This window comes from Ascaphus truei, chromosome 18 (genome assembly GCF_040206685.1).
Source record: "Ascaphus truei isolate aAscTru1 chromosome 18, aAscTru1.hap1, whole genome shotgun sequence".
NCBI classification, from domain to species: domain Eukaryota; kingdom Metazoa; phylum Chordata; class Amphibia; order Anura; family Ascaphidae; genus Ascaphus; species Ascaphus truei.
The window spans coordinates 6,562,854-6,634,942 of record NC_134500.1 but is presented as its reverse complement, the minus strand read 5'-3'; the positions used below and the strand labels follow the sequence as shown (position 1 = coordinate 6,634,942).

The window sequence follows — 72,089 nt, the reverse complement described above, 5'->3', positions numbered from 1 at the left end:
GGTCAGGTTTTCAAGATATCCCAGCTTCAGCACAGATGGTGCAGTAGAAGACTGAGCCACTGATTGAGCCACATGTGCTGAAGCAGGGATATCCTGAAAACCTGACCTGTTGTGGGGGGGAGGGGGGAGGTCTTGAGGACAGGAGTTGATCCCCTCCCCCCCCTCACCCCCTAATTTCAGTGGTTGAAGATGGCCAAATAAATTTGTTTTAATTTTTTTTTTTAATATCCACGCTGATTTCCCGGATTGTACATTTCTCGAGCTCTTTTCTACGGTGCATGGAGAGCGAGATCTGGCCTTCCCGCCCACCGTTCAAACGCCTCCCACCGGCGCCTCCCACCGGCGCCTCCCACCGTCCCTCCGTCTCGCATGTGAAAGGAAACAGCTGCAATCTATTTTGCTAAAAAGAAAAAAAAAATTGTTGGTTTTGTTTTTATTAAAAGCACGAAAGATATAAATATTTAAATTGATGTTTTTTGTTAAGAAAACATTTCACATTATTAGCGCTGGACAACGCGTTGCGGACACATCCGGCAGCAAAAGGATTAAGTTGCTTTTAAAGCTGCAGTCCAAGGGGCTGTTTAATTTTTTTCCCCGTTTAATTTGTGCAATCCACACAATAAGTAATTAGCTAAGTTACCGATCGATCCGTTCTCCGGTGATTGATCCATTCTCCTGTGATTGATCGCTGACGATTCGGCTCGGTGGTTCATTAAATGGCCGTCAGTGCAGCAGAAGCGGTCCAAAGATGCAAAGTTCTGTGGGGAAGATCATGTGACCAGGCAGTCATTAGATACAATTGGTGCACTGCTAGAGAGAGGGCGGGGCTCAAAAAGGGGTGTCAGAGCCCGTTTCAGAAGAGGAAGGGGATGTGACTTTTTAAATGGTTGCTATAGAAACAAAAAATGCTTGTTACATTATAGTACATTAAAATTGTCATTCAGAGTTGTTTAAAAAAAATGCTACAAGTATTTTCTCATAGTATAGAACTGAACACGTAGTATATTGCTGCAGCTTTAAACGGTTTGTCTAGAATTTCCTTTTCTCCGTGTGCTGGCTGGGATAGTCCCCTTTTAAGTTGTGTGCCTTCTCCTTCCTCTCTCCTCTGCGCGCAGGTCGTTCGGCGTGGTTCTGTGGGAGATCGCCACGCTGGCGGAGCAGCCTTACCAGGGGATGTCCAACGAGCAGGTCCTCCGGTTCGTGATGGAGGGAGGACTCCTGGAGAAACCCGATAACTGCCCCGACATGCTGTACGTAGCTTCTTGTTTGTTTTTTTCCCCGTGCCGGATCCGCACACACCTGACCAGTGGCACCAGCGCATGGAGGGGGGAGGGGAGGGAGTGTCAGCTGTATAGTACAAGACCTCCGTGGCTGCAGCCCGTGGCGCTGTATTGCACATTGCATTGTGCAGCCTCTTCTAATAAACACGCTGCAGCTTAGGGCTCAATTATACCACATGCTGCGAGGCGTCAGCGCTATTCTGTGACATCACCCAGCGCTGCCACGAGCAGCATAGTGATTATACCTGGGAGCCTGTGGAGAGCAGGCATGGAGGCGTGGCCGTGAGCGGGTCGCCCTCATTGGCTGGAACCGCTCACGTGACGCGGCCGTCGCCAGCCAAGAACAAACCTGCAGATCGCGCCAGGAGACAGCCGCCCTGCAGCCCCACGCGGCGCGCGCGCAGGTATGTGCGCTGCTATTGTTCCTGTATAATCACAGCCGTAGATCATAGAGATTTGTTTGGCGAATTTTGTGGCAAGGCAAAGTTATGAGACTGCACCAAAAATCACCACAGCGCCGTGATGCCAACATCTGCCAATATTTAACGAAAACAGTCTCCAGATTTTGGTAAATTGAGGCGAAATTTGGCAAGCTGTTTGCATAAATAAACTGAGAGAAGTGCTAATTTTTAAATCACCATGTAACGTTCTCTTCAACTTTGACATATTTGTTTTATGAACTTTGTCCTGAATCTGCTACGTTGCCTGGAATCTGCCATTATATATTTTTTGGGGGGCGGGCGAACCCCTTGGAGACACCTCACACACCCCCAAATGGTTCCTGAACCCCCTGTTGGGAATCATTGCCTTAACCCAGGGTTGCGCAAAGTTTTCAGTTCGCGCCCCACTGCCTGCGCACCCTCCCTGCTCGCGCCCCCCTCCTTACCTGCTCCCGGGCTTCGGCGGCGTCATGTGACGTCATGTGGCATTTTGCCCGGAGGCGTAATTTGCCGCCGCGTTGTCATGGCGACGCGTCACCGAAGAGCCGGCTGAGAGCAGGTAAGGGAGTTACAAAGGCCTCACGCCTCCCCCGGCATTTCATTTAAATGCCTTGGCGAAGAGCGCGGGGTCTCTGCAACCGCCGCGTCCCCCCTAGAAAATCCCTTGCGCCACCCAGTTTGCGCACCACTGCTTTAACCCATACTGGGAGGAAAGGGCTCAGCATAATAAATGAATAATGATTATCTGGTTGCTAGTCTGTATCAGCGCCATGCTGCAGCAGAGAAGGAAGAATTGCGAGGAGGAAACTACTTTCTAAGCATTTAAGTGGCTCGTGGCATCATTTTCCAGCCCTCTCCCCGGGAAACCCCGATTCATTGATTAAAACGAGCTAGACTACCTACAAATAGAGTAAGATGGCTGGGCTGGTAGTACCATCCTTTCATTTACAGCAGCGATGCTCTGCTCCAGTCCTCGAGACAACCCAACAGGCCAGGTTTTCAGAATATCCCTGCTTCAGCACAGGTGGCTCAATCGGTCTCTGCTTCGGCACAGGTGGAGCAATCAGTCCCTTCTTTGACTGAGCCGCTGGTGCTGAAACTGGGGTACCCTTTTTCCTTTGCTGTGTCCGTTTCCTACGTTTGGGATCCTTGTTCCTAGTGACAGATAACGGGGAGGATGTATAGGTGCAGGTGTATTGTATATGTATAGGTGCAGGTGTATTGTATATGTATATGTATGGGTGCAGGTGTATTGTATATGTATATGTATGGGTGCAGGTGTATTGTATATGTATAGGTGTAGGTGTAGGTGTATTGTATATGTATGGGTGCAGGTGTATTGTATATGTATAGGTGCAGGTTTATTGTATATGTATGGGTGCAGGTGTATTGTATATGTATGGGTGCAGGTGTATATGTATAGGTGTAGGTGTATTGTATATGTATGGGTGCAGGTGTATTGTATATGTATGGGTGCAGGTGTATTGTATTTGTATGGGTGCAGGTGTATTGTATATGTATGGGTGCAGGTGTATTGTATATGTATGGGTGCAGGTGTATTGTATATGTATAGGTGCAGGTGTATTGTATATGTATGGGTGCAGGTGTATTGTATATGTATAGGTGCAGGTGTATTGTATATGTATGGGTGCAGGTGTATTGTATATGTATAGGTGCAGGTGTATTGTATATGTATGGGTGCAGGTGTATTGTATATGTATAGGTGCAGCGGGGTGACTTGTGTCTCTCCCAATGGGTTATAGTAAGTGTATGTAATATGCCGGCTGTTCTGGGACGGACACGGCATGTATAAAGTGAACAGGTTCAGCTCGCTGGGAGTACTTCTTCCTTCTCTTCCCCCCACCCCCCGCCTCACACACACCCCCCTCACCCCCCTTCACATCTCATCCCCCCCTTCTCACTCCTCCCTCACACCTCTTCCCCCCCCTTCACATCTCTTCCCCCCCTCCCTCACATCTCTTCCCACTCCTCAAGCTCTTTCCCCTTAACTCATATCCCCACTTCACATTCCCCCCCCTCACATCTCTCCCCCCCCTTCACATTCCCCCCTCCCTCACATCTCTCCCCCCCCTTCACATTCTCCCCTCCCTCACATATCTTCCCCCCTATTCATATCCCCCCTTCACATTTCTCCCCCCCTCCCTCACATCTCTTCCCCCCCCTCACATCTCTCCCCCCCCTTCACATTCTCCCCTCCCTCACATATCTTCCCCCCTATTCATATCCCCCCTTCACATTCTCCCCTCCCTCACATATCTTCCCCCCTATTCATATCCCCCCTTCACATTTCTCCCCCCCTCCTTCACATTTCTCCCCCCCTCCCTCACATCTCTTCCCCCCCTTCACATTCCCCCTCCCTCACATCTCTTCCCCCCCTCACATCTCTTCCCCCCCTTCACATTCCCCCCTCCCTCACATCTCTTCCCCCCCTTCACATTCCCCCTCCCTCACATCTCTTCCCCCCCTTCACATTCCCCCTCCCTCACATCTCTTCCCCCCCTTCACATTCCCCCTCCCTCACATCTCTTCCCCCCCTTCACATTCCCCCTCCCTCACATCTCTTCCCCCCCTTCACATTCCCCCTCCCTCACATCTCTTCCCCCCCTTCACATTCCCCCTCCCTCACATTTCTCCCCCCCTCCCTCACATCTCTTCCCCCCCCTCACATCTCTTCCCCCCCTTCACATTCCCCCCTCCTTCACATCTCTTACCCCCCTTTCACTTTCTCCCCTCACATCTCACCCCCCCCCCCCCTTCACATCTCTCCCCCCCCCCCCCTCAGACACACAGCCCCAGGAGAAGGTTTATTAGCCGCCTGCAAAACATGTTTGTTTGTTTTTTGCTCCGTGTGATTGAAAGATGAGAATTACTGGAAGTTACTAAGGAGGCCTGCGAGGGGGGCTCTGCCTGTGTGCGAGGGGGGCTCTGCCTGTGTGTAAGGGGGGGCTCTGCCTGTGTGCGAGGGGGGCTCTGCCTGTGTGCGAGGGGGGGCTCTGCCTGTGTGCGAGGGGGGGCTCTGCCTGTGTGCGAGGGGGGCTCTGCCTGTGTGTGAGGGGGGGCTCTGCCTGTGTGCGAGGGGGGCTCTGCCTGTGTGCGAGGGGGGGCTCTGCCTGTGTGCGAGGGGGGCGGCTCTGCCTGTGTGTGAGGGGGGGCTCTGCCTGTGTGCGAGGGGGGCTCTGCCTGTGTGCGAGGGGGGCGGCTCTGCCTGTGTGCGAGGGGGGGCTCTGCCTGTGTGCGAGGGGGGCTCTGCCTGTGTGTGAGGGGGGGCTCTGCCTGTGTGCGAGGGGGGCTCTGCCTGTGTGCGAGGGGGGCTCTGCCTGTGTGCGAGGGGGGCTCTGCCTGTGTGCGAGGGGGGCTCTGCCTGTGTGCGAGGGGGGGCTCTGCCTGTGTGCGAGGGGGGCTCTGCCTGTGTGCGAGGGGGGGCTCTGCCTGTGTGCGAGGGGAGGCTCTGCCTGTGTGCGAGGGGGGGCTCTGCCTGTGTGCGAGGGGGGGCTCTGCCTGTGTGCGAGGGGGGGCTCTGCCTGTGTGCGAGGGGGGGCTCTGCCTGTGTGCGAGGGGGGGCTCTGCCTGTGTGCGAGGGGGGCTCTGCCTGTGTGCGAGGGGGGCTCTGCCTGTGTGCGAGGGGGGGCTCTGCCTGTGTGCGAGGGGGGCTCTGCCTGTGTGTGAGGGGGGGCTCTGCCTGTGTGCGAGGGGGGCTCTGCCTGTGTGCGAGGGGGGCTCTGCCTGTGTGTGAGGGGGGGCTCTGCCTGTGTGCGAGGGGGGCTCTGCCTGTGTGCGAGGGGGGATCTGCCTGTGTGCGAGGGGGGGCTCTGCCTGTGTGCGAGGGGGGGCTCTGCCTGTGTGCGAGGGGGGCTCTGCCTGTGTGCGAGGGGGGCTCTGCCTGTGTGCGAGGGGGGCTCTGCCTGTGTGCGAGGGGGGCTCTGCCTGTGTGCGAGGGGGGCTCTGCCTGTGTGTGAGGGGGGGCTCTGCCTGTGTGCGAGGGGGGCTCTGCCTGTGTGCGAGGGGGGCGGCTCTGCCTGTGTGCGAGGGGGGATCTGCCTGTGTGCGAGGGGGGGCTCTGCCTGTGTGCGAGGGGGGGCTCTGCCTGTGTGCGAGGGGGGGCTCTGCCTGTGTGCGAGGGGGGGCTCTGCCTGTGTGCGAGGAGGGCTCTGCCTGTGTGGGAGGGGGGGGCTCTGCCTGTGTGCGAGGGGGGCTCTGCCTGTGTGCGAGGGGGGCTCTGCCTGTGTGCGAGGGGGGCTCTGCCTGTGTGCGAGGGGGGCTCTGCCTGTGTGCGAGGGGGGCTCTGCCTGTGTGCGAGGGGGGGCTCTGCCTGTGTGCGAGGGGGGCTCTGCCTGTGTGCGAGGGGGGCTCTGCCTGTGTGCGAGGGGGGGGTCTCTGCCTGTGTGTGAGGGGGGCTCTGCCTGTGCGCGAGGGGGGGCTCTGCCTGTGCGCGAGGGGAGCTCTGCCTGTGCGCGAGGGGGGGCTCTGCCTGTGTGCGAGGGGGGGGCTTTGCCTGTGTGCGAGGGGGGCTCTGCCTGTGTGCGAGGGGGGGGCTCTGCCTGTGTGCGAGGGGGGGCTCTGCCTGTGTGCGAGGGGGGGCTCTGCCTGTGTGCGAGGGGGGGCTCTGCCTGTGTGCGAGGGGGGCTCTGCCTGTGTGCGAGGGGGGGCTCTGCCTGTGTGCGAGGGGGGCTCTGCCTGTGTGCGAGGGGGGGCTCTGCCTGTGTGCGAGGGGGGGCTCTGCCTGTGTGCGAGGGGGGGCTCTGCCTGTGTGCGAGGGGGGGGCTCTGCCTGTGTGCGAGGGGGGGGCTCTGCCTGTGTGCGAGGGGGGGGCTCTGCCTGTGTGCGAGGGGGGGCTCTGCCTGTGTGCGAGGGGGGGCTCTGCCTGTGTGCGAGGGGGGGGCTCTTCCTGTTTGCTTGGGGGGGCTCTGCCTGTGTGCGAGGGGGGGCTCTTCCTGTTTGCTTGGGGGGGCTTTGCCTGTGTGCGAGGGGGGGGGCTTTGCCTGTGTGCGAGGGGGGGGCTCTGCCTGTGTGCGAGGGGGGCTCTGCCTGTGTGCGAGGGGGGGGCTCTGCCTGTGTGCGAGGGGGGGCTCTGCCTGTGTGCGAGGGGGGGGCTCTGCCTGTGTGCGAGGGGGGGCTCTGCCTGTGTGCGAGGGGGGGCTCTGCCTGTGTGCGAGGGGGGGGCTCTGCCTGTGTGCGAGGGGGGGGCTCTGCCTGTGTGCGAGGGGGGGCTCTGCCTGTGTGCGAGGGGGGGCTCTGCCTGTGTGCGAGGGGGGGGCTCTGCCTGTGTGCGAGGGGTGATGCTGGGCAGAGTCCCCGTCCTTCTGTAACGGGTTCCTTCCAAATCCTTGCCGCGCGCAACTCCCAGAAACAACTAAAGTTTCGGGGTCTCGCTAGCCGGCGTCAGGCGCTGCTCGAACGGGGCAGCTGCCGTTTTCCCAAACAGCTGGGCAGCCTAAAAAATGAGTTCTGCATACTTTACCTTGGGGTGAATGAGCCCCCAAAACGCCAGCACTTTACTTCGAGAGAGGCAGATCTTTTGGGGAATCTTTGACGGGGTTAAACAAATAAAAAGAAATAAAACTCATAAGTGCGCCAGGATGTCTCGGTGAAACGGAAGTGTGTGATTCAGGCTAATGTCATCTGTATGATGTATCCGGTATATTGGGCTGAGAGTGTACGTACAATGTGGCAGGCAGAACGAGTTCACAATCCTAATCAGGACTGGCCAACGCCAATCCTCAAGAGCTACCAACAGGTCAGGTTTTCAGGATATCCCTGCGTCAGCATAGGGGGCTCAATCAGGCTCAAACCACTGATTGAGCCACCTGTGCTGAAGCAGGGATATCCTGAAAACCTGACCTGTTGGTAGCTCTTGAGGACTGGAGTTGGCCAGTCCTGATCTAAATCTTGGTTCCTGAGACACAGGGCGAGCGAGGTGACACTTCTTTCCCCAAGGTCATGAAGAGCTGACACTGCAGAGCTAGGTTCACCTAGTGACGGGGGCAGTGTGGCGGGGGCAGTGTGGCGGGGGCAGGGGCAGTGTGGCGGGGGCAGTGTGACGGGGGGCAGTGTGGCGGGGGCAGTGTGGCGGGGGCAGTGTGGCGGGGGCAGTGTGGCGGGGGCAGTGTGGCGGGGGCAGTGTGGCGGGGGCAGTGTGGCGGGGGCAGTGTGGCGGGGGCAGTGTGGCGGGGGCAGTGTGACGGGGGCAGTGTGACGGGGGGCAGTGTGACGGGGGGCAGTGTGGCGGGGCAGTGTGACGGGGGCAGTGTGACGGGGGGCAGTGTGTCGGGGGGCAGTGTGACGGGGGGCAGTGTGGCGGGGGGCAGTGTGACGGGGGGCAGTGTGACGGGGGGCAGTGTGTCGGGGGGCAGTGTGACGGGGGGCAGTGTGACGGGGGGCAGTGTGTCGGGGGCAGTGTGGCGGTGGCAGTGTGACGGGGGCAGTGTTGCGGGCAGTGTGACATTACAACAGCACAGAGATTGTCCGTGTTACAAGTGTTGTTATTGGGGGGGTAAAAATACGCAGCGCACTATAACTGCCCCAACGGTATTCCCCCTATCTGTTGATCACATATGTTCATGTCCGTCCCTCTGCTAGAAACAGAGCGGGGGATTAAATGCTGTGCAGGGTTTATTTTCCTGGTTGATACATTGTTCCCCTGTGGGTACAGGAGAGGCCTCCTCCTGGAGACTCAGTAAACAGGCCATTAAATCCCATGTGGAAGGGGGAGGGGGGGGGCGCGGGGAGGGGGGGGGGGCGCGGTGTGGGGGGAACCAAATTTCCATTTATGGTAAGAGCTGGAAGTCTGGTGGGCATGGAACAGCTTAGGAAGGGTCAAGTGACAGCTTGCTGCGGACAACAGACGTCTGACTTCTCAGCTTGTCTAATTTCCCCAGCGCGGCCCTCACAAGGGAAAGCGGGGGGGGGGGGGGGGGCTGGTGGGGGGTGATCCTGTGTGCAGGAAGGGAGATCTGAAACTGCCCTGCTCAAGAAAACAGGACAGGCATTTAATATACAAATTGATAAATATATATATCCAAATACTAGACCCGTCAAACTCAGATTAGCTTGGGGGCCAATTATTCAGTCTGCAAAAATAGTTACTTTAACCTGTGCATACACTTTTATTCTTATAAAAGAATATGTAAACATCGCAGGTATCTCTCTCCCGCTCCCCTCTCTAACTTCCCCCATCACCTCTCTCTCCCCCCTCTCGCTCTCCCCATCACCTCTCTCTCCTCCCTCTCACTCTCCCCACAACCTCTCTCCCGCTCCCCTCTCTAACTTCCCCCATCACCTCTCTCTCCCACCTCTCACTCTCCCCATCACCTCTCTCTCCCCCCTCTCACTCTCCCCATCACCTCTCCCGCTCCCCCCTCTCTCTCCCATCACCTCTCTCCCTCGCATCTCGCTCTCTCTCTCTTGCACCTCGCTCTCTCTCACCTCGCTCTCTCTCTCGAACCTCGCTCTCTCGCACCTCGCTCTCTCTCTCGCTCTCTCTCTCTCGCACCTCGCTCTCTCTCGCACCTCGCTCTCTCTCTCGCACCTCGCTCTCTCTCTCGCACCTCGCTCTCTCTCTCGCACCTCGCTCTCTCTCTCGCACCTCGCTCTGTCTCTCGCACCTCGCTCTCTCTCTCGCACCTCGCTCTCTCTCTCTCGCACCTCGCTCTCTCTCTCGCACCTCGCTCTCTCGCACCTCGCTCTCTCTCTCTCGCACCTCGCTCTCTCTCTCTCGCACCTCGCTCTCTCTCTCTCGCACCTCGCTCTCTCTCTCTCGCACCTCGCTCTCTCTCTCGCACCTCGCTCTCTCTCTCTCGCACCTCGCTCTCTCGCACCTCGCTCTCTCTCTCTCGCACCTCGCTCTCTCTCTCTCGCACCTCGCTCTCTCTCTCTCGCACCTCGCTCTCTCTCACCTCTCTCTCTCTCTCTCGCACCTCGCTCTCTCTCGCACCTCGCTCTCTCTCTCTCTCGCACCTCGCTCTCTCTCTCGCACCTCGCTCTCTCTCGCACCTCGCTCTCTCTCTCTTGCACCTCGCTCTCTCTCTCTCTCTCTTGCACCTCGCTCTCTCTCTCTCTTGCACCTCGCTCTCTCTCTCTCTTGCACCTCGCTCTCTCTCTCTCTTGCACCTCGCTCTCTCTCTCTTGCACCTCGCTACCTCGCACCTCGCTGTCTCTCTCGCACCTCGCTGTCTCTCTCGCACCTCGCTCTCTCTCTCGCACCTCGCTCTCTCTCGCACCTCGCTCTCTCTCTCTCTCTCTCGCACCTCGCTCTCTCTCTCGCACCTCGCTCTCTCTCTCGCACCTCGCTCTCTCTCTCGCACCTCGCTCTCTCTCTCGCACCTCGCTCTCTCTCTCGCACCTCGCTCTCTCTCTCGCACCTCGCTCTCTCTCTCTCGCACCTCGCTCTCTCTCTCTCGCACCTCGCTCTCTCTCTCTCGCACCTCGCTCTGTCTCTCTCGCACCTCACTCTCTCTCGCACCTCACTCTCTCTCTCTCGCACCTCGCTTTCCCCACAATCTCTTCACACTGGTACCACTGTACCAGCATTTGTTTTGCCTTTGTAACCCCTGTTATATAAATGAAGCACAAAGAAAGGTTTGGGGTCCCCAAAAACAATCTCTGTTAAAACAATAGGACATCCACTTAGTGGGATATAAACCCCCCTCTATCTGTCGCTCTATACCCTGCTTTCTGCTTTGGGAAACTCTGGGTTAGAGGAGGGTGTTGGAGCAGGCGTTCTCAACTCCAGTCCTCACGACTCTTCCCCCCCCCCCTCCCCACAAGTCAGGTGTTCAGGATATCCCTGCTTCAGCACAAGTGGTGCAGTCGACGACTGAGCCACCTGTTCTGAAGCAGGGATATCATGAAAACGGTACCTGTTGGGAGGAATGCAGTCGAGGAACCCCTGTGCTGGAGGATACAGTCTGTCCCGTCTTAGTAACGTACCTTGTTCCCCCTTTTGTGTCTCAGTTTCGAGCTGATGCGCCTGTGCTGGCAGTACAACCCCAAGATGAGGCCCTCGTTCCTGGAGATCATCAGCAGCATCAAAGACGAGCTGGACCCTGGCTTTCGGGAGGTGTCGTTTTTCTACAGCGAGGAGAACAAGCCCCCGGACACCGAGGAGCTAGACCTGGAGGCGGAGAACATGGAGAACATTCCGTTAGATCCCTCATGCAGCCTGCAGACTTCCGAGCACCACCCCGGACACAAGGCCGAGAACGGCCCAGGGGTGGTGGTCCTCCGGGCCAGCTTCGACGAGAGGCAGCCATATGCACACATGAACGGGGGCCGCAAGAACGAGAGGTCGCTGCCTCTTCCCCAGTCCTCGGCCTGCTGATCCTGATGGGGGGTCTGACGGACGCTCGTGAAATAAGCCACCTCGTGTACCTCAGCGCGCAGGGCTCCAAGGCCTGCCGCGACTGCACCCGGGAGGATCCCTTTGCTTGAGGGCAAACACTAATCCATTTCCTCCTTCTGTTTGGCTTTGGGCTCCTTCTGAAGTCCTCACGCACGCCGGTGCACTTGATTTTATTCAAGGACGCACCCTGGTGGAGTGCGTCAGACCAGCGACTGTTCCGGACGCACGTGTGCGTGCGGCACGGTGAGTGTGCACCTGCTTCACATCTGTACACACACACACAAATTGAGGCTGAAAGCACTTCTCCCGTGCAACGTGTGGGCATAGCTGGCCTCAACATCTGCTCACAAACGCGTTGGGGAAAAAGACGAATTTACAGCAATTCCATTGCAACCGTACACGCACCATTATTTAATGCTGCCAGTCTTTGCCAAATAGGTTTTTGTCGACGGCATGGACAGTGGGGATGTATGAAGTCTCTCTTCCTATGACTGGACTATGAATTCTTTACTTTAGACTCAATTTTTGGTTACTATATATTATTAAACTTAACATGATTGGGTTCTTTTTTTCCCCCCCAAACAGAGCAAAATTATTTTCCCTTTTTTTTGTGTGCGCGTGCGATCAGGTTACCAGGGAGATAACTATATATATATATATATATATATATATATATATATATATATATATATATATAATAAAACAAAACATTCTGGAGAAAACTGGCAAAAAAATGACCGCAAACAGAAGTAATGCAGAACTTAAGGGATGTTCGGCAAAGTGAACTGCTTTCCAGGGGAATATTGGAAAACAATCAATGAGAATAAAAACATGGGAAAGATAAAGACATTGGCAGAACCAGCTCAGCAACGGGATTGTGGGTTCAGAATTTTCTTAATCCGGAGTGGGGATCGTGAAATCCTGTTTGTTTTGAGCTGGAATGTTCCAGAACGCGCCTGTCCTTCCTCCAGACCCCTGCAGTCTCCGCGTCTCTCTGGATTTATACTTTTGAGCCCCCTACGCTTTTTTTCCTCTCTCTCTCTCGCGAAGACTTCGTTTAAAAAAATGGTTCTTACAGTTCAATGTAAGCACCCGAGCATCATTTACATACACGTTGTATTTTGGGTCACTTTTATAACTTTTTTACGGTTCAGATATTCATCTATATGTCTGTACAGAAAAAGCTGCTATATTTTTTTTTTCTTTACCTTTTTTGTGGATTTAATCTATGGGGAAAAAACAAACAAAAAAAACCTTCAGGTCTACCCTTCCGTCTCCTCCATCGGCACCATGCGACTCCTCGCCCCCATCCCTTCCTACCCTTCCGTCTCCTCCATCAGCACCCTCGCCCCCATCCCTCCCTACCCTTCTGTCTCCTCCATCAGCACCCTCGCCCCCATCCCTCCCTACCCTTCCGTCTCCTCCATCAGCACCCTCGCCCCCATCCCTCCTTACCCTTCCGTCTCCTCCATCAGCACCCTCGCCCCCATCCCTCCCTACCCTTCCGTCTCCTCCATCAGCACCCTCGCCCCCATCCCTCCTTACCCTTCCGTCTCCTCCATCAGCACCCTCGCCCCCATCCCTCCCTACCCTTCCGTCTCCTCCATCAGCACCCTCGCCCCCATCCCTCCCTACCCTTCCGTCTCCTCCATCAGCACCCTCGCCCCCATCCCTCCTTACCCTTCCGTCTCCTCCATCAGCACCCTCGCCCCCATCCCTCCCTACCCTTCCGTCTCCTCGCCCCATCCCTCCCTACCCTTCCGTCTCCTCCATCAGCACCATGCGATCCCTCGCCCCATCCCTCCCACAGACTAGCCTGTAGTGTGCAATTAGCCATGAATATGTTCAATGCCTTTTTATAAACGCTAATACTTTTTTTTTTTTTAAATATTATTATTATTGTTTCATGGTTTTCTAGCAGAGTAAAACCCCAAATCTTTTGGGGGTATAGGCAGGGTAGGTTGGTACCTCTTGGTTTAATGCAGGGGTTCTGGACTCCTGTCCTCAAAACCGCCCCACCAACATCTCAGGTGGAAAGGATATACCTGCTTCAGCACTGGTGGCTCTATCTTCGACTGAGCCACCTGTGCTGAAGCAGGGATATCCTGAAAGCCTGGCCTGTTGGGGGGGTCTTGAGGACTACTGGGGTTGGGAACCCTGGTTTAATGTATGTTTTCTGATCCTCTTATTTCCTTACACAGCAATCATTCTGGTATATTGCAATGCGTCATGCCAAACTCAGGTCAGAAAAACTATGGCTTCTTACCCAGTCCATTCTTTGTGTGTGTTCATATACCCATCATCCTAAAAGTACCTGTACGCTGCTTCACTGGCTTGGGATTTTTGGATGTGACACATGTAATTCTATATCTTCTGTATGTTTATTGTTGTAACTAGTTGATACAACATCCGTTTCATTGCAGTCACAATATTTTGTTTTGGGGAGAGAGGCACGTTATCAATTTAAAAAAAAATTATTTTGCCTTTATCCTAATGATTGTTAACTTTTCCATCCCAAAGACACTCTCCGTATTTAGTCTAAAGTGCAGACAAAACAATGTTACATCATTGTTATACAATTGCTAATCAGACAAAACCATTCGACGTTTCTATCAGGTGTACAAAGTCTGCAGGATGCTTCAATTCCATGAATAAGCAATACCCGACTTGTTATAAGTTAGTTAGTAATTTAAGGGTTGAATACTTAAAGGTCCTATGTTACAAACCAAGCTTGTGACACAAACAGAACAGGCTACTCGGCAAAACTCACAGACCCTCTCATGTCACGGAACCGATATATCTCCAGCACTGAACTTTCAGCAGATACAAAGCACTCTTATTGTATTAAACCAGGGGGTTCTCAACTCCGGTCCCCAAGACGCCCTCAGTAAGTCAGGGTTTCAGGTTATCCCTGCTTCAGCACAGGTGGCTCCTTCAATCCCTCAGTCGAAGACTGAGTCACTGATGGAGCCACCTGTGCTGAACCAGAGATATCCTGAAAACTTGACCTGTTGGGGGGGGGGGGGGTCTTGGGGACCGGAGTTGAGAACCCCCTGGTTTAGGCAGCTCTCATGGTAATTTGTCCCACCCCTTGACCTGCCAGTAACCTATTTTAGGATGTTCCATTGACCCAGAACTCGTGGGGAGGGTTCACCTGTCACTTTAATGTCACACGTATTTCGCGTCCTTGTACTTTTCATACCAAGCACGTGATTTACACAGAGAGCAGATTTGGCAGCACCCGTGATCGAATGGTTGACTTGCATCAAGACTCCGTTTCATCCCATAGGAGGCAGGTTCAATATAAACCCAAATACCTTCTTGAGATGGAATTCACATGATTGCTAATGATCCTCGGCAGATTGTGGTTCATTTCAATTGTACCACCTTGTATACAGACATCAGGAGAGAACGCACTGTCTGGATAATAGGCTTTTGAGCTCTTTCGTTTGATTAATCCCACTAATTAATGCTGAGACTGTATCAAACCTAAACAAAAGGACAGGATTCCACATGAACACTTCCCCCCCCCCCCCCTGTGTAATATACAGCAATGTGTGTGGGCTCTGTTAGTAAGGGGGTTGTGTGTTGCAGAGCAATGCTTATGGGATTTCAGTAGGATAAAACTCCATAGATATATTCCTTTAGTCCTCTGGGGATTGTAAAAGAAATGGCGTCTGCCCTTGGTTGCAGTATGTAGTAAAGCTTTGCAGGCCTGGCCAGAGCCTCTGTTATCCCTATTCAGACCAAAACACTCACTGTTTTCGTGAGCCAACATTTTGCTTTGGGATGGAAGAGTTTTCGTGTTATGAACAGAGAGGTAAAATAGTGATTGGTAGCTGCGACTGGAGGTTAAAAAAAAAGAAGAAAAAAAAATAGTTTGAATGTTTGTAGTAATGCGTTTTTCGCTTGTGAAGCATAAGTCATCTTTTCTCACCCTATAAAATCACTTTTTCTCTCCTTGTACCCCTAGAATTTAAGAAGGTATTCTATGTAGGATTTTTTTGTTTTCTTATTTATTGTTCTGAATCAGTTTGTCACTGTAAAAATGCCCCAACACATTCTTATCTATTGAGATATTGGTTTTTGTATGCGACAGGGGACAGTTTTTTTTGTTTTGGGTTGGTTTTTTTTGTTTTGTTTTTCAAACATTTATCTACCTCACTCTTTATTTTTTTTTTATGTGTAAAAAAAATTATATATATATATATATAAAAAAAACTACATCTCACATTTCTCAGCAGTTGACAATAAACCATAAAAACCGGTAACCTCATACACTATACAAACCACAAAATGCTGGTATTCAGAGAGGAGAGGGCATGGCTCATTGTAACGGGATCAAAGGATAAATCTGATTCTTTGCTGTTGTACCTGGTAAGAAGCGCCTGTTCGCCCCGAACATACCGACTGTTCTTGCTCACTATTTATTGCCTTTTAACATCAGTAGGTGGCAATAACGGCAAAAGCGCTACGGTGAAAACTGCCTAAGAATTACTCATGGGGCATCCTTACCTGCAGTGCTAGGAAAATAAAGGAGACTGTTACATTATAGCAACCATTATTACAATACAATATTAGTAGGAATTGCTCCTGTCCCATATCTGATACATTTGGGAAGTTGTGTGTGTGTGTGTGTGTGTGTGTGTGTGTGTGTGTGTGTGTGTGTGTGTGTGTGTGTGTGTGTGTGTGTGTGTGTGTGTGTGTGTGTGTGTGTGTGTGTGTGTGTATGTATATACAGACACACACTTTTTGTTTTGCAGCAAAGATACACAGCACGACCAAAAACCCATTGGAAAAATGTTGTTGTAGGACAAAAAAAAAGTGGAGAGAGCATTTAGTCTGATTATTACATTGTTAATCAGATCAGACTCCATTCTCCCAATCCAAAATAAAGAATAACATGGGTGTGATCACTGCTTGTCCATGACAAGGCCCATCTAAAACTCTCGGCTTCCATTTTTAGTACCCACCTTCCCATAGGCTGGCGTATTTTTTTTTCCCACAACTGAAAACCGTGGCCCTGGCAATGGACATATTCGGGAGTTCCCAGCAGATAAACGTGCTGCTTTTCTAGATAAGACCCTACAGCTGTGACTATTCTATGCAAGCTGCTCATGCGTTCAGCTGTTAGACTCTCCGACCTGGGAAAGCACAAACCTGTGCCCTTAATGTGAGCAATACACCCGCATATGTCCCAGCACAGGTCTCATCGCTCCGACCTGCGCAGTGGGTGTTAACCCTTAAAGTGACCGATGGATTTGCTATGCCGTCCCTTTGTAGACCAGGGGTCGTCAAGCACCACCAACTGGCCAGGCCTTAAGGATATCCCTGCTTCAGCATAGGTGGCTCACTCATTGACTGCACCACCTGTGCAGAAGCAGAGATATCCTTAAAACCTTACCTGTTGGTGGTCCGTGAGGACTTTAGTTGTTCGTCCCCCGTCCCCCTACTGTAGAGGAAAGGCATCAAATGACAAAAAATACAAATATTGTTGAGCTGTAATTCCATGGTGGATCAAGTGTAGCTGCACCTAGAACGTTCCCTTCATGTCCTTCGGTTGCTATAATGTATAAAGTCTGTTTCCGTCTCTGAGGAAAGGATTGGAGCCCAGCCATAAAAGCAGGAGAACCCCTCAATTCATGACTTTGCAAGTGACCCCTTAACATGGGCATGTCCTCCCCTCTCTCTCTCACACACATACTGCTATTCAGGTTCCTCAGATCTCAATCCGCTACAAGGGTTTTGTTAAAACTGTCCAGGTTCTGTGTGTGTGTGTGTGTGTGTGTGTGTGTTTGTGTGTGTGTTTTTTGTTATTTTTGTGTAGCGTTGGTTAGAGTAGACTCACACTTGTTTAAGGAATGACCTTATGAACTACTTTTTAACCCCTACTCCCTTTTTGCCGCTGGCTCTTGTGGCGGTGAAGTGGTGGAAGATGCATTTCTGCTTATTTAATTGACACGAAAGAAGGTTTCAGAGCAGATGGCACTGATTCTACTGGTCTAATGCCAGTTCTACCAACGCAGTGACCTGTGAGGAACAGGCTCATAATGATTCAGAGGTCCCACCCATTCCCCGCCAATTGGAAGCACTCCTTGTGCTGTCATTGGTTGAGTGGTGACATGGGTAGACGTGAGCCAATTTAAGCATGAGATTCTCTGAAGACCATGAGGCTGCGTCCATAATAGAACGCGCTAGCTTCCGCGCTCCTCCGTGAGGAGCGGCTACCAAACTTGTTTGTATCGCGAAGCGCCGGTCTCCCTATAGCGCATGTGCACGGGCTAGCGCGTGCGATATACCCATATGCATTATGGAAACAGCCTAATAACCCATCCCCTATGTGAAGCTGGCCACCCCTGCATTACATGTTGTTCCCTTGCTGACCTCTGAAGATGTTCCTGTGACTTTATTCCAGAAGCAGCAACGGTTCTCCTAATATTGTAAAGCAGTCATGCATTGGATAACTCACACAGAGCTGTAAGGGTTGGTCGTTCATGAGGCCCAAGCATTGATACTCCCTGCATTTTAATCCATCCGCTGCGGGTCAAGCCTTGCAGACCCTGCTGGCAGCGAAGGGCTTCAAATCATTCCTGCTTTTCCTGCTAAGCAGAAGGTAGCTTGGCTACAAGTAAAGATTGGTCTATAGGTCACTAGAGAAGTGGTAATGCTTTGTGCTAAATAGGAAGTGCTGTTTCCTCTTGTTGAAGTGTGTGTGTGTGTGTGTGTGTGTGTGTGTGTGTGTGTGTGTGTGTGTGTGTGTGTGTGTGTGTGTGTGTGTGTGTGTGTGTGTGTGTGTGTGTGTGTGTGTGTGTGTGTGTTTCATCTTTCATGATGGATTTTCAGTGATGTTTTTCTTATAAGGCTTGGCCGTTGTCATTATTTAAACCCCTAGGTGATGGAAGGACATGCAAACCTTAAAATCACTTGAGGGTGTGTATGGCCACTTTCTCTATCTTCAAAAAAGGGCATTTCACATCTGTCCTCTGAGTTCAGGTCAGGGTAAGCTCACCGGAGCCTCTGCATGTCCTTATTAAAATGGAGTTGTCATGGTAACGGTCTCCAGTCCCAAAAATTGAGTGATACTGATGTGATGTGTCTGACTTACTGTGCAATCATCACCACAGCGTCTACTGGGAAATCTTTGGTACACTGTGACAAGCTGTGAAACAAAAGCAGGTCACATCTCTACCAGAACTAGGAACACAATGTGTATCAATAAGTGTAGCCAATCACCTGGCCACGTGAGAAATACAGTAGCCACAGTTGGTGAATATTTCTCAAAATCAAGAAAAACTAGTGAAAATACCCCCGCAACATGCGGCGATTCGCTGGTGAATAGTGCCACAGGATGCCGCCCCCGCCGCTTCTTCAATGTACTTAACCCTTTCAGTGCTATGCGTTGAAGGCCCCTCGGGCATTGAAGGGCTTAAGTGATCTATTCATGTGACGAGAGGAGCGGCTACCAAACGATATGTCTTAATTACCGCTGACCGTTATCTTGTCATTTCATTGGCTTTTATTTACTATTCTGTTTCCTCCGTAGCGCCAGCACTATTGTGCGTTATTTTTAGCGTGTGTTTGTGTGCGTGGGACGATAATTTGTTGTTTGGGCTTACACGGTGTTGGGTGCAAAACGTATATATGTACAGCAAGAGAAAAAATAGAGACGCATCCAATTCCTTCGACCAGGGTCTAAATTAAAATATTGTGGCAACATAAGGTTTGGTTGTTCAAGTTTGCCTCGGCATTCCAGATGCAGGCACTTAAAATTCCCCCAGTCAGGAGCGTCTCGGGTAAACAGAAAGATGGATGCACAGCGGTGACCTCCCTGTTATTAATACAACACTTGAGATAAGTTGCAGGTAGGAGCTAAGAATTGTTGATGGGACGGCTAGGAGGGCCCACGGTGTCTTATTGGTCCATCCATAAAATATTCCAGACACTATGTAGCCAGAAGATTACAACACCACCTATTAGTGCTGTGGTTACTGGAGGTGCTCGGGCATGCAATGATCGCTGATCCTCTTGGAAGAGAAAGGCACGGGTGCATTACTTGGCTATTCCACCTTGAAAACAGTCTGGCTAAAGCTGTTCATATATTCCAAACTCCAACACAATTATTGGGGTTTTCAGTAAACGATTCACTGTATCAGTTCCACTACCTGTCCACAGTTCTCCCCCCCCCCCCCAGATTTGTGGGTTAGAGGGCAGTTGGGGAGTGTACAAGACCCAACATTTTGGGCATTGTGACTGCAGCCACTTTTAGTTGGCTGGGAATGTATTGAGATGCGATGCCACATATTCATTTTCAAGGAGGACACAGCTCAACTCCCGCACAAGTAATGCACGTTTAGCTCATTCAGTGGTAGGGGCCCTGGAACCCTGCATAATGCTGGCACTGAGGGAGTTAATACAGCCATCACAGAGAAGGCTGTACACCGGGGGGGGGGGGGGGGGCGGCGGGGTGCCCGTCTCCAGTCCTCAAGGGCCATAAACAGGTCAGTTTTAAGGCTATCCCTGCTTCAGACAGCCATCTATGCTGAAGCAGGGATTTCCTTAAAAACTGACCCGTTGGTGGCCCTTGAGGGCTGGCATTGTCCGCCCCTGCTGTACACATTCTAAGTAACTGGCGCCTGGCTTGTCGCGTCTCTTCATGGCTTCCTCGCGTATTTATTACACAGGTTCACTTGCTCACTTTGCTGTCAAATTTCCCTAATGGCACCGAAGAGATTATTAATCCATTAGCATTTTCAACAGGACTATTCTATTAGGTCCAGCAGGTCAGGGGGGCTCAACTCCAGTCCTCAAGCACCCCACCCAAACAGGTCAGGTTTTCAGGAAATGCCAGCTTCAGCACAGGTGGCTCAATCAGAGGCTCAGTCAAAGGCCGCCTCTGATTGAGCCACCTGTGCTGAAGCAGGGATATTCTGAAAACCTGACCTTTTGGTGGGGTGCTTGAGTACTAGAGTTGAGCCCCCCTGCAGTAGATTACGGGTAGTCTTTTGACAAAAAGAAAACTATTCTGGTTTACAAGAGCTGTTTCAGTGTGTCGCTGCGTTTTCTAAGTGCATGGAAGAATTTTCTAAGGTGTAGTTTATAAACACCTGAAACTTAAGTGGCACCTTGTTTGACAGAAGCCAGTTTGTATTTTTTTTTAGACGTGTGTGTGTGTGTGTGTGTGTGTGTGTGTGTGTGTGTGTGTGTGTGTGTGTGTGTGTGTGTGTGTGTGTGTGTGTGTGTGTGTGTGTGTGTGTGTGTGTGTGTGTGTGTGTGTGTGTGTGTGTATGTGCGCGTGTGTGTATATAAATATATTGCAATATGTATGATACATGTGTACATTGATAACATATTTAGATACACACTAGAATGTCAAGGGTTTCTTGGTCTTTCATTCAGGACGCAGCAGCATTGTTATTGTAGCGAGCTTTACGATATGCCAAAAAGGATCTTCTCGTTCATCTTGTATATCGGAGAAGTGAACAGTTCTGTATCTTCAGCTGCCTGATGGTTTGTATTTTTTCATAACCCTTGGATTGGGATCAACTCAACTGGTCATTTCACCTTACTGTACAGTGCAGGTAACAATGGGGTTTGCAGCCTTCACTGGTTGGGAGCAGAATATGGGAGAGGGTTTGATAAGTAGCTTCGGATGTTGGGAATTTAATTTTTTTTTTTTATAAATGAAGTGTTTTATAACTAGCATTGAATACTGTGTGCATTAACCATTTTACTGCTGGAACTGGCATGCCAAGTTTCATGGTACCACTGGCAGAGAGCTGTCACTCACAAATCTAAATGTTTGTCATGAAAATCTAGGGAATGGTTTAGATGCATTCATACAAACTTGTGCATTAACCTCTGTGCTGCCAGAATAGTACATAAATGCATTGTCTGTGCACCCTGGCAGCAGATTGGTTCTGAGATTAACCTTCAACTGCTTTCCTCAACTTTTCCGAAGGGGGGATTTTTTTTTTTTTTTTAGGGTGGGGAGGGGGTTCTGTTTTCCAAACCGGTAAGGCTTCAAGAAGAAAACTGGCCAGAGTTTCTCTCTACCTCTGGGACAAAAATTATAAATACTAAAAAGAAAAAAATAGAAAGCGCTAAGGAACTGATGCATTGCTAATAAAATAATATAAATGTAAAAAAAAAAAAAAAAAACACTTTTCCACGTTTTCTTGTTTAAGAAAAAAAAGCAAAAAAAAAAAACCACAAAAAAAAAAACATTGATAACTTGGCCAATTTGTTACATTAAAATGACTTGCTGTGTGTAAATTATTCATTAAAAAAATCCTGTGTTTATATTAAAAAAAATGAATCAGTAGATAAGAAAAAAAAATCAACAATGTTTTTGTATATTCTGTTGTAAGAATTTATTCCTGTTCTTGCTATATACTCTGAATTCTTTACATTATTGAAAAAAAACAAACAAACAAAAAAAAAAAACACTTTTGTCTCTTTTGAATGGCTGAATCTAAGGCAGTTTTAGTTTCTCTTACTCTGCTTTTTTTCTAGTAGTTACAGTACTACAAGATTTAAGTTAAATAAAAGAATTCTGTATGCATGTCTGTGTTATTGATTTTGTTTTGTATATTTTTGCTTTGGGGCAGGGTGAGAAATCTTGAGCGAATGTTTCTGCTGTTCTCATCAAACCCTTTTCCTGCTTGGTGGTTTAAAGTGAAAATCCCACATACCTGACCACCAAAGAATAAAACATTGTATATAGAATTGTAAGTAACCTTAAATAGATGTAACCATGCCTAAAGCAAAGATTTGGCGATCAGTTTCTATGAAAATGCAAGCATAAATCCCATCTTCAGGGCATCTGAACGGGGAGTGTTGGTCAGCGTTTTCTTCACCCTATCATTACTGGAAAGCCAATAAAGCTGAAGTGAGTGGGGGGCTTTGCCTGTACAAACTCCTGTTCTGCACATAGTGGGGGAGGAAGGGGGTGTCGTGGCTAGGTCCCAACTGGTAATATGATTGCAGGGCTCCCCTCCCACTGTGGAAACCTTGCCCTAAAACCGCTGCTTCGTCTTCCAGCTGTTGAGCTGTGAGGGAGTTGACGTCCTGGGGAGCACTGCTGGCTGGAGCCTGTCCAGTAGGTGAGGAAGGGGCCTGGTTGGCCAGCCGGGCTCCCTTCCTCCACCCCACCGGGAACAAGTGTCCTGGCTGTATCCACCTGTTGGCTGTACCTGCCGAGGGGAGCCACCACGGCTATGGGCCCAGTGGAATTTTTCTGGGTTCGACCTCGCATAGTGGTATCACACACAAGGGAGTCTCCGCTCTCCATGTCTACAAACTAACTTTAATAAAATACCTCGACATATTTACAAGTCAGACTTTGGTACACAAGATGGGGAGAGACATCGATCACCCAGATTTAACCACTGAAACATGTCACTGTTAATAGTACACTTGTGGCATTGGTGGGGACTGCAAATTGAAGAAGTAAGTGGCTAATGGTAGTCATCGCCTGTGGTGCAATACCATAGAGCAAGGGTAGCTAACCCCAGTCCTCAATGGTGACCAACAGGTCAGATTTTAAGCACATCCCTGCTTCTGCACAGGTGGCTCAGCCATTGATTGGGTCACCTGTGCTGTCCAAAAAACTGACCTGTTGGTGGACTTTGAGGACTGGAGCTGTCCGCCTCTGGGATAGAGCATAGTAACTACGTAATTGTGCATTGATTGTTTCAAAACACAGAAATATCAGTGTAAAATAATAGTAATACATGGTTAAAATCGCTATTCCTTTCAGTGGTGGGATACACCATATCCAATTATGGAAACACCTTGGCTGTTTATATATACACATGCTGGGTCTATTGTGTTTGGACTCTGCCTGGTTGATTCCTACCCCAGAGACCTGCAGAACATATCTAGGTATATGACGAAGTGGCAAGAAAACAAAACCGTTAGAGGAAAATTCGCATCAACAGTTGATGTTTCTTTGCAATAAAACTCCGCCCAGGGCAGATAACAGATCTATGTGAGCCAGCGTGTTTTCTGGATGTAACTAAAGAAATGAGTGTCCTGCCACGGTACTAGCTGGAGCTGCAGCATACTGTACGTGCTACCTCACAACCTCTGGGGATCATCAGCCGCACTCTGTGCGCCCCTCTCGATGCTGTTAACGGTGGCACGTGGATGAAAACTGCTCTCCCATGTCCCCAGTGCAAGGAGACATAGTAGATATATTCATGTTTAGGAGAAGCATAGAGACAAACGGGATTATGTGCAAGGCAAGAATCACCATTCTCATCTCCTGACACCATGCAATGTTTATTACGAGGTAATTTACAGTTCCTTTCTATTTATCCCAAATATTTGTAAATTCCCCTATTCCGTTCTAGACATTTAAGGCTAATTGACCTTGTATTTTTTTATTTATTATTACACTTCAATCCCTCCCCCCGTCCCACCCCTATATTTCCCATTTCAGGTTTCCCAGAAAGTAACCATTTTCTGATGTGCAGGTAACGAAAATATGGTGGTCGGGGTTATTCAGTAGGAAGCAGCAAATTGTGACCCTGGTGACATCGCAACTTCTTATTGGCCCGTGGGAGTGAGGCTGACTGTACCCATAACGCTTTCCCAATAGAGCAGGAAAAAGTTAATTTATAGGTAAACAGTTTACCGTAAACACAATTTAATCCCAATTTTAAGCAGTGGCAGTTCTGACATTTAGTGATGAGATGTCAGCGCGTTTCAGCTCTGTGGTCGCCGTTTAAAAAAAAAGTTTGGGAAACGCTGCTTTAAATAAACAAATTAAATGAAAGGGTAAGTGTTACATAGTTACATCATAGATGAGGTTGAAAAAAGTCACTCGTTCAACTTATGCTAAATGTAGACAACAGATACTTTATCCTTTATCTATACTTACTTATTGATCCAGAGAAAGGCAAACAAAAAAACCCAGTGACATATCATCCAATGATATCTCATAAGGGAAAAAATAAATTCCATCCCGACTGCAATAATTGGCAATCAGATTACTCCCTGGATCAACATCCTTCCCATGTTTACGTATTTGGTATATCCCTGTATACCTTTGCTTTCTAAAAAGGTTTTTTGAACAAATCTATTGTATCTGCCATCACAGTCTCCATGGGTAATGAATTCCACATTGTAACTGCCCTTACTGTTAATAACCCTTTCCTTTGTTGCTTGTGAAATCTCCTTTCTGCCAACCTGAAGGGATGGCGCCCAAGCCCTTGGCATGAATAGTTCTTTTGAAAGCTCCATGTACTGTCCCTGAATATATTTGTATATAGTTATCATATACCCTCTTAGACGCCTCTTTTCTAATGTAAATAAATCTAATTTAGCTAGCCTCTCCTCATAAGTTAGATTGTCCATCCCCTTATTAATTTGGTGGCTGTTCTCTGCACTCTCTCTCTCTAGTTCTATAATGTCTTTTCTGAGGAGTGGTTCCCAAAATTGTACTTCATATTCAAAGTGTGATCTTACTAATGCTTTGTAAAGGGGCATAATTATGTTTACTTCCCTTCCATCCATTGCCCGTTTGATGCAAGATAAGATCTTGTTTGCCTTTGCAGCTACTGCCTGACACTGTGCACTATTGCTAAGCCTGCTGTCTACCAACACTCCTAAATCCTTCTCCATCAAGGATTCCCCCAATGTATCCCCATTTCATTTGTAAATTGCCTGTTTATTCTTGCATCCCAAATGCATAACCTTACACGTATCTGTATTAAACCTCATCTGCCAATTTACCTGCCCATGTTTCCAGTCTCTCCAAGTCCTTCTGGAGATAAATTACATCCTGCTCTGATTCTACTACCTTACACAATTTAGTAAGTGTAACTGTGAGTTTGTAAATAAGTAAGTAATGACAATACATACCCAAACGGGACCATCACCCAGACCACTGGAAGTGACGTAACAGAATAAAATGACCTTGACCAAAAGTGATTACAACAAACATGACCTTGCCTGACGGCCCCCGCCAACCTGGGGCAGCGTATCGCTCCATATCTGGCTGACTCGATTCTCAATCTTGCTGTGTTGCACTGGACGTTCCATGATACGAAGTTCCAGGTCGTCACCAAGACCAAGCTCCGGCAAAGAGCTACCGATCGAAAAGAATGGATCCCCCTCCTCCACGTTGAACAAGACTGAGCCTGGGGGGAGTGGGATCCAGAGATCCATTGATCCTATCTGTGCGATGCTGAACCATGCAATATTTTAGGGGATATGTCACTGTGCAAAAATAGGGGCAGCTAAGTGCTACCACTGAACCCTGTCCAACGGGGCAAAAAAATACATCTTTAAAGCTCTGTTTTACGAACTGCTTCTGTGAAATGGTCTCTTACATGCTGTCATTTTTCTTTACATCAGCTAGTAAATGCCTTTCATTCCCAGATACTAAATTGTGTACCCCTGTGTCAGTCTTGGCTATCAATGCCTTATAGGGGCCTGCACTTTGCACTATTTAATTCTTTCGTTTACTGCTTCCCAGCTGGAGTTAGCAATGTAGTTCCTAAAAGGAGCGAAACATGCCAAAGGAAACACCCATAAATCTCACCGCTCTAAACCTATAGATTCACTTCCTGTAACATGCCGGCCCTATTAAAGATCTTGAAGGAAACTGATGGGTATAAGAAGGTGATCCCATTAAATCTTCTAGAAAAATAAGTGTGTAGTAGGGTGATCCCATTAAATTCTGTGGGGAAACGTGGGCGAGAGTCAGATCCCAATAAAGGTTTTGTAACCCTGTTTCCCCCACCCCAATCTCACATGGGGTCTCCTACGGGAAATACTGCTCTGGTTACATCGCTCTGAGTGGTGCATACCTGCTGGTAACAGGGGGCCTGAGTCTTCCGCCTGATGGTAGAGGGGAATAACAGGAAAGGCTTCTGGGGTTGTGCCCGAATTCGTCTCACAGGTGCAGCGCCTCCATCTTCTGCAGCCCCCAGCTGTATGGGGTGAAGTCTCTGCAAAAGAACTCTCCTCCTTCCTCCCAATATACTTCAGTCTCAGGCCAGGAAGGTATAGGTAAAATGCAGCAGGTCTTTATTTGGTCTTCACTATTCAGCAGCAGTTCTCACCAGGTCTTCCCCCTCAGGATGTCCCTGAACTCACTCCCAGCCAAGGGCACCAAGAGTGGTTCTAGCTCTTCCCCTATCTCCTGGTAGGATAGGAGGTATGGGTCTACCCACGCTCCCCGGAGGGAGGGCCTCAAGCCTACCAGAGCCCTGGCAGCTTGTTACGGGTACCCTGTCTCTATCAAGGTAGAGACCAACTGACTAAATAGGAAGTTGCAGTACATTAAGTAAGCTCCAGTAGGCACCACCCCTGTGTCTCTAATTGGACACAAGGCCTGATGACACTACCTTCACTGACTCACTGCACGTGTGGGGAAAACCTATGATTGCTCCTGGCATACCTGCCCTTACCAGGTATTATTGCCAGGAGGAGGACAGACCTATAGCCCCAAAACTACCCAAGGCTACAGTTATAACAGCAATAGATGCGTGTAACGGGGTGAGCCTATCTGAAGACTTTGGGGAAATGTGTAAATGGTAAATCCCACTGAAAAGGTGTAAGAGGGTGATTTAGGGCAATGGATGTTGGCAGTTTTATATAAGAATATGATGATAGAGCAGATGAGAAGAGAATAATCTTATCAGTTACAACGAGGTTCAAATTGGACACCATGAAACTAATTCCACAATTGTTCTTTAGTAAAATACAGTAAATAAAAATATAGGATAAGTATCTGTCATCTAAATTTAGCATCGGTTGAAATTCCTGTATGTCTTTTTTTCAACCTCCTTTGCTATGTAACTACGTAACTATTTAGGATGAGGGATTCGTTTTGAAGATACTGGTTGTCAGAGATTCATCACTATGCATCAAGTCCAATGAGCATGGTCTGTAACTGTGACACTAAATGACATTGTCGTTTCTGTACAATAAGACACAACTCATGTAATTTCCTGAAACCTAAAGAGAAAAGGGATGGGTCCTGTATCGCAGAATGAGATTGATAAAAAAAAAAAAAAATTGAGACACTGTTTGCAACATTTAATAATGCAGCAGTAAATATAAAAAGAATTATCTCGCAGAGTGACCCATTTCTGAGGCCCCATCGCTCTACAACCCCAAATGTGGTATACAAAAAAGCTTGCAACATAAATCACCTTATTGCACCAAGCATGTTTAGGGATAATCCATTTAACAAACAACAAAATACTAAAGACTGGTTGGGAGAAAAACCTAAAGGTTGTTACCGTTGCGGAAACTGTATCACATGTGAGGTAATAAAACATTTATCTCTAAGGCCACAGGGCAGAATTTTGTAAGCAGTTTATTAACTGCGTGACCATGTACTGTATGTGGTCTGTTTGTTGGAATGCCCTTGTGTTCTTCAGTATTCAGGAAGAACAAAGAGGGATTTCAAAATTACAATGCAGGAACTTAAAAATTGGTTTCCCCTAAACACAGTGTGTCTCAACACTTCTCTAAACATCACAACTGCAGTCCAACAGGACCCGGAGCTAAGGAACATGTAACAATGGGAGTGACCGGAAGAGATGGGTTTAGTGAACTCTGGAAGAGAGACGTTTTGGCTTCATCCGATGAAAAGCCTCACACAATCCTTGGGTCTAAATGAGGAAATAGATTTGATTCCTTTTATACCAGACGAGCAGCCTTTTAATATTTACTAATGTTGATTTACACAGCTTAGCTAAACTGTATTCAAATGTCTCTAAACCTAGAGAGCCAAGACGTGGGCTGCAATATATGCATAGGATTTCTTCTAGGCAAAGTGGGAGCCAGTCAAGGTTGGTAGACTTTGTGGAGAACCTATATTCTAGGGACACCGATCATTCATTAGAACCCATTGTTGCCTAGATATATAGGATCTATAATGATCTTTATTTTTTAATGTGTAGTGGTTCTCCCCCACCCTTTTTTTTTTGCATGTTACATTGTTACATATATATCATGTGTAGCAAATGTGGCAGAATACAGTACACTGTGCTATTGTGATAGATACACATAATATAGTGGAAGGAACAAAGAGGAATCTTGGGGCTTTATTCCTCTTTTTAGATTTTAAGCCTAGTGAGTCATAATTGATCAAATATCTACTTAACAAATATTGTGTCCAACTTTTCCTTGTTAAGGCCGAGAACGTCAGAGGAGAAACACAAAAGTTGTCTTTAGCCCTTATCCTTCGAGTATTTTTACAATATATATTTTGTGAATATCCCACGCATGAGGGACACAACTAAGAAAAAAGGGGGGGGGGGGGAGCGGGGGTCCCACATGATTGGTGCTAATAGCCGTTTGGTATTTTTTTATTCTTAATTTTTGTAGCATTTAAGTGTTTTTAATTTTTATAAACTGTTGCATTTTATTGCACGTCCGTATATTCATCTCCAACAAGAGAGATTTGCCCAATGTTATTATTTGTGGATCTTGAGCTTTATTACTCTGTGAGCTAGTACCATATTATATGCTTCTTACTGCAATTAGAACCGTTTATGCGGACACAATGTATTCCAGGGTCTGACTAGTGGGATTACTCCTAGTGTTATTAAGAGACTCGTTACCTGGTAGAAGGTCACATCCCTGATGAAGGTGGACTGGTTCCACGAAACGCGTTGGGCATTGTGGGACTTTTCAGTTTCGTTAGCTGAGACTACACCTGTTGATCAGACTGAGCATTTTGAATCACTGAGCAGCCTGTTTAAACAGCGGCATCCATCTTTTTTCCCACGACGAGAGTTCGACAATCCTCCCTTGCTACATTGTATCATTGCAGACAGACGTGCGTGACCGAGTGATCCACCAGAGGGTCCTGGATCATCGTTGGAGCCTTTTGATTCTGGTGATAGTGTGCGCCACATTTTTTTATTGCTGTAAGGACATGACGGTTTTTTATCTTTTTCACGTTTTTCTAGGAAATTGTATCACACTATTGCGTCGCTGCACTTTTCACTCATTTTCCACAGCTCATGTAATGCAGTTTCAACCAATTCTTCCTAATGATGTGCTGCAAACTGCATCATTTTTACATCCCTAAAGAAATTCCCCTCAATCCAATGCAAATCCGTGAAAGATCAATTAATCAGCTGCATTTTCCTAACAAATCTCTGTGAAAAGATTGTTCATATGTTGCCCAATAGGGTTTCAACCCCTTCAAGCAGCGACATCCCCCCCCCCTTATTAACCCTAATTTCTTCCTAAGGCTACGGCCCAAGTACCTTCTACAGCGCACACCGTGGGTACGAGCACCGGCCCCAATCAAACCGGGCCCAGTACTTCCCTTGGCGCGCATTTAGCAGCCGCGCTCTACGCCGAGTTTTTGTAAATACAACAAAATTGTATTTACAAGTTGCGACTGAGGGGTGGCCACGCCCCCACCGGCGGTTCAGCCAATGAGAGCGAACCAGCTGCGTGAGGTCATGGCCACGCCCCTGGAAAACCCCCTTTCACGCCCCCCCACCCGTCGCAAACACCTCCATCTTCTCCCAGACCGCAGATCAAGGCGAAGCGCTGTGGACGTGCTGCCCTCCTGCCGGGCGCGCGTGCTACTGGGACCGCGGCCTTACAGGATTGGAAGGGGAGAGGGGGGTGGGGGAGCTGGACCACACCAGTTTCAGTTCTCGCGACTTCCCAGTTCCCGACACACTTACCAGTAAAGTTGCCGGTATTGCTGCCTGGTTTTTAAATGCGATTGAAATGGCTGTCCAATAGAAAGCCACAACTGATGGTGTTCCGGCTTCCGATTGGCCTAGTATTTGGCTGCCATTTTTGGTGGAGGGCGATTTAAACCCTTGTCACTTGGTAAGTATTGCAGTAACCCTGGGGTTCTCTGAGCTGAAGCAGAGTGATGCAGCACGCCCCCTGCCCCCTCTCTGGTTTACATCATGTAAAATAAAAGGCGGAATAAAAAAAGATGGCGAGTGCTGCTTCAACAATGGCAGAAACCTTTGATATTTTAGTTCTGTGGAAATGCATCCCATTAACTGACAGGGCCTAAAAACCCTATCTGTGCAGTATTGTGTGTGTGTGTGTGTATATATATATACATATATATATATATATATATATATATATATATATATATATATACATATATATATATATATATATATATATATATATTACTTTGTGAGCTAAGACAGGGGGGCACAAACTTCTCGAGCTGTGGCCCCCCCTGCCGGGAGCTGCAGCGTTCGCGCGCCCCTTTCCTAAGACTCTGCGTCAAATGATGTCACGGGTCACGTGACCCAGCAGTGGCACATGAGCCCGTGATGTCATTTGATGCCGCATTGCCATGGCGACACGTCGCAGAAGACTGGGCAGAGAGCAGGTAAGAGAGTTACAGAGGCCTCACGCTTCCCCCGGCATTTAAATTAGAGAGCGATGGGCCTCTGTAACTGCCGTGCCCCCCCCGCGCCCCTCCCCTACCCCCCCAGCACTGACCTAAGATACAGGTTTGTTGTAGTATAGATTGTGTATAACATTGCTGTATGTAGTAAAGTGTTTGGCTGTATTTTTATAGGAAAAAATATCTGTTGTTAGTAATATCCTATAACCATAAGTAAAGCCCTATTACCTATTGTTACTTTGCTGCAATACTCATGTGACATTTGTCCTCTCCCAAAGTTCTCCAGATACAAAATAAACTGGATAAAGTATTATTATTCTGTATTTACAGCCAAAGGACATATGTAGTGTGCGTGATATTGAATATTGTGATGCCCCCGGTTTGTGGTGTGTGTTTGTGTGTGTGTGTGTGTGTGGGGGGGGGGGGGGGGTATTAGGGGCAGTGTGTGTAGGGGGGATTAGGGGAAGTGTGTGTGGGGGGGGATTAGGGGCAGTGTGTGTACGGGGGGAGGGGGGTATTAGGGGCAGTGTGTGGGGGGGGGGATTAGGGGCATTGTGTGTGGGGGGGATTAGGGGCAGTGTGTGGGGGGGGGGGTATTAGGGGCAGTGTGTGTGGGGGGGATTAGGGGCAGTGTGTGGGGGGGATTAGGGGCAGTGTGTGTGGGGGGATTAGGGGCAGTGTGGGGGGGGGGGGTATTAGGGGCAGTGTGTGTGGGGGGGATTAGGGGCAGTGTGTGTGTGGGGGGTATTAGGGGCAGTGTGTGGGGGGGGGGATTAGGGGCAGTGTGTGTAGGGGGATTAGGGGCATTGTGTGTAGGGGGTATTAGGGGCAGTGTGTGGGGGGGATTAGGGGTAGTGTGTGTGTGTGGGGGGGGATTAGGGGCAGTGTGTGTGTGTGGGAAGATTAGGGGCAGTGTGTGTGGGGGGATTAGAGGCAGTGTGTGTGTGTGTGGGGATTAGGGGCAGTGTGTGTGTGGGGGGGGGGATTAGGGGCAGTGTGTGTGGGAGGGATTAGGGGGCAGTGTGTGGGGGGGGGGTATTAGGGGCAGTGTGTGTGGGGGGGATTAGGGGCAGTGTGTGTAGGGGGGATTAGGGGCAGTGTGTGTGTGGGGGGGGTATTAGGGGCAGTGTGTGTGGGGGGGATTAGGGGCAGTGTGTGTGTGTGTGGGGGTAGCGGCAGTGTGGGGGGGGATTAGGGGCAGTGTGTGTGTGGGGGGGATTAGGGGCAGTGTGTGTGGGGGGGATTAGGGGCAGTGTGTGTGGGGAGGATTAGGGGCAGTGTGTGTGGGGCGGATTAGGGGTAGTGTGTGTGTGTGTGGGGGGGGGGATTAGGGGCAGTGTGTGTGTGGGGGGATTAGAGGCAGTGTGTGTGGGGGGGATTAGGGGCAGTGTGTGTGTGGGGGGGGGGATTAGGGGCAGTGTGTGTGGTGGTGGGGGGCGATTAGGGGCAGTGTGTGTGGGGGGGGGGATTAGGGGCAGTGTGTGTGGGGGGATTAGGGGCAGTGTGTGTGGGGGGATTAGGGGCAGTGTGTGTGTGTGGGGGGATTAGGGGCAGTGTGTGTGTGTGGGGGGATTAGGGGCAGTGTGTGTGGGGGGGGATTAGGGGCAGTGTGTGTGGGGGGGGATTAGGGGCACTGTGTGTGGGGGGGATTAAGGGCAGTGTGTGGGGGGGGGGGGCGATTAGGGGCAGTGTGTGTGGGGGGGGGATTAGGGGCAGTGTGTGTGGGGGGGGGGATTAGGGGCAGTGTGTGTGGGGGGGGATTAGGGGCACTGTGTGTGGGGGGGATTAGGGGCAGTGTGTGGGGGGGGGGGGGGGGCGATTAGGGGCAGTGTGTGTGGGGGGGGATTAGGGGCAGTGTGTGTGTGGGGGGGATTAGGGGCAGTGTGTGTGGGGGGGGATTAGGGGCAGTGTGTGGGGGGGGGATTAGGGGCAGTGTGTGGGGGGGGGATTAGGGGCAGTGTGTGTGTGGGGGGGATTAGGGGCAGTGTGTGTGGGGGGGGGATTAGGGGCAGTGTGTGTGGGGGGGGATTAGGGGCAGTGCTCATTCTTTCCTTAGAACAGAAGTGTTTAAATAACAGGCGTTTGATATTTTAGCTTCAGAGGCCTGTGGGGGCAGAGTTAGAAAGAGGCCGGGCACGGGGGGAAGAAAGAGGCCGCGCAGGGGGGGAGGAAAGAGGCCGGGCAGGGGGGGAGGAAAGAGGCCGGGCAGGGGGGGAGGAAAGAGGCCGGGCAGGGGGGGAGGAAAGAGGCCGGGCAGGGGGGGAGGAAATTGGCCGGGCAGGGGGGGAGGAAATAGGCCGGGCAGGGGGAGGGGACGGGCCGTAGTCGCGCAGAGCACAGGGAAGGATGGGCCAGGCCTGGGGGAGGATAGAATAGGCCGGGCCTCCGCAGGGGGAGTAGGCCTCGGACTGGGCCGGGTCTGGGGGAGGATGGGCCGGGTCTGGGGGAGGATGGGCCGGGTCTGGGGGAGGATGGGCCGGGTCTGGGGGAGGATGGGCCGGGGAAGGGGCCGGGCCTCCGCAGGGGGAGTAGGCCTCGGACTGGGCCAGGTCTGGGGGAGGATGGGCCGGGGAAGGGGCTGGGCCTTCGCAGGGGGAGTAGGCCTCGGACTGGGCCGGGTCTGGGGGAGGATGGGCCGGGGAAGGGGCCGGGCCTCCGCAGGGGGAGTAGGCCTCGGGCAGGATATGATGGAGCCGGGGCACACGGTTGGGGTTGCTGGCCGGGCAGGAGGTACAGTGTGCGCAGGGACAGGCTCACAGAGGCCCCGGCCCGGGACAGGCTCACAGAGCTCCCGGGACAGGCTCACAGAGGCCCGGCCCTGACAGGCCTCAGACCCCGGGCTGCACTGTGTATATCTAATTGTGTTCTTGAGCACTTGCAGCCATATAAATATACCGGAATTACACATAAATTACAAACACAGAATTACAGCAGCATGAAGAATGTGTGTGTGTACAGTGTGTGTGTACAGTGTGTGTATACACAGTCTGTGTGTGTATGTGTATGTATACAGTGTGTGTGTATACAGTGTGTGTATATACAGTCTGTGTGTGTGTATGTATACAGTGTGTGTATATGTATGCATACAGTGTGTGTATACAGTGTGTGAACCAACCTCACATTGATGATACCCAGCAAGGTTGAAACATGTCTGTGAGTGGTTTGACTTGCTTTGCTAGTCCCATGCTGTGCTTTAAAGCTGTGTGAACGGCGATGCATCAGCTTAAATGGGCTCCATGTGAATGGATATTCCAGGCAAAAGGTGACACGTGTGCTCATTTGCATGTCATTTCCCAGAATCCGTTGCTGCAGTGGGAGCACTGTATGCTAGGTGATAATGGTTGAAAGGCAGGGTTGCAGACCTGTCTTTTAGGCTGAGTCCCCGCTGGTGCTGAGCGTGCTCAAGCTTGGAGAGCGCTCCAAGCTTGAGTGCCGGGAATCCTGGCATTGAGCGCGCTTGAAAGTATCATTTTTTTTTTGTTAACCTAAGCGCCGAGCGCGGGTGAGTGTGTGTGCACGAGCGCTGCGCGCGCCGCGTGAGCGGGGACTCCTTAAGACACAATCTTCTGAAGAACACTTCCAGGTCACTGCACAGCTCAATCTTGTTCCACCATGGATGTAGAATCACTCTACACACAAACAACCCCCACAAAAATGGGATTTCAGCCTGCAGATCCTTTCTGGGACCGCAGGAGCCACTCACAGAGACAGTGACTAAATGCATCGAATTTCTTCTGACCCATAACTACTTCACATTTGGAAATGACACATACCTCCAGACAACCGGGTCCGCTATGGGCACTCAGATGGCTCCACAGTATGCCAATCTGTTCTGTGCAAAACGGCAAAGTGACTTTGGATATAACCACAGAATTGTAGACCGGCAAATCCACAAAGCCACCAGAATACCAAGAAGTGATCTCCTTCAATACAAACAGAAAGAGACAAGTGACAGGGTACCTTTGGTGGTCACATATAACCCACACCTAGAAGCGCTATGCAAGATCGCCAGGGATCGAAAACCCATGCTCCAGGAAGATACAAGACTGCAACAGGTCTTCCCTGAAACACCCTTATTATCATGCAGGCAACCTCATAATCTCAAAAAAATTATGGTGAGTTAAGTATTCAACAGTACAACTGAATGCAGGACAAGACCATGCCAGGACGCAAGATGCAAAACCTGCGCAATGCTCCAAACAGCGGGCACAATACAAATACCACACAGGAATCTGGAGTACAAAATCAGAGGATGGTTCCCCTGTTCCTCAAGCAATGTCGTGAATCTCATCATCATCTATGTAATTCCATCCCTATATACCTATAGGGACCACATAGTATCTACACACACTTTTAGTAATGCAACAACCTCTTACATATCCACACCTACCCACACCATTTGTATACAGTCCCACTCCACACACAACTTTTGTACAGTGCTGTATACACTGTGGGCGCTTTATAAATTTATATATACATACACACTCTTACATCACTAACATTCAGGGACTATTTAACACCTCAAGTCATAAATCGCATACTGCACAGGGGGGAGGGATAGGCTCCAGTCACAGATACATTCCAGGACGCACTGTTTGTAAGTTAAACCTTTCTTGTTTTATTCAATGTAACACCGCCGGAAGAAGAGATCAGTGTGTCTCGCAAGCTCGCACAAATAAAAGCATTTCGTTAGCCACAGAACGGTATCGTCTATTCATTTTTTCTTATATATATATATATATATATACACACACAAAATATTATATATATACACACGCTATAATATATATATATATATATATATATATATATATATATATATATATAGTGTTTAAAGTTTGCTTTTGTCTATAAATACCATGCGTGTGATAATGATCCTCTCCTGGTTGTATGTTCTTATTTGCTGGTCTGTTTGCTGCTATAGTATCACTAATTAGTAAGATCGGAAGAGAAGACGGGATCATTATCGCATTGGTAGAGACGGGGTTAAACTGCAATGTATCTCTTTCATTAAACACATGATATAATTCCCTGGAAGAGTCGAGTGCTTTTAGAACATTTTGCGCTGCAAGTTTAGGCATGGGGGACGTTGCTCATAACACAATCTACGAGGTTTCCTGGGTAACCTTGTACATTTCATTCATGGATATCAGGAATCGGGAGATTAATTGGCAAACAAAATATTAAATATGCTAATAAATCATTTAACTTCTCCAGTGATAGAGGGAAAAGGCAGGTTACTGTACCAGGGTTTTGTTGTAGTTCCGTTTATGTTTCTTGAAATGGATTTCTACCGCCTGGCATGTGGATATCATTAAAAGTACCTTATATTTGTTTAACCTTTAAAAGGAAGGAAGAGGTGTTTGGCAGTTTCTCAGCAACCCGATTCTATATCCTGGATTTAATCAAGCTGGTGCGTGTATAAGTACCGGTGTCAGAATACCCCATAATACAATAAATGTTTTATCAGGAAGTAATACATTGAGAGTTACGTCTCGTTTTCAAGTATCTCCTAGGCATAGAGTTATGTATGGTATGCATGTCTGTCTTTATATAGCGCCATTAATGTACACGGCGCTTCACAGCAGTAATACACGTGACAATCATATAGATAACAAATAATATAAATAACACAAAGGGGAGAAGTGCTTCAGACATAAAAGTAACATTTAGGAAAACGAGTTCCTGCTCCGAAGAGCTTACAATCTAACAATCTTATAGGTAACATTACATGGTTACATTAAATGAACAGAGGTTATACATAATATATAAAGACATTGCATGAACAGTTAAAGATGATATATCATATGCGTATGTAATAAGTTACAAACCAGATTAAAATGTGATCCTGTGTCATCTGAAGGAAAAAACGGATCACAACCGGTATACCAGAAAAAAAATCACAAGGGGTAACTCCCTTAAAAATATTTATTGCATTAATTGCTCACATGGGTAACAGCCAGAGTAAAAAACGGACCTACGCGTTTCAAGCCGTAGCTCTTTCTCAAGGTGGCAATTAATTCAATAAATATTTTTATGGGAATTACCCCTTGATGGTGTTTTTTTCTGGTGCACCGGCTGTGCTCCGTTTTTCCTAAAGACGACACTGGGTCTTCATATAGACACGGATGCTGCGCACCTTGGATTTGCCCGGCTTCAGAAATGGTGTACAACAAGTAATAGGCATTAGCCTTTATATATGTTCCCCCTCTAAATATATTCTTTATGGGACATTGCCTAGGAGAGGTTGTTCTTGTGCTACAATATGTGGGGACCCTTGGGACTTCACTAGGCGCTTATGTTTCCCTAGCATATCACAAATGGATTTACGATGTGGACATTACAAGACTTATATCCTTGGAAAAGCGTTCCTGAGCATATAGGGAGTCTGGGCACCATTTCATATTGGACGGTGCAGATTAAAATGTGAGACAGTTTTAGTTTTGAAAAAACAGAGCCTTGCGGGACTCCGCAGGTAATGTCCAAGGCGTTGGAGTTAGAACCTGAGATCGACACAAATTGGAATCTGCCCAATATGTAGGAGTGAAACCAGTTTAAATGTGTTCTCCTATTCCAGAGTAATGAAGTTTGTTTAGTAAGATAACATGATCAACAGTATCAAAAGCCTTCACAAAATGTAGAAATAGTGCACCAGTGAGTTGTCCCAGTTTCATTCTACACTGGATATCATTGCAAACCTTTTGGACGGTAGTTACCGTGGACTGTTTGGGGCAAATTGGAGTTTGCTGAGGAAATTAGTTTTGGTATAGTATTTGCTTAATTGGGAGTGGACACATTTTTCCATGACTTTGGATAGAACTGGGAGAAGAGAGATTGGCCTGTAGTTTGAGACAGTGATTTTGGTCCCCACTTTTGAAGATTGGGACAACTCTGGCAGTTTTCCCGGTCTTCGGGATATGGCCTGCAGACAGAATAGAGTTGATTAGGGAAGCAAGTGGTTTGGCAATGGCCGGGGCACCAAGTCGTAGGAACGTTGATTGCAGTATGTCGGGTCCACAATGGCTGCTTATTTTTAATTTGGGGAGCGCTTGTGTAATCTCACTTGGAGCTGGTTTAGGGTTCACAATCATTGGCAAAATGTCTGTCCATAACATTCAATATGAAACAACCAATTACACGTCACTATACAGACAGTATCACTTAATAATCAGGATTATTTCAGTCACACCATACCCTGGTTACTGTATAAACATGCAATGCCCCATGCTGTATTCAGAGAGACAAATGTTTTCTTATATAGCACAGACAGCTCTGTACATAGACTGCTGCAAACACAGTAAGTCCCTGCCCTGAAGAGCGTGCAATCTAATTACTGGTATCTGTTAGTGACCTGCCCACAGCGTGGATTTGAAGCAGGTGCGCTTGCCATTGAGGCCATGTTGTTACCATTACACTAAGCGGCAGGGGAAGGAAGATGGAAAAGAAGTTGATGCGAGCTATGGGTTTTGTGATATACATTTTAGTGATCTGACCTTCCTATTGTTAGTGCCGTCCGAGATGCAATGGTGATCAACGTTATGCAGTGCTGACCCTGGACTGTAAAAAGAAGTATCTTTCAGGCATGTATTGTGTTACACTATAGATCGATAAAAAGATTGTAAAAGAGGTCTTTTCCCTGCCACCGTCGGCCTGCCTTGTGCCTTTGGGCAGTAAATATAAAAAAGGTGTAATTGAGTGGTGTGTAATGAATCATTCTCTAACTTCATACTGTAGCATCATTAGTACAATATTGTATTGTGATGCTGGTTTACGTGAAAGGTTCTTGGAATGCTTTTGGATTCATTCTTCAATGCAGAATCCGTTGTGTTATCCAGGGTGTGAAAACAAATTCTTGTAGTTTATAACATGCACCGGAATTGTGCATTTTTGTCCCTTTTTTGCAGCTGACCTGCATTGCCTTGCAGGCAACTCCGGCACTGAAACGGTTGAGTGATGTGCAGGAGTTTTCTTTGTGATGTGAAGCACGGGACAAAATGACTTCTTACCGGCAGCCAATGTGCGTGACTGAAATCGTATTTCTTCTATCCGTCTTTTCAGAAGATGCGACAGATAATGATTTTCCGACTAAACCTTTTATCTTGTATCTTGAAGAAGCAAGAAACGGCGATACCAGATCATTACCCTGCACATTTACTTGTCTGAAAAAGACTGGACATTTTTCAAAGGATCCATCTATGGAATTCTTAGTGTCCCAATTTTACCAAATAAAATCAATGTGACCCTTTATTCAGGAACAAAGATTATTTGAAGAATTTGCCGCTTTTCTAAGGGTTACTGTTGATTTCTTTTGTATTTTGGCGATTTCGTCACACAATTTCCCCCAATAAGACAAAAAAGAATTCCAAGCTAAAAAAATCCTTACAAAAAGGAAAGAAAAGTTTCAATATGTTAATCAGTGTTTAGGGGTATGTATAGGTTCAAAAGAACATATTCTTATATTTATGAGACAAACAGCAGATTGTGTTAGTGGCAAGATGGATGGAATTGGGACTATGTTTTCAGGGTGTAGGGCGAGGGTGCATCGCATGTGCGTAATGCTTACATCTGATCTGGATTCTTCCTTAACAGAAATGTGGATTTGCATAGTGGGAACACGATTTCTGCAGCCACCATCAGGATGTGATCTCTTATTTATGCAATTAACTTCAAATTGGAAACCAGCCTAGTTGCAAATAGTTCTCATGCCTGGTAAAGGATTGTAAAGATGAGGCCTATTTTGCTTACTTTTTGACGGTTCAGCCCCCCCTTACGTTCCTTCCGGGTCTCCCTAAATGTCATTGCTCCTTTCCAAGTGAAATTCCCTTTACAATCCCTGCTGCCTGGGATACAACAACATGGCAGATACAATCCGATGAAGCATTATTTCCAGTCTGATGATGTCCCCGCCCTCGCTTGGAGGGACAGCCTATAAGCAGCAAGAAAAGGAAATCGCAACCATAGTCTCCCCTGATACAGCGAATATCCTAAATCTGTATACAATAAATATACGTATGGGGACAGCAACGGAATTAAAAGAACCTCAATATGACATGGAGCCTTGTCACTCTCTTGCATCCACATTATTGGTCCCTTTGCCACCAGGGCAGACAGCGACGCTTTGCGACGGTCCCAATCTCTTCCGCCAGTTTGTTTTAGGACAACGCACCTTTCTGTATAATTGCTGCTGTTTTGGTAACCCGGTTCTTACCGTGTGTGTGGCAAAACCCCCGGTGTTTACATCTCTTAACAAGAATGTGCAACTTTGCGCCTCTTGCGTGCGGTTATACGGTATATTTTAAGCCCTGAGACGCAAACCCTTCCGGCAGCAAAAAAAAGTGGGGGGGGGGGGGGCAGGTGAAATAACCGATTGATGCAATAAACGGTTTACTTCCCAAGAAACGGCGAGTTTCCAGGACGTATTGGCGCTTTAAACTAAGGCTCGGTTATTTTAAAGTAAATAACTTTCTCACGGTAGCGCTGAATTACCCTGAAACACACGGGAACAAGCTGATTCCCTAGTTAGGTTCTGTAGGCCCCTGAGCTGCGAGGCTGGACTCGCTGTAAGATGCAGGGGCCTTGTTTACCAGCCTTAGCCGTTTTAAGATGGTAGCGGGTAATGCTGAGCTCAGGAATGTAAGGAATCCCCACCACCAGAAGGCCTCTCTTGCTTCTAAATTTACCCTCCTTGTGGTTACATGTCGCTATAGAGAGGCTCCCACCCCTCCTTTACACCCTCTCAGATTTAACTCTTTGTCCACCGAAGCGTTACAAATAAGTTTCTCATTTGGCGACGCTCTCCATCTCCTGCCTGCTGCTTCAGGCATCAAAATGTGTGTTTTACCCTTTAAGGCAGAGATTTAGTATGACTTTATAGCTGTAGGTTGTAATGTCCTTTAACCCTTTGGGGGCTTATAGATGTAGCTACTACGTCAGGGGGTCTGCCCCCCCCCCCCGTGGGAACCATGATGTAGCTACGCCATAATCTTACTGCGTGTTTTTGTAGGGGCACGCTGCGTCCATGTGCGCCGGAAGAGGAGCACTCGCAGGGTTAAAGGACTCAAATGAGAGTTTTTGATGGGTGAAATATAGTAGACACAGCCACCGACTGAGCCACCTGTGCTGAAGCAGGGATATCCTTCAAAACTGACTGGCTGTTGGCCCCTGAGGACTGGCGTTGGCCCGCCCCATATCTAAGAAATACTGTAGACAGAAACATTACATAATCACAATAGAGTCAACAAGTTACATAGATTAAAATAATTACATTTAATAATAAAGTACGGTAGGGGAGTCTGCCTTCACAGACTGACGTATCACACAAGTATGTCGGATCAGATTAAAAAGACCCGATTACCAAGGAAATTGTAAACACAAAACTGACTTAGATATTCTTATCTGATTTGTTGTTGTTTTTTTGTTTTTGTTTTTTTGAAGGCACCAAACTTTCTGTGAAGTTCACTTTTTCCTCCTAAAGGATTTGGTTTTACAAATAAAGAAAGCCGGGTGCCAAACACTGTTTCGGCAATTAGAAGCTGTGCATGGCCTGCCAAACAAATGCTGCTATTCTGTATAATTGCGATGGAATGCGCCCAAGTGGGTTGGGATGAGGTGCAACGGATTTATTTAAAATGGGATGCTTTCATTAACCTCCTAATTGTTGGCCATGGGCATGCATTTTATTTATGTTATTTACATTACCAGTCTAGTTTTCCATGTTTTATTAAGTAACGCAGAATATCCCATGTATTATTAAGTAACGCAGAATATCCCATGTATTACTAAGTAACGCAGAATATCCCATGTATTACTAAGTAACGCAGAATATCCCATGTATTAATAAGTAACGCAGAATATCCCATGTATTACTAAGTAACGCACAATATCCCATGTATTACTAAGTAACGCAGAATATCCCATGTATTACTAAGTAACGCAGAATATCCCATGTATTACTAAGTAACGCAGAATATCCCATGTATAGTAACGCAGAATATCCCATGTATTATTAAGTAACGCAGAATATCCCATGTATTACTAAGTAACGCAGAATATCCCATGTATTATTAAGTAACGCAGAATATCCCATGTATTACTAAGTAACGCAGAATATCCCATGTATTACTAAGTAACGCAGAATATCCCATGTATTACTAAGTAACGCAGAATATCCCATGTATTACTAAGTAACGCAGAATATCCCATGTATTACTAAGTAACGCAGAATATCCCATGTATTATTAAGTAACGCAGAATATCCCATGTATTATTAAGTAACGCAGAATATCCCATGTATAGTAACGCAGAATATCCCATGTATTACTAAGTAACGCAGAATATCCCATGTATTACTAAGTAACGCATAATATCCCATGTATTATTAAGTAACGCAGAATATCCCATGTATTATTAAGTAACGCAGAATATCCCATGTATTACTAAGTAACACAGAATATCCCATGTATTACTAAGTAACGCAGAATATCCCATGTATAGTAACGCAGAATATCCCATGTATTAGTAAGTAACACAGAATATCCCATGTATTATTAAGTAACGCAGAATATCCCATGTATTATTAAGTAACGCACAATATCCCATGTATTATTAAGTAACGCAGAATATCCCATGTATTACTAAGTAACGCAGAATATCCCATGTATTATTAAGTAACGCAGAATATCCCATGTATAGTAACGCAGAATATCCCATGTATTACTAAGTAACGCAGAATATCCCATGTATTATTAAGTAACACAGAATATCCCATGTATTACTAAGTAACGCAGAATATCCCATGTATTACTAAGTAACGCAGAATATCCCATGTATTACTAAGTAACGCAGAATATCCCATGTATTACTAAGTAACGCAGAATATCCCATGTATTACTAAGTAACGCAGAATATCCCATGTATTATTAAGTAACGCAGAATATCCCATGTATTACTAAGTAACGCAGAATATCCCATGTATTAGTAAGTAACGCAGAATATCCCATGTAGGGCTCCGTTACCCGGTAGATCATTTAAATTCTGCGGATTCACGAGATCTCCTGGAGACCGCAGCCAATCACTACTCCCAGCTTCTCGCAGAGCACAAACCGACAGAATTCTTCTCCCTGCCAGGTGGAGACAAGGTAAATATCCTGGGCTGTGAAAGTCCGTGTAACAAACTCGTTGATGGAATTTGCACTAGTGTTACATAGTTACATAGTTACATGGTTACATAGTTACATAGTTACATAGCAGATGAGGTTGGAAAAAGACATACAGTAGGTCCATCAAGTTCAACCTGTGCTAATTTTAGACAACAGATACTTTATCCTATATCTATACTTATTGATCCAGAGTAAGGCAAACAAAAAACCCCATCAAGTGGAAAAATTAATTCCTTCCTGACTCCAAGAATTGGCAATCGGATTAATCCCTGGATCAACATCCTTCCCATGCATACTTATTTGGTATATCCCTGTATACCTTTTCCATCTAAAAAGATGTCCAACCTTTTTTTGAACAAATCTATTGTATCTGCCATCACAGTCTCAATGGGTAATGAATTCCACACTGTATCTGCCCTTACTGTAAAGAACCCTTTCCTTTGTTGCTGGTGCTTTGTTACTCTGTGTTACTCTGCCGGTGCGCCATGTAGCGGATATAAAATGCAGCGGGTTTAAAATGTGCTTCCACTTGTCACTTTTATGTAGGTTTTCTCTGGTTGAGGCATACCTGCCTTTGTGTACACATGCCCTCATTCTGATACGGGCACCAAACTTTCCATTTTGCAACCTAAATGCAGATATTTTGCCAGTAGAAAGGAGCAGTTTGCCACCCAATCTGCTAAGCTTTTTTTTTGTTTTATTCTGGGGCCCTGATTATACATTGCTCCCCCCCCCCCCCATGATTAAGGCTGCGATTATACCAAAAAACACCTGCGGTGTCTCCCGTAGTGACGCCACGCGGCGCAAAAAACAAGTGTCATACAGACGTGATAACTGCTTATACCAAGTTCTCCCCGCTCGCTGCTGCAAAGCGCGAGACAGATGACGCTCCGGGAGACAAAACAGGCGTTTTTTTGTATAATCGCAGCCTTATAGTCCCCCGCTTGTGTCGCACTCGTGTTGGAATATTTTTTATTATATTCACCTCCATCTATTGGCAGGCTGCCCCGCCAAACCCAGCAGCAGCCGCATCGCGCCGCTTTGGCCGCTGTGCATCGCGGCATCAGGGATTTTGAAAGGCTCGGAACGTTTTCTTGGAGCGCCCTCTGGTGTCTTTGTTTGGAAATACTTTGCAGGCCGTGGATAGGGCACCCTACCCTCGGAAGCGCCTTAATGGACGGGATCCCCAGCTCCAGTCCTCAATACCCCCTTAACAGGTCAGGTTTTCAGGATACTGGGCTGAAGCAGGGTCTGATTGAGCTACCTGTGCTGAAGCAGGGATATCTAGAAAACCTGACCTGTTGGGGGGTCTTGAGGACTGGAGTTGAGAACCCCCTGCCTTATTGCATGTTAAAATGTACTCCGTAGCTGGAGAGTCCTGCAGCACACTGCCGCCTGCACTGATGGGAAGAGAAGCAGCTTCAAAATGTCTCTCTTGTAATCAGCGTACCAATAAGATTTCAGTTTTGGGGGGCGAACGCTGTCCCTTTAGAATAATGATTGTTTAAAAGTTTGTGCAAATCTACTTTTAACCACAATAGTGTTACACGGGTCCTAGATGTAAAGCAGGATAAGCACATTTAAATCCCAGTTTAAGTCTTTACCTTCCCGGCTCCGCATTTTTGATGTAAGCAGCGTCCAGTATCCCTAGTGCCGATAAAACTCTGGGTTCCATATTCTGTCGGCTCTGTGAGGAGCGATTTGAGCTGAAATGATGTCTCAGTAAAAGGCTCCTTTGTGCCACGTGCCTGCACGTCCGTTACAACGCTGCCTCTCTTTGCAGATAAAGATAGATGGGTCCAGCGTCCTTTACATAACATTGTACCGAGAAGATGATCGCGGGAAAATGTTGGTTTTGATAAACCCCCAGAAGAGAGATACAGGTACAGCAAGAGTTTTGTCTTCCAGGATATGATATTATCATCATCGTTTAATTGTAAAGCGCCAACATAATCCGTAGCGTTGTACTGAGTGACATCAATTGAATAAACAATAACGTACAAACAAGCGCAAACGTAGAAAAAAGGTGACGAGGGCCCTGCTCATAACGAGGGCCCGAGAGCTTACACTCGATCAGTGGTTTCCAACTTTTTTTGTTTTTTGTTTAAGAATCCTATAATTATATTGTGAAATTCTGCAGTACCCCAACCCTCTCTAATAGCGCGTCTGAGATCAGATACATTGTAAGGAGCCCCAACCCTCTCTAATAGCGCGTCTGAGATCAGACGCATTGTAATGAGCCCCAACCCTCTCTAACAGCGCGTCTGTGATCAGACACGTTGTAAGGAGCCCCAACCCTCTCTAACAGCGCGTCTGTGATCAGACACGTTGTAAGGAACCCCAACCCTCTCTTATAGCGCGTCTGTGATCAGATGCATAGTAAGGAACCCCAACCCTTTCTAATAGCGAGTCTGAGATCAGACACATTGTAAGGAACCCCAACCCTCTCTAATAGCGCGTCTGAGATCAGATGCATTGTAAGGAGCCCCAACCCTCTCTAATAGCGCGTCTGAGATCAGATGCATTGTAAGGAGCCCCAACCCTCTCTAATAGCGTGTCTGTGATCAGACACGTTGTAAGGAGCCTCTGTGTTTGGTCCAATTTTCAAATGACCTGAAAATTGCAGGGAACCCTTTATGGAGGCACAGGGGAACCCTTTATGGAGGCACAGGGGAACCCTTTATGGAGGCACAGGGGAACCCTTTATGGAGGCACAGGGGAACCCTTTATGGAGGCACAGGGGAACCCAATGCTTACCAGGAACCCCTGTTGAAAAACACTGCTCTAGATCAAGGGTTCGCAAACTGGGGGACACAAGATTTTCTGGGGGGGGGGGGGGGCGCATTTAAATGAAATGCCGGGGATCGCACTCAAGGCCTTTATAAGTTCCCTTACCTTGAGTCTAGCGGCTTCGGTTGACGTGTTGCCATGGCAACGCGGTGTCACATGACATCGCGTTGCCATGGGACGTCACATGACGTTGTGACATCAGAACACAGGAAACCAGATAAGGAGGGGGGTGGGTGCAAGCAGGGGGGGGGATACCAGGCAGGGGGGAACAGGGGTAAAAGTTTGCGCACCCCTGATCCAGATAGTCATTATATACATGAGTCGGAGGGCAGTAAGTGGTCCTGGCAGCAGGGAGGTTACATTCTGCTTGCAAATGTCCATCAGAGGGCAGGGTAGCAAGATGGTAGCGGACACTTTTACCATACCCAGTTTGGACAAAGTTTCATTTTAACATCCCGACCAAACGAAACACAACTTGATTTTCTAGTTTGCTGCAAGGATTTGTTTCACGGTCCCCCCGAGGTCGGGAGTAGCCTTCCCTTGCAGAACCAGCTCCTTGCAGCTTGCAGAATGCATTTGGACCAAATAAGTTTCTAACTCCGTTACCATCCTGAGTCTTCCCTAATTTTTTCACCAGTTATTAAATCGCAGACGACAAGTTGCGTGGAAGTCGGCGCGCGGCGCTGGGAAAGTGCTGATCCGATTTGACCTTTCCATTCTGTTGTTTTGGCTGGTCTGGCTTTAGTTCTTCACTCTGGTGCCGGCCAAGGCAACGAGGAGAGGAATAACAGGACCGGCACTATTTTACTATCAGAACCTAGTGTCGTTTTAACATAATAACTATAAACTCTTTGACGTTTGCGGTTGAGTTACCTTTTATGAAGGGAAAATGCAAGAAATCTCAAAGGTCCCTGAACCCATGAGGTTGCAGAATGAAAGCATTTTTGAATAATATTTAATACTTACCAGCAACAGAAACTGCTCGTCAATATGACAATAATATTTCTAGAACGGTGTATTTAAGGCTTACTTCGTTAGGCGAACGCTACATGACTCGTACCTGCGCTTGCAGGACCCTTCTCACACCCTCTATTCTGTCTCCCCAGTTCTGGCTGTGTATTTGAACGGAATTTGGTGGCCTGTAGATGACATCTTGAAATCGTCTGACCCTTCCAGAGATGGCCTGATACAGGTGACCGCTGTGTGTCTTAGTATGGCCGGATACAGGTGACCGCTGTGTGTCTTAGTATGGCCTGATACAGGTGACCGCTGTGTGTCTTAGTGTGGTCTGATACAGGTGACCGCTGTGTGTCTTAGTATGGCCTGATACAGGTAACCGCTGTGTGTCTTACTATGGCCTGATACAGGTGACCGCTGTGTGTCTTAGTATGGTCTGATACAGGTGACCGCTGTGTGTCATAGTATGGCCTGATAATGGTGACCGCTGTGTGTCTTAGTATGGTCTGATACAGGTGACCGCTGTGTGTCTTAGTATGGCCTGATACAGGTGACCGCTGTGTGTCTTAGTATGGCCTGATACAGGTGACCGCTGTGTGTCTTAGTATGGCCTGATACAGGTGACCGCTGTGTGTCTTAGTATGGTCTGATACAGGTGACCGCTGTGTGTCATAGTATGGCCTGATAATGGTGACCGCTGTGTGTCTTAGTATGGTCTGATACAGGTGACCGCTGTGTGTCTTAGTATGGCCTGATACAGGTGACCGCTGTGTGTCTTAGTATGGCCTGATACAGGTGACCGCTGTGTGTCTTAGTATGGCCTGATACAGGTAACCGCTGTGTGTCTTAGTATGGCCTGATACAGGTGACCGCTGTGTGTCTTAGTATGGCCTGATACAGGTGACCGCTGTGTGTCTTAGTATGGCCGGATACAGGTGACCGCTGTGTGTCTTAGTATGGTCTGATACAGGTGACCGCTGTGTGTCTTAGTATGGTCTGATACAGGTGACCGCTGTGTGTCTTAGTATGGCTTATACAGGTGACCGCTGTGTGTCTTAGTATGGCCTGATACAGGTGACCGCTGTGTGTCTTAGTATGGTCTGATACAGGTGACCGCTGTGTGTCTTAGTATGGCCTGATACAGGTGACCACTGTGTGTCTTAGTATGGCCTGATACAGGTGAATGCTCTGTGTCTTAGTATGGCCGGATACAGGTGACCGCTGTGGGTCTTAGTATGGCCGGATACAGGTGACCGCTGTGTGTCTTAGTATGGCCGGATACAGGTGACCGCTGTGTGTCTTTGTACCGATTTGTCATTTTATTTTCTGTACTGAGAATCTCCCAGTAGGGAGGGAAACCCTACAAGGTATTACCCCATCCCCTCCATATATAATACAGTGCAACAAGAGGGAAACCCTACAGGCCATTATCCACCTCCCCTCCATATATAATACAGTTTTTTTTTTAAATACAAATATTCAATGATTTATTGCTGACACACACAAACACACCGCCGCCCACACACACCAGCGGCTCTGACCTGTCTTTGGGACCCGGCACTTCCTGTCTCTCTCTCCCACCGGAGCTGTGGCCTCGTCCTGCTAACTCCCCCTACCTCCCCCCGGGTAACCCAGGCTGGGCTGCTATGTGAGACAAGGCAGCAAAGCGCAGGACAGCCCGGCTCAGGTGAGGTCTTGGGCCACAGGCTCCAGCAGAGAGACCAGGGAGTGGTGGGGGCGGTATAGCGATTGGAGAGAGCGGGGCCTAATGGGGCAGTGTGGGTGGTCTGGGACACCTGGGTGAGTTATCCCAGCTCTCCACCTCCGGCAGTCGCGGAACCCCTGATCGCAGAGGCCATTTTTTCCCGCGATCCCCGTTATAACGCGGTCACATTATGTGGACCCCAAGCACCGCGTTATACCTGTTTCCCTCGCCATTTTTATTACAATATTATACATAGCTAATTTTAATGGTATGAAGCAGGGGGTCTCCGGAGCTTAACCGCGTTAGGCTAGGCTCCCAGTGGTCACGTCGGTGCGCACTCCACCAGATACCTCTATCGGGCAGGCCCCAGGAGCTTTGTGTGTGTGGGCGCTCTCATATCGGGATGGCGTATCCGCTGGCAGGAAAGACAAGAATTTCGTCTTCCTGTGCGGCGACGCGATCATGTGGTGTGCGGGTAGCCAATGGCAGGGCAGATGGTGTGGACCAATAGGGTTGCCGCGCATCCCATCGCTCCACAATAGACTGCAGATCGCGGCTTTCACCCGTGCACGCGTCGCCAGGCCCGCGTGCGCAGCAGTGACCACTGGGGCCGAGGCCTTAGATTCAGCTCCTGGGACACCCTGCTCCCCAAAATACTGACCTCCATAGATCGGACCCAACTTTGCCGTGACGGATATCACTTGTGCTTCAGTCTCTTCCCGGAGGGCGCACGGCCTGGTCTCATCCTCCCATTGTATATGACAACAGATTACATTCTTCCTGTGGATATTCAAAGCAGCAATGTCCTGCCTAACTTACCTGTAAAGGTAAGTGTGTGTTTAAAGGTATTTAACTGGCCATGATACAATGACACGGCGGCTTCCTATTTGACCCAGGGCCCCCGTGAGATTTGGTGACCATATTGTTTTAACACCAGGGGGTCCCCAGAGCTGAAAATAGCGAGGGTCAGTTCTAGAGGACCCCATGGTTTCCGTACTGTAAAAAAGACGGGGGGGAGGGGAGGCCGGGGCAGTTACAGAAAAACACAAACGGGCCCGGTTAGTGCTTAGGGAGCTAGTCCTGTCCTTGGCCGGTTTAGTCTCTGTTTGTTTGTTTTTTTAAACTTGTTCTTTATTTGAATTTTTGGTGAAAAAGTGGTGGGAGGGGGTACAGAAAATAAAATGTTACTTTAAGTTACAAACATCCCTCACTCATAGCAGGAAATTTAACTCACGGGCAACGCCGGGTCTCTCAGCTAGTAATACAATACAAAAAAAATGACAAATACAAAATATCAAATGATAGAAGACAGAAAATGAAGAAGAAAAAAAATACACGTAATTTGCCTTTATAACATTTCCCACATTTTGGATGTCAGCTAATAAACAGTATATTCCATCTCTTGCTGGAATAAAAATACCTTTCCGGGTCTACTTTGTTGTTTTGAACAATTTCAAACCACAATTCGCTTAGATTGCGTAAATAATTATACCTTTAACCTGTGGCTTTTCTGCTTTGTTATTTCCTAGTCTCTCTTTTAACAGGTCCAGACATTTGGAGAAAGGATTGTCCTCTTTGTCCTGAACTGTCTGGTGTTGGGCTTTTTGGAGAATAGTGCTACGGAGGACGGAGTGTGCTTCTTACCCCACCCCGCAGAGGAGCAGGCCAGGATACTTTGGCACAGCGGGGAGGCTGCGGCGTTTTACACCTACAAAAACAAAGGTGATCGCATTAGTCTAGAGTAGAACATCAGTCTATATTGGCGTCTGATTTTCCTGGCAGGGCACACCGAGCTCAGATCCATTTCTCTGACACTATTATAGTAGGACATATAGTAGGACATAAAGCTTAAGGCCGAGCTCGTACACGCCGCTTGCTCGCGAGAGTGCGAGGTCTTGCTGCAGTAGCGCACGCCATCTGTGCTCATAGTGTTGGAGGCGATGGTTGGGGGGGAAGGCGTGGCTGTGACGTCACGGAGCTGGTTCGCCGTGATTCGCTGAACCGCTCACATGACGCGCCCGTGATGCGGTCGCCGCTTGAAAAGACACATTTTTTTCGTCTTTTCAAAAAGCGGTTGCTCCGTCGTGCACAACTGCAGTCCTCAAGCAACCCCCCACCCCTCCAACAGGTCAGGTTTTCAGGATATCCCAGCTTCAGCACTGGGGTGGCTCAATGAGTCCCAGCTTCAGCACAGGTGCCTCAATCAGAGGCTCAATCTTCGACTGTGCAAAAGTTGGGATATTCTGAAAACCTGTCCTGTTGGGGGGGGGGGGATTGAGGACTGGAGTTGAGCACCCCTGGTTTAAGATATCATCATGCACAATGTTTGAAGTGCAATAAAAACCAGATCTTCGCTGCTGAAGTGCACGGTGATGTTCATGTGTCTTTGCCAGTGAGGACTGCGATGCCGTGGCAGAGAAGGGGTTAAGGTCGGCCCAAAATCTCGAGAGAGAGCCTGGCAAAAGATTGATGTCAATTATCATTTAGGTTCCAAAGAGGTAGGATGCCGAGACCTGCCTCCTTACCCAGGCATTTAATAATGGACCACTACCTGCCCGGCATGTTATGGTTACTGCACCGTCCCACCCTGTACTGTTACTGCACCGGCCCACCCTGTACTGTTACTGCATCGTCCCATCCTGTATTGTTACTGCACCGTCCCATCCTGTACTGGTACTGCACCGTCCCATCCTGTACTGTTACTGCACCGTCCCATCCTGTACTGTTACTGCACCGTCCCACCCTGTACTGTTACTGCACCGTCCCACCCTGTACTGTTACTGCACCGTCCCACCCTGTACGGTTACTGCATCGTCCCATCCTGTACTGTTACTGCCCCGTCCCATCCTGTACTGTTACTGCACCGTCCCACCCTGTACTGTTACTGCACCGTCCCACCCTGTACTGTTACTGCCCCGTCCCACCCTGTACTGTTACTGCACCGTCCCATCCTGTACTGTTACTGCACCGTCCCACCCTGTACTGTTACTGCACCGTCCCATCCTGTACTGTTACTGCCCCGTCCCACCCTGTACTATTACTGCACCGTCCCATCCTGTACTGTTACTGCACCGTCCCATCCTGTACTGTTACTGCACCGTCCCACTCTGTACTGTTACTGCCCCGTCCCACCCTGTACTGTTACTGCCCCGTCCCACCCTGTACTGTTACTGCACCGTCCCATCCTGTACTGTTACTGCACCGGCCCATCCTGTACTGTTACTGCACCGTCCCACCCTGTACTGTTACTGCACCGTCCCACCCTGTACTGTTACTGCACCGTCCCATCCTGTACTGTTACTGCACCGTCCCATCCTGTACTGTTACTGCACCGTCCCACCCTGTACTGTTACTGCACCGTCCCATCCTGTACTGTTACTGCACCGTCCCATCCTGTACTGTTACTGCCCCGTCCCATCCTGTACTGTTACTGCACCGTCCCATCCTGTACTGTTACTGCACCGTCCCATCCTGTACTGTTACTGCACCGTCCCATCCTGTACTGTTACTGCACCGTCCCACTCTGTACTGTTACTGCCCCGTCCCACCCTGTATTGTTACTGCACCGTCCCATCCTGTACTGTTACTGCCCCGTCCCATCCTGTACTGTTACTGCACCGTCCCATCCTGTACTGTTACTGCACCGTCCCACTCTGTACTGTTACTGCCCCGTCCCACCCTGTACTGTTACTGCACCGTCCCATCCTGTACTGTTACTGCACCGTCCCACTCTGTACTGTTACTGCACCGTCCCATCCTGTACTGTTACTGCACCGTCCCATCCTACTGTTACTGCACCGTCCCACCCTGTACTGTTACTGCACCGTCCCATCCTGTACTGTTACTGCCCCGTCCCATCCTGTACTGTTACTGCACCGTCCCATCCTGTACTGTTACTGCCCCGTCCCACCCTGTACTGTTACTGCACCGTCCCACCCTGTACTGTTACTGCACCGTCCCATCCTGTACTGTTACTGCACCGTCCCATCCTGTACTGTTACTGCACCGTCCCATCCTGTACTGTTACTGCCCCGTCCCACCCTGTATTGTTACTGCACCGTCCCATCCTGTACTGTTACTGCACCGTCCCATCCTGTACTGTTACTGCACCGTCCCATCCTGTACTGTTACTGCCCCGTCCCATCCTGTACTGTTACTGCACCGTCCCACCCTGTACTGTTACTGCACCGTCCCATCCTGTATTGTTACTGCACCGTCCCATCCTGTACTGTTACTGCACCGTCCCATCCTGTACTGTTACTGCACCGTCCCATCCTGTATTGTTACTGCACCGTCCCATCCTGTACTGTTACTGCACCGTCCCATCCTGTACTGTTACTGCCCCGTCCCATCCTGTACTGTTACTGCACCGTCCCACCCTGTATTGTTACTGCCCCGTCCCATCCTGTACTGTTACTGCACCGTCCCATCCTGTATTGTTACTGCACCGGCCCATCCTGTACTGTTACTGCACCGTCCCATCCTGTACTGTTACTGCACCGTCCCATCCTGTATTGTTACTGCACCGTCCCATCCTGTATTGTTACTGCACCGTCCCACCCTGTACTGTTACTGCACCGTCCCATCCTGTATTGTTACTGCACCGGCCCATCCTGTACTGTTACTGCACCGTCCCATCCTGTACTGTTACTGCACCGTCCCATCCTGTACTGTTACTGCACCGTCCCATCCTGTATTGTTACTGCACCGTCCCATCCTGTACTGTTACTGCACCGTCCCATCCTGTATTGTTACTGCACCGTCCCATCCTGTACTGTTACTGCACCGTCCCATCCTGTACTGTTACTGCACCGTCCCATCCTGTATTGTTACTGCACCGTCCCATCCTGTACTGTTACTGCACCGTCCCATCCTGTACTGTTACTGCACCGTCCCATCCTGTATTGTTACTGCACCGTCCCACCCTGTACTGTTACTGCACCGTCCCACCCTGTACTGTTACTGCACCGTCCCATCCTGTACTGTTACTGCACCGTCCCATCCTGTACTGTTACTGCACCGTCCCATCCTGTACTGTTACTGCACCGTCCCATCCTGTACTGTTACTGCACCGTCCCATCCTGTACTGTTACTGCACCGTCCCATCCTGTATTGTTACTGCACCGTCCCATCCTGTATTGGTACTGCACCGTCCCATCCTGTACTGTTACTGCACCGTCCCATCCTGTATTGTTACTGCACCGTCCCATCCTGTATTGTTACTGCACCGTCCCATCCTGTATTGTTACTGCACCGTCCCATCCTGTATTGTTACTGCACCGTCCCATCCTGTACTGTTACTGCACCGTCCCATCCTGTATTGTTACTGCACCGTCCCATCCTGTACTGTTACTGCACCGTCCCACCCTGTACTGTTACTGCACCGTCCCATCCTGTATTGTTACTGCACCGTCCCATCCTGTACTGTTACTGCCCCGTCCCATCCTGTACTGTTACTGCACCGTCCCATCCTGTATTGTTACTGCACCGTCCCACCCTGTACTGTTACTGCACCGTCCCACCCTGTACTGTTACTGCACCGTCCCATCCTGTATTGTTACTGCACCGTCCCATCCTGTACTGTTACTGCACCGTCCCATCCTGTATTGTTACTGCACCGGCCCATCCTGTACTGTTACTGCACCGTCCCATCCTGTACTGTTACTGCACCGTCCCATCCTGTACTGTTACTGCACCGTCCCATCCTGTACTGTTACTGCACCGTCCCATCCTGTATTGTTACTGCACCGTCCCATCCTGTACTGTTACTGCACCGTCCCATCCTGTATTGTTACTGCACCGTCCCATCCTGTACTGTTACTGCACCGTCCCATCCTGTACTGTTACTGCACCGTCCCATCCTGTATTGTTACTGCACCGTCCCATCCTGTACTGTTACTGCACCGTCCCATCCTGTACTGTTACTGCACCGTCCCACCCTGTACTGTTACTGCACCGTCCCATCCTGTACTGTTACTGCCCCGGCCCATCCTGTACTGTTACTGCACCGTCCCATCCTGTACTGTTACTGCACCGTCCCATCCTGTACTGTTACTGCACCGTCCCACCCTGTACTGTTACTGCACCGTCCCATCCTGTACTGTTACTGCACCGTCCCACCCTGTACTGTTACTGCACCGTCCCATCCTGTACTGTTACTGCACCGTCCCATCCTGTACTGTTACTGCACCGTCCCATCCTGTACTGTTACTGCACCGTCCCATCCTGTACTGTTACTGCACCGTCCCATCCTGTACTGTTACTGCACCGTCCCACTCTGTACTGTTACTGCCCCGTCCCACCCTGTACTGTTACTGCACCGTCCCATCCTGTACTGTTACTGCACCGTCCCATCCTGTACTGTTACTGCACCGTCCCATCCTGTACTGTTACTGCATCGTCCCATCCTGTACTGTTACTGCACCGTCCCATCCTGTACTGTTACTGCACCGTCCCATCCTGTACTGTTACTGCACCGTCCCATCCTGTATTGTTACTGCACCGTCCCATCCTGTACTGTTACTGCACCGTCCCATCCTGTACTGTTACTGCACCGTCCCATCCTGTACTGTTACTGCACCGTCCCATCCTGTACTGTTACAGCACCGTCCCATCCTGTACTGTTACTGCACCGTCCCATCCTGTATTGTTACTGCACCGTCCCATCCTGTATTGTTACTGCACCGTCCCATCCTGTACTGTTACTGCACCGTCCCATCCTGTACTGTTACTGCACCGTCCCATCCTGTACTGTTACTGCACCGTCCCATCCTGTATTGTTACTGCACCGTCCCATCCTGTACTGTTACTGCACCGTCCCATCCTGTACTGTTACTGCACCGTCCCACCCTGTACTGTTACTGCATCGTCCCACCCTGTACTGTTACTGCACCGTCCCACCCTGTACTGTTACTGCACCGTCCCATCCTGTACTGTTACTGCACCGTCCCACCCTGTACTGTTACTGCACCGTCCCACCCTGTACTGTTACTGCACCGTCCCATCCTGTACTGTTACTGCACCGTCCCTTCCTGTACTGTTACTGCACCGTCCCTTCCTGTACTGTTACTGCACCGTCCCACCCTGTACTGTTACTGCACCGTCCCATCCTGTACTGTTACTGCACCGTCCCACCCTGTACTGTTACTGCACCGTCCCATCCTGTACTGTTACTGCACCGTCCCATCCTGTACTGTTACTGCCCCGTCCCACCCTGTACTGTTACTGCACCGTCCCATCCTGTACTGTTACTGCACCGTCCCACCCTGTACTGTTACTGCACCGTCCCACCCTGTACTGTTACTGCACCGTCCCATCCTGTACTGTTACTGCACCGGCCCATCCTGTACTGTTACTGCACCGTCCCATCCTGTACTGTTACTGCACCGTCCCATCCTGTACTGTTACTGCACCGTCCCATCCTGTACTGTTACTGCACCGTCCCATCCTGTACTGTTACTGCCCCGTCCCATCCTGTACTGTTACTGCACCGTCCCATCCTGTACTGTTACTGCACCGTCCCACCCTGTACTGTTACTGCACCGTCCCATCCTGTATTGTTACTGCACCGTCCCATCCTGTACTGTTACTGCACCGTCCCATCCTGTACTGTTACTGCCCCGTCCCATCCTGTACTGTTACTGCACCGTCCCACCCTGTACTGTTACTGCACCGTCCCATCCTGTATTGTTACTGCACCGTCCCACTCTGTACTGTTACTGCACCGTCCCACTCTGTACTGTTACTGCACCGTCCCATCCTGTACTGTTACTGCACCGTCCCATCCTGTACTGTTACTGCACCGTCCCACTCTGTACTGTTACTGCACCGTCCCATCCTGTACTGTTACTGCACCGTCCCATCCTGTACTGTTACTGCACCGTCCCATCCTGTACTGTTACTGCACCGTCCCATCCTGTATTGTTACTGCACCGTCCCACCCTGTACTGTTACTGCACCGTCCCATCCTGTATTGTTACTGCACCGGCCCATCCTGTACTGTTACTGCACCGTCCCATCCTGTACTGTTACTGCACCGTCCCATCCTGTACTGTTACTGCACCGTCCCATCCTGTATTGTTACTGCACCGTCCCACCCTGTACTGTTACTGCACCGTCCCATCCTGTACTGTTACTGCACCGGCCCATCCTGTACTGTTACTGCACCGTCCCATCCTGTATTGTTACTGCACCGTCCCATCCTGTACTGTTACTGCACCGTCCCATCCTGTATTGTTACTGTCCCGTCCCACCCAGTATTGTTACTGCACCGTCCCATCCTGTACTGTTACTGCCCCGGCCCATCCTGTACTGTGACTGCACCATCCCATCCTGTACTGTTACTGCACCGTCCCATCCTGTATTGTTACTGCACCGTCCCATCCTGTACTGTTACTGCATCGTCCCATCCTGTACTGTTACTGCACCGTCCCATCCTGTACTGTTACTGCACCGTCCCATCCTGTACTGTTACTGCACCGTCCCATCCTGTACTGTTACTGCACCGTCCCATCCTGTACTGTTACTGCACCGTCCCATCCTGTACTGTTACTGCACCGTCCCATCCTGTACTGTTACTGCACCGTCCCATCCTGTACTGTTACTGCACCGTCCCATCCTGTACTGTTACTGCACCGTCCCATCCTGTACTGTTACTGCACCGTCCCATCCTGTATTGTTACTGCACCGTCCCATCCTGTACTGTTACTGCACCGTCCCATCCTGTACTGTTACTGCACCGTCCCACCCTGTACTGTTACTGCATCGTCCCACCCTGTACTGTTACTGCACCGTCCCATCCTGTACTGTTACTGCACCGTCCCATCCTGTACTGTTACTGCACCGTCCCACCCTGTACTGTTACTGCACCGTCCCATCCCGTATTGTTACTGCCCCGTCCCACCCTGTACTGTTACTGCCCCGTCCCATCCTGTATTGTTACTGCACCGTCCCATCCTGTACTGTTACTGCACCGTCCCATCCCGTATTGTTACTGCCCGTCCCACCCTGTACTGTTACTGCACCGTCCCATCCCGTATTGTTACTGCACCGTCCCATCCTGTACTGTTACTGCACCGTCCCATCCTGTACTGTTACTGCACCGTCCCATCCTGTATTGTTACTGCACCGTCCCATCCCGTATTGTTACTGCACCGTCCCATCCTGTACTGTTACTGCACCGTCCCATCCCGTATTGTTACTGCCCGTCCCACCCTGTACTGTTACTGCACCGTCCCATCCCGTATTGTTACTGCACCGTCCCATCCTGTACTGTTACTGCACCGTCCCATCCTGTACTGTTACTGCCCCGTCCCATCCTGTATTGTTACTGCACCGTCCCATCCTGTACTGTTACTGCACCGTCCCATCCTGTACTGTTACTGCACCGTCCCATCCCGTATTGTTACTGCCCCGTCCCACCCTGTACTGTTACTGCCCCGTCCCATCCTGTATTGTTACTGCACCGTCCCATCCTGTACTGTTACTGCACCGTCCCATCCCGTATTGTTACTGCCCCGTCCCACCCTGTACTGTTACTGCCCCGTCCCATCCTGTACTGTTACTGCACCGGCCCATCCTGTACTGTTACTGCACCGTCCCATCCTGTATTGTTACTGCACCGTCCCACCCTGTACTGTTACCGCCCCATCCCATCCTGTACTGTTACTGCCCCGTCCCATCCTATACTGTTACTGCACCGTCCCATCCTGTACTGTTACTGCACCGTCCCATCCTGTACTGTTACTGCACCGTCCCATCCTGTAGTGTTACTGCCCCGTCCCACCCTGTACTGTTACTGCACCGTCCCATCCTGTAGTGTTACTGCCCCGTCCCACCCTGTACTGTTACTGCACCGTCCCATCCCGTATTGTTACTGCACCGTCCCATCCTGTACTGTTACTGCCCCGTCCCACCCTTTACTGTTACTGCACCGTCCCACCCTGTACTGTTACTGCCCCGTCCCATCCCGTATTGTTACTGCACCGTCCCATCCCGTATTGTTACTGCCCCGTCCCACCCTGTACTGTTACTGCACCGTCCCACCCTGTACTGTTACTGCCCCGTCCCACCCTGTACTGTTACTGCACCGTCCCATTCTGTACTGTTACTGCACCGTCCCATTCTGTACTGTTACTGCCCCGTCCCATCCTGTATTGTTACTGCACCGTCCCATCCCGTATTGTTACTGCCCCGTCCCACCCTGTACTGTTACTGCACCGTCCCACCCTGTACTGTTACTGCCCCGTCCCACCCTGTACTGTTACTGCACCGTCCCACCCTGTACTGTTACTGCCCCGTCCCACCCTGTACTGTTACTGCACCGTCCCACCCTGTACTGTTACTGCACCGTCCCACCCTGTACTGTTACTGCCCCGTCCCATCCCGTATTGTTACTGCACCGTCCCATCCCGTATTGTTACTGCCCCGTCCCACCCTGTACTGTTACTGCACCGTCCCACCCTGTACTGTTACTGCCCCGTCCCACCCTGTACTGTTACTGCACCGTCCCATTCTGTACTGTTACTGCACCGTCCCATTCTGTACTGTTACTGCCCCGTCCCATCCTGTACTGTTAATGCCCCGTCCCATTCTGTACTGTTACTGCCCCGTCCCATCCTGTACTGTTAATGCCCCGTCCCATCCTGTACTGTATATTTCCTTGTGTTTTGTCTCTTAAATGTTTTCTTCTCTTTTCCTCTTTAACGTGGAAGCGCTTTGAGGGAGAAAAGCGCGATATAAGTAAAGTTATTTTTAAATAGAAGCGGAAATCTACGCTCTTAATGATAAATAAAAATGAAAAGCGCCTGGTTACTCCGACTGCCATTACACTCTATCCGCGGAGCACTGCGCCGTTTTAACGCTGCGGCTACGGAATGATCTTCAAATGACCTCTGTTGTCCGATAATGACATGTTTTCCGTGCTCCGGAGCCGCTCGCCGCTCACAGAACACGGCACAAGTGCCACATTCCTGCTCGGTGCTGTCAGTGTTTTGAACAAACAGGGTCAGTTTTGGCAGCGAGTTGGACCCTGACACACCCTGTGCCAAGGCCGGCATTAAAGCAGCAGAAGTCAGTCCCCCCTGCGGACGGCTAGCCCTGCGATGAGAATATATACGCAGCCTGCTGATTTGGCCCAACCACAGAAAACAGGTCCCTCTCTTAACCCTTTCACTGCCAGTAACGCCGGCCGTTCTGAAACTGGAGGGTTCATAATATGGTGTGTTCCCTCTCTTCTCATTCCTGGCAATTTCATTTGACTTCTTTGTTGATATTAAGCCTTTTCCACCTAGAGAGACGGCAAAGCCAGCGGTTATATTCACATACCTTCGTATACTAATGGGTGCACCGACGAAATGCATCCTCCTAGAACCAGAGGTGCCAAGCTATTTTGCCCGTCCAGCCACAGCCCTAAGTGTTCCTGGTATCGTTACTCATCCCCTGCCCTGAACTGCTTACAAAGTAATATCATCAAGAGAAATGCTTAAATAAAACAACCCAATGCGAATGGCACCCCCCTACCCCCCTGCCTTTGGATACCTTAATGCAGGGGGGCTCAAACTCCAGTCTTCAAGTCCCCCAACAGGTCAGGTGTTCAGGATATCCCTGCTTCAGCACAGGTGGCTCAATCAGTCTCAGTGTTCGACTGAAGCAGGGATATCCTGAAAACCTGACTTGGAGGGAGGGGTGTAAGGACTGGAGTTGAGCCCCCCTGCATTAATGACTGTAAGCATCTAATTAAAAAAACTCTCAGAAAAGAAAAATGTGTTGATGTTTTGTGGGTTCCTCGCACACAAACAAACATTGCAAAATACAGCATTAACATGGCGACAAGTACACAGTGAGGCGCCCGATGTCCGAGAAGGCCGCTGAAACCTTTGCTTCTTGTACAAACTCAGGCAGCCTGTGTAACCGCAGCAGCCAGTGTTACCTGCTCCCCATCCTGGACACGATGTTTGTCCGGAGAACGTGGAGGCGTCGTGGCTTCGGGACAAAAATGTTGCAAGATTACTGCCGGCGGTTTGCAAAGGAAGTTATCCTGGGGATCAGCTGCCCTATATCCCCTGCGATGTATCAAGGTAAGATCGCCTGGGAACCCGAGATCCCCGTGCTAAATAATGCACAATCAATCGTGTGCCGTGAAAGAGACGCGGCAGGATACAATGCGTTCCGGTGACACCCTTCCAAACATTCCAAACTGAACACAATGTTTCCAAATCTGCCTACTCCATTTCCGCCCCCGCTGTTTACAAATTCAGAGGGATTTTGGAGATTAGACGCATTTTGAAATATGGAGGGTTGGCCATTTGAGCCAATCAATAATCAATCCACGTGTAAGGGATCGATGCTTGATGCAGTAGGTCACGAAAAATAGTTCTGACCGGTTATACCAATCCTGATTTGTAATATGCATTGTTTGTCATGGAGTGCCATACAGTGATAGTGTTGGTGGTAACCTAACTCTTGAGTGCCTGGAAGTGCCATACCAGCCTCCAGACCCTGGGGGCTTTGTACTAGGTATATCCCTCCCCCCCCCCCCCCCTGGACCTGTCCGTGTCTCACATTGCAGCCATGTGATTGCTTTTCTGCTTCTAGTCTGTCATAAATTCTTCCTGCATCGTCCGGAGGAACAAGATCGCCTGTGGGAGGTGGAGGCTCCGGGGGACTGGTGCCAGCGGGTCAATATCTGGTTACGGATACAACTGGGAGAAGCGCCAGAAGACCCAAAAGTAAGTGAGCCCACTCCGGTTACAATATTAATCTCCAGCCACTTCCGTCCCATGATTGTGGGCAGCGCCATTTTTCATTCCCTCCATTTTTTTCTATCCCCGTGCCGTTGTATTTTTACTTTTTGCTATGACGGAATAAGATGGAGTCGGTAACAAGTCGCCGATTGTGCGCATTCTGTGAGGGCTCTTTAAAAAAATGGCCGTTCTTGTCCGTTCCCCGCTAAAAGTTTGTAACTCGGCCCTCATCACTGCGGCTTTGGAATGGCTGCCGCGTTCTTGGCACAGTGCGGCCCCCCGCGCTAGACACTAATGAAACAGTACATGCGGCTAACATCATGACATTCGTCTTGTGCCGAGCTCTCCTTCGGAAAGCTTTTGACGTCATTAAATGTCAATGTGTTAGAGAGGATTTGATAAGGAATCGTTTCATTGGGACCCCAATATTCATGGCTAATTGGGAGTGCATGTGAGACGGCCCCCGCTGCATGACCCTGACACCTAGCTGTTAGATATGGGCGAGGCACCCGGGATCTCGCTGTTGGAGGGGACACTGTGTGGCTGTGGGGGGCGGGTGCTGATGGCTCTTTAAACCCCTGCAGCTTAACAGGAGGAGGCGAAGGAGAAGCCAAAGTGAACTCGTAGAAGAATCCGTCGCCAAGCAGATGAAAACAAGCTAAGACCCCGAAAACTCAAGCCCACCCCCCTGTCCCATCGCGTTCCGGGACGTCCAACTGAACTGTGACCTGCTGCCCGCACAAAGGGCAAAAAGGATAAATATATAGACAACACACATTTAATACATAGGAATTAAATACAATGTTATTTAAAAAATAAAGAAACCGTGGGGGAATTTTACAGTATAAATTGCCATTTTCAAATATAATCCAAAACAAGCGGACCTTTAACGAGACCAGAACCCACATATTAGAAGCAAAAACAAAACACTGGTCTCAGTGAGCATGTCGGCGATGTACATTATTGGTGCTATTAAAAATAAACTATAAATACATATGTACTGTGTCTATTCTGAGGAAGGTGCACAGCGACCTCTTGTGGTGAAGTGATAGTATGCGTTCTGTGGAATAATGTATCTGGTCATGTGATCCCGGACAGCCAAGCAATGCAATGACCAACGAGATGGGCAGATAATCCCGGACAGCCAAGCAATGCAATGACCAACGAGATGGGCAGATAATCCCGGACAGCCAAGCAATGCAATGACCAACGAGATGGGCAGATAATCCCGGACAGCCAAGCAATGCAATGACCAACGAGATGGGCAGATAATCCCGGACAGCCAAGCAATGCAATGACCAACGAGATGGGCAGATAAGCGCATTCACAGGGTCCGCACTTTGACGCACTTAAGGCCGGGTCCCCAGTGGCCGCTAGGGCCCGCCACACACCAGAGCACAGCCCTCTGTGGGGCAGGCCCCAGTCGGCGTGTGTGCGTCCACGTACAAGGCGCAATGCGCGACCGCCGTGGCCAAAAGACAAGATGTTTGGCGCGGCAGCCACATGACATCATGGCCGCCCCCCCCCGCCACGCCCCATCAGATCTCCTGCTCTCCACTGTAAGCGCAGCTGCAGCCCACAGGTCGTGGCTGAAACGGGTGCACGCGCTGCCAGACGCTCCGGCGCGCGTGCTGCCAGGCGCTCCGGCGCGCGTGCTGCCAGGCGCTCCGGCGCGCGTGCTGCCAGGCGCTCCGGCGCGCGTGCTGCCAGACGCTCCGGCGCGCGTGCTGCCGTGACCACGGGCCGTAGCGTCAGGTTGTTTAATCAGACAGAGATGCTGCTGCTGGAGGATGAAATGCTAATAATTCCTGAGGGTGATGTATAGGTTGCAGCTGTACGAAGTTCTCCGCTTCAGCACAAAAGAAACTACGTGTCGCGTGGTACGTTATTATAAAGCCACCTTGTGAGGTGCTGGTCCAGTTTGAATTGGATCTGGGTGGAACCCCATACTTTTGGGGAGGTCACTTTGGTCATTATTAGAACACCACAAACTGGACTTAAGCTGTCAGGCGTTATCTTGTGAGGGGTCTTCTCCGGTATAAAGATCTTTTTGTAATAAATACAGTTCATGGGACTATATGCAGGACGTGTCTGGGCAGACACCTTCCTCTATCCCTGCGCCAGAAAAGCGGTTAAGTGATGTCATCTAATATGATGTCAGTGATATGGTTACTATTGTTAACATTTGTATCTTTTATACTATTGGCAATATCTCCCCGCTTAATGTTCTGGCCTTTTCCTTAAGGCCTTAGTCAGCACCGCAGAGGTTAATCAGTCTGTGACACAAATGGAAGCATTGTGTGTTCATTGGCTTAGCTCAAGGGCGGCCAACTCCAGTCCTCAAGGGCCACCAACAGGTCAGGTTTTCAGGCTATCCCTGCTTCAGCACAGGTGGCTCACTGAGAACGTTAAGAGTGAAATCTCAAGTTCTATAGGTGCAAACTCTGCAAGTGTGCTGCTAGTTTCTCTGGCCATGAAGAGGTTAAACATGTGTACCACCCTATACCAAAGTGCTGAGCCACCTGTGCTGTAGCAGGGATAGCCTGAAAACCTGACCTGTTGGTGGCCCTTGAGGACTGGAGTTGGCCGCCCCTGGCTTAGCTTGATACCAGGTGGCCTTGCTGGTTCCTCTGGCAGTGAAGAGGTTAAGTGTGTTGTAGGCACGCGACCTTCCTGTAACTCGAAGCGCTACTGACAAAAGCAGCGCACTTTCGCATTATTTTAGCAGAACCTTTTCCTATTAACGCATTTGCTGCCGGAAGTGAATTTCTACTGTGAACACACATAGTTGAGAGTAAGCTCTTCAGGGCAGGTTTTATGCTGCTGTGTGTAACAGTCAGTAAACTTGCAACTAAACGCAGACAAGTGAAAGGAACATTAAAATGTGTAAAATTTGTGGCAGCAGAGGGGTTAATACTGCCGTGAGATTGCGGGGATTCTCCCCGTCTGCCTGCTCCGGGCATCTTTATTCCCCGAGTCCCAAATCTTTAGCAAAGGAGATGAGATGAAGATGTCAGCGGTAGCAAATTATTAACCATTCCTCCCTGTTAAAGGTCGCTGACCTGAAAGGCGTTGGCTGACCGTGTGTTACCCGCATTAGTTCCACGAGGCCGTCCCGTGTCTAATCTGCGATTACACGGAAATAATCCACTCCCGGGTTCCAGCGTATTAATACACGCCACCATTATCTATTATTACTATTAATGAAACAACCTGATTTATTTACTACAGGGATGCGGGTCCCACCACCCATCGCTTCAATATCCATCTCTATTATTACCGTGCAAATTCAGACGTAGAGGGGCAGACTCATTAAGCTATGTTACTGGTTAACCCACCCTATCCGGGTCAGGAGCGCTGAACCGTAACGGAGAATAAAGGGACAGGCCTGCCCAGGCCCGAAGTGAACCCGTCCCAGTGCCATGTTTAAGGGCAAATTATCTGGGTAATTGATACATTTTGTTTTCCCAAATCTGACCCCCTATCTGTGTTATTAATGTATTTGTTATTGTGAGACGTGGGAGGGGGTTGATTCCCTGTGGCTGCTCCCTTTAGTGTGATGTCACAGTGTGATCAGCGAGCGCTTGTACAACCAGAGTTTCCCCCCCTCCCCCTTATCTACCGTATTTCCTCGATTCTAAGACGCACCTTTTTTACGATTTTCACATGTCTGAAATCGGGGTGCGTCTTGGAATCGATGTATTAAAGAAAAGAGGGGAAAAAAGTGTTATTTGACCCGCTTCATCTCACCAGGTTTACAGGCGGGAGCAGGAGAGGTCGGTCAGCGGAGGAAAGATGTGTGCGGCCGCGCCAGGTGAGGTCGTGTTCGTGGAGGAATGTTCTGGTAGTTAAGACCGTGGCAGGCGGGCGGCAGGAGAAGAACATGAGACCTCAGACCGGAGCAGGAGAAGAGCAGCATACTGTAGGAGAACGGCTGGGGAGGAGCGCGCTGTAACACCGGAAGTCAGAAACTGGTTCTGCCAACGCCGCCCACGTCATTCCTCCGCTGACGGACCTCTCCTGCCGCCGCACGCTTCATTCCTCCGCTGACGGACCTCTCCTGCCGCCGCACGCTTCATTCCTCCGCTGACGGACCTCTCCTGCCGCCGCCGCACGCTTCATTCCTCCGCTGGCGGACCTCTCCTGCCGCCGCCGCCGCACGCTTCATTCCTCCGCTGACGGACCTCTCCTGCCGCCGCACGCTTCATTCCTCCGCTGACGGACCTCTCCTGCTGCTACCGCGTGCTTCATTCCTCCGCTGACGGATCTCTCCTGCTGCCGCCGCACGCTTCATTCCTCCGCTGACGGACCTCTCCTGCTGCCGCCGCACGCTTCATTCCTCCGTTGACGGACCTCTCCTGCCGCCGCCGCACGCTTCATTCCTCCGCTGACGGACCTCTCCTGCCGCCGCCGCACGCTTCATTCCTCCGCTGACTGACCTCTCCTGCTGCCACCGCCGCACGCTTCATTCCTCCGCTGACGGACCTCTCCTGCCGCCGCCGCACGCTTCATTCCTCCGCTGACGGATCTCTCCTGCCGAGAAACACACTTCATTCCTCCGCTGACGGACCTCTCCTGCCGAGAAACACACTTCATTCCTCCGCTGACGGACCTCTCCTGCCGCCGCCGCACGCTTCATTCCTCCGCTGACGGATCTCTCCTGCCGAGAAACACACTTCATTCCTCCGCTGACGGACCTCTCCTGCCGCCGCCGCACGCTTCATTCCTCCGCTGACGGATCTCTCCTGCCGAGAAACACACTTCATTCCTCCGCTGACGGACCTCTCCTGCCACCGCCGCACGCTTCATTCCTCCGCTGACGGACCTCTCCTGCCACCGCCGCACGCTTCATTCCTCCGCTGACGGATCTCTCCTGCCACCGCTGCGCACTTCATTCCTCCGCTGACGGACCTCTCCTGCCGCCGCCGCACGCTTCATTCCTCCGCTGACGGACCTCTCCTGCCGCCACACGCTTCATTCCTCCGCTGACGGACCTCTCCTGCCACCGCCGCACGCTTCATTCCTCCGCTGACGGACCTCTCCTGCCGCCGCCGCACAATTCATTCCTCCGCTGACTGACCTCTCCTGCCGCCGCCACCGCACGCTTCATTCCTCCGCTGACTGACCTCCTGCCGCCGCACGCTTCATTCCTCCGCTGACGGACCTCTCCTGCTGCCGCCGCACGCTTCATTCCTCCGCTGACGGACCTCTCCTGCTGCCGCCGCACACTTCATTCCTTCGCTGACGGACCTCTCCTGCTGCCGCCGCACGCTTCATTCCTCCGCTGACGGACCTCTCCTGCTGCCGCCGCGCACTTCATTCCTTCGCTGACGGACCTCTCCTGCTGCCGCCGCACGCTTCATTCCTCCGCTGACGGACCTCTCCTGCTGCCGCCGCATGCTTCATTCCTCCGCTGACGGACCTCTCCTGCTGCCGCCGCACACTTCATTCCTTCGCTGACGGACCTCTCCTGCTGCCGCCGCACGCTTCATTCCTCCGCTGACGGACCTCTCCTGCTGCCGCCGCGCACTTCATTCCTCCGCTGACGGACCTCTCCTGCTGCCGCCGCACGCTTCATTCCTCCGCTGACGGACCTCTCCTGCTGCCGCCGCGCACTTCATTCCTCCGCTGACGGACCTCTCCTGCCACCGCCGCGCACTTCATTCCTCCGCTGACGGACCTCTCCTGCCGCCGCCGCGCACTTCATTCCTTCGCTGACGGACCTCTCCTGCCACCGCCGCACGCTTCATTCCTCCGCTGACGGACCTCTCCTGCCACCGCCGCACGCTTCATTCCTCCGCTGACGGACCTCTCCTGCCGCCGCACGCTTCATTCCTCCGCTGACGGACCTCTCCTGCCACCGCCGCACACTTCATTCCTCCGCTGACGGACCTCTCCTGCCGCCGCACGCTTCATTCCTCCGCTGACGGACCTCTCCTGCCGCCGCACGCTTCATTCCTCCGCTGACTGACCTCTCCTGCCGCCGCGCACTTCATTCCTCCGCTGATGGCGATTTCCTGCCGCCGCCGCGCACTTCATTCCTCCGCTGACCGACCTCTCCTGCCGCCTGTAAACCTGGGTAGTGAGATGGAAGGGGCCAAATAACACTTTTGATTGTAAGTGCTAAATCGATGGTGCGTCTTACAATCGAGGAAATGCCGTATATTAGTTCTCTGATAAGGATGGGGGGGGGGGGGATAAGGGGAAGAAAACACGTGAATGACAAACGCTTCCATTCAGAGACACCTGAGAAACACAACTGGCCGGCTATGTGGAATTGCACCTTTTATGAATCTGCCCCAAAGTGTTCAGCAGTCGTGCGAGCAGCAAGGTCGGCTGCATCTATTCTCCCAGCTATACTTTCTGTGACAGAAGAGTTTATATCATTATTTACATTTTTTTTAAATCACAGCTTTCAAAAAAAACTTTAAAAAAAAACTTTTTAGTGTCTGTAAAGATGTTATCATCTAAACAAAACAGTGTTCCTGGCGCAAAGTGATAAAACAGTTAATATGTGCAAATGAACCCAGTGTTAGTTACACTGAAACACACATAATACTGTGACTGCGAGTAGGAGATTCTCCGGGTCAGCTGGCTCTTTGTACCCCTCATATGGAGAAACACAAATACAAGGATATAGTGCGTTCACATTTACTGTAATGTGACAGACAACACAGAGGGGATGGTAACACACTCACTCTCCCCGCTGGTAACACACTCACACTCTCCCCGCTGGTAACACACTCACACTCTCCCCGCTGGTAACACACTCACACTCTCCCCGCTGGTAACACACTCACACTCTCCCCGCTGGTAACACACTCACACTCTCCCCGCTGGTAACACACTCACACTCTCCCCGCTGGTAACACACTCACACTCTCCCCGCTGGTAACACGCTCACACTCTCCCCGCTGGTAACACACTCACACTCTCCCCGCTGGTAACACGCTCACACTCTCCCCGCTGGTAACACACTCACACTCTCCCCGCTGGTAACACACTCACACTCTCCCCGCTGGTAACACACTCACACTCTCCCCGCTGGTAACACGCTCACACTCTCCCCGCTGGTAACACGCTCACACTCTCCCCGCTGGTAACACGCTCACACTCTCCCCGCTGGTAACACACTCACACTCTCCCCGCTGGTAACACACTCACTCTCCCCGCTGGTAACACACTCACACTCTCCCCGCTGGTAACACACTCACACTCCCCGCTGGTAACACGCTCACACTCTCCCCGCTGGTAACACACTCACACTCTCCCCGCTGGTAACACGCTCACACTCTCCCCGCTGGTAACACACTCACACTCTCCCCGCTGGTAACACACTCACACTCTCCCCGCTGGTAACACACTCACACTCTCCCCGCTGGTAACACACTCACACTCTCCCCGCTGGTAACACGCTCACACTCTCCCCGCTGGTAACACGCTCACACTCTCCCCGCTGGTAACACGCTCACACTCTCCCCGCTGGTAACACACTCACACTCTCCCCGCTGGTAACACACTCACTCTCCCCGCTGGTAACACACTCACACTCTCCCCGCTGGTAACACACTCACACTCCCCGCTGGTAGCACGCTCACACTCTCCCCGCTGGTAACACGTTCACACTCTCCCCGCTGGTAATACACTCACACTCTCCCCGCTGGTAACACACTCACTCTCCCCGCTGGTAACACACTCACACTCTCCCTGCTGGTAACACACTCACACTCTCCCCGCTGGTAACACGCTCACACTCTCCCCGCTGGTAACACACTCACTCTTCCCGCTGGTAACACACTCACACTCTCCCCGCTGGTAACACGCTCACACTCTCCCCGCTGGTAACACACTCACTCTTCCCGCTGGTAACACACTCACACTCTCCCCGCTGGTAACACACTCACACTCTCCCCGCTGGTAACACGCTCACACTCTCCCCGCTGGTAACACACTCACACTCTCCCTGCTGGTAACACACTCACACTCTCCCTGCTGGTAACACACTCACATTCTCCCCACTGGTAGCACACTCACACTCTCCCTGCTGGTAGCACACTCACACTCTCCCTGCTGGTAATACACTCACACTCTCCCCGCTGGTAACACACTCACACTCTCCCCGCTGGTAAAACACTCACACTCTCCCCGCTGGTAACACACTCACACTCTCCCCACTGGTAACACACTCACACTCTCCCCGCTGGTAATACACTCACTCTCCCCGCTGGTAATACACTCACACTCTCCCCGCTGGTAACACACTCACACTCTCCCCGCTGGTAACACGCTCACACTCTCCCCGCTGGTAACACGCTCACACTCTCCCCGCTGGTAACACACTCACACTCTCCCCGCTGGTAACACGCTCACACTCTCCCCGCTGGTAACACACTCACACTCTCCCCGCTGGTAACACACTCACACTCTCCCCGCTGGTAACACACTCACACTCTCCCCGCTGGTAACACACTCACACTCTCCCCGCTGGTAACACGCTCACACTCTCCCCGCTGGTAACACGCTCACACTCTCCCCGCTGGTAACACACTCACACTCTCCCCGCTGGTAACACACTCACTCTCCCCGCTGGTAACACACTCACACTCTCCTCGCTGGTAACACACTCACACTCCCCGCTGGTAGCACGCTCACACTCTCCCCGCTGGTAACACGTTCACACTCTCCCCGCTGGTAATACACTCACACTCTCCCCGCTGGTAACACACTCACTCTCCCCGCTGGTAACACACTCACACTCTCCCTGCTGGTAACACACTCACACTCTCCCCGCTGGTAACACGCTCACACTCTCCCCGCTGGTAACACACTCACTCTTCCCGCTGGTAACACACTCACACTCTCCCCGCTGGTAACACGCTCACACTCTCCCCGCTGGTAACACACTCACTCTTCCCGCTGGTAACACACTCACACTCTCCCCGCTGGTAACACACTCACACTCTCCCCGCTGGTAACACGCTCACACTCTCCCCGCTGGTAACACACTCACACTCTCCCTGCTGGTAACACACTCACACTCTCCCTGCTGGTAACACACTCACATTCTCCCCACTGGTAGCACACTCACACTCTCCCTGCTGGTAGCACACTCACACTCTCCCTGCTGGTAATACACTCACACTCTCCCCGCTGGTAACACACTCACACTCTCCCCGCTGGTAACACACTCACGCTCTCCCCGCTGGTAACACACTCACACTCTCCCCGCTGGTAACACGCTCACACTCTCCCCGCTGGTAACACACTCACACTCTCCCCGCTGGTAACACACTCACACTCTCCCCGCTGGTAACACACTCACACTCTCCCCGCTGGTAACACACTCACACTCTCCCCGCTGGTAACACACTCACACTCTCCCCGCTGGTAACACACTCACACTCTCCCCGCTGGTAACACGCTCACACTCTCCCCGCTGGTAACACGCTCACACTCTCCCCGCTGGTAACACACTCACACTCTCCCCGCTGGTAACACGCTCACACTCTCCCCGCTGGTAACACACTCACACTCTCCCCGCTGGTAACACACTCACACTCTCCCCGCTGGTAACACGCTCACACTCTCCCCGCTGGTAACACACTCACACTCTCCCCGCTGGTAACACGCTCACACTCTCCCCGCTGGTAACACACTCACACTCTCCCCGCTGGTAACACACTCACACTCTCCCCGCTGGTAACACGCTCACACTCTCCCCGCTGGTAACACACTCACACTCTCCCCGCTGGTAACACACTCACACTCTCCCCGCTGGTAACACACTCACACTCTCCCCGCTGGTAACACGCTCACACTCTCCCCGCTGGTAACACGCTCACACTCTCCCCGCTGGTAACACGCTCACACTCCCCGCTGGTAACACACTCACACTCTCCCCGCTGGTAAGTAAACAAGAAGTGACTTCGGGCGCACTCCAACCCTTCTCCTTAGATAACAGCACCCGATGCGACCGCTCCACTTCTCACTCAGGAACAGACCGCGATTGCCTCCGCCAGCGTCTCTCACCGGCAGTGGGGGCACTCCGCCGCGCCACGGCCGTCTCAGCAGTCTCCTTCCAATCGGGGCTTCTCAGGAGATTGGGTACAGTGGCCTCAAAGCATCAAAAAAGGCCCAACATGTTTCGTCCCACCGGACTTCATCTGGGGTCATGTTTAATGCTCACTGTGACGCACTAATATACCAAACTAGGGTCATCATGCCTAGTTTGCTATATAAGTGCGTCAAAGTTAGCGCATAGTTAGCGTTAGGCCTATTGGTGGCCCTTGAGGACTGGCATTGGCCACTCCTGCCGTATCCCATTGTACTCAGCCTTTGGTCACTAGAGATGCTGCACTTGACCCGAGCACTAGATGGCAGTGTTGTGCTTCCACTGCCCGGCTCGGCGTGCTTTCCCAGGGTCCAGGTGTGCGGCCGCGCTGGCCTTTTCTCTATTAAAAAATTCCAGCGGTGACATCATCACCTGAGGTTAGCGCCCTTATGTCACCCTCCAGGGAGCTGCAATAGAGAGGCCCCTGTTCACCCAAAGGTGCAGGTCCGGGTGGCAGTGTAGCAGCACAGGGCCTCTCAGTCTGGCATTGTATCATGTGCCAAATCCTCACCATGCACAGGAAATAATACAGTGAAAGCACTCAGCCATTTAACGCCTTCTCTGTCTTCTGTAACTGCAGTTTCATCATTTATCATTAGTCTCGTTGCTTTGCCGCTTTGAGCCTGATACAATTAAAAATCCCATTGATTATGCAATGGTTACGGCTAATTGTGGGCTGTGCCTCCCTCCCCGTTAAGTGCTATCTTTACCTTGCTCTTGTGTATTGGGCAGGACCTACTACTGCCCGTTCACTTCTTAACCCCAGGCTGTGCTGAAGAAGCTGTGGCCTGCGGCAGGCGTAAGGCGTAGGGGGTCCATGTTAAAAGGGTTAAGAAGTAAAGAGAGTGACTCATCTGCATGTCATTACCCACAATCCTTGGCTGCAGTGGAAGCCTTGTACGCTAAGAGATAAAGGGGGAAGACAGGCCTGTCCGAGGCGTGCGACTGTGCTCACAAGTGGCATTTCTTTATTTGCACGGTGGAGGGTTATTGTCACTATTTATTTTTTTTACCCACCATAAACTTTTTGAACGCCTCGTTCATGGCCAGATTGTAAACGCCGCGCAGCCAGCGAGCGATACTGCTCCTTTAAGGAACGCGATTTGCCATTTCGGTGTGTGCAGCCGTGTCACTCGGCGCCTGCATCTAATATCCATTGTTGCCACTGGGACACATAA

The 72,089-nt window shown here is 50.0% G+C and overlaps 2 protein-coding genes across 3 annotated transcripts in view; both read left to right on the top strand.

The window, feature by feature from the left end:
- Nucleotides 1-13,803, top strand: part of IGF1R (insulin like growth factor 1 receptor) — a 156,762-nt gene extending 142,959 nt beyond the window's left edge. For both annotated transcript variants that reach the window (XM_075575256.1, XM_075575257.1), the window contains exons 20-21: nt 1,116-1,250; nt 10,691-13,803. In XM_075575256.1, the coding sequence (XP_075431371.1) occupies nt 1,116-1,250; nt 10,691-11,057 (502 nt within the window). In that variant the 3' untranslated portion in view covers nt 11,058-13,803. The remainder of the gene's footprint in view (nt 1-1,115; nt 1,251-10,690) is intronic.
- A 19,287-nt stretch (nt 13,804-33,090) lies between these two features.
- Nucleotides 33,091-61,792, top strand: LOC142468752 (protein FAM169B-like). The gene is made up of 8 exons (XM_075575255.1): nt 33,091-33,177; nt 42,451-42,584; nt 44,389-44,488; nt 46,502-46,587; nt 49,602-49,779; nt 59,955-60,134; nt 60,652-60,785; nt 61,385-61,792. The coding sequence occupies exons 1-8, from the start codon at nt 33,132-33,134 to the stop codon at nt 61,460-61,462; spliced, it is 936 nt and encodes a 311-aa protein (XP_075431370.1). The 5' UTR covers nt 33,091-33,131; the 3' UTR covers nt 61,463-61,792.
- The last annotated feature ends 10,297 nt before the right edge of the window (nt 61,793-72,089 follow it).

Bases quoted from the DNA above. Each gene is read 5' to 3' on its own strand.
- LOC142468752 (XM_075575255.1), top strand. From the start codon at position 33,132: ATGATGGAGCCGGGGCACACGGTTGGGGTTGCTGGCCGGGCAGGAG. The intron at 42,585-44,388 runs GTAAATATCCTG...CTCTCTTTGCAG, and splicing joins CCCTGCCAGGTGGAGACAAG to ATAAAGATAGATGGGTCCAG. The intron at 44,489-46,501 runs GTACAGCAAGAG...CTGTCTCCCCAG, and splicing joins CCCCCAGAAGAGAGATACAG to TTCTGGCTGTGTATTTGAAC.